Source organism: Syzygium oleosum, unplaced genomic scaffold (assembly GCF_021117445.2).
Source record: "Syzygium oleosum isolate NSW1041296 unplaced genomic scaffold, Sole_v2.1 Sole_v2.23, whole genome shotgun sequence".
In the NCBI taxonomy this organism is placed as follows: Eukaryota; Viridiplantae; Streptophyta; class Magnoliopsida; order Myrtales; family Myrtaceae; genus Syzygium; species Syzygium oleosum.
The window spans coordinates 3,144,218-3,213,352 of NW_026607507.1; the positions used below are offsets into that span (position 1 = coordinate 3,144,218).

The 69,135-nt window shown below is 39.7% G+C and overlaps 8 protein-coding genes and 1 pseudogene across 11 annotated transcripts in view; 5 read left to right on the forward strand and 4 right to left on the reverse strand.

The window, feature by feature from the left end:
- Positions 1–273: 273 nt before the first annotated feature.
- LOC115664697 (FBD-associated F-box protein At5g18780-like) lies at positions 274–16,319 on the reverse strand. 2 transcript variants are annotated; one of them, XM_056321519.1, is made up of 4 exons: positions 16,255–16,319; positions 1,288–2,172; positions 1,049–1,195; positions 274–778 (listed from the first exon to the last, which is right to left on the reverse strand). In XM_056321519.1, the coding sequence occupies exons 1-4, from the start codon at positions 16,312–16,314 to the stop codon at positions 482–484; spliced, it is 1,389 nt and encodes a 462-aa protein (XP_056177494.1). In that variant the 5' UTR covers positions 16,315–16,319; the 3' UTR covers positions 274–481. The 2 variants fall into 2 exon arrangements, with proteins under 2 accessions (XP_056177494.1, XP_056177493.1); XM_056321518.1 differs by lacking the exon at positions 16,255–16,319 and adding an exon at positions 2,566–2,697.
- Positions 13,979–15,200, reverse strand: LOC115682784 (uncharacterized). The gene is made up of 3 exons (XM_056321520.1): positions 15,048–15,200; positions 14,814–14,957; positions 13,979–14,413 (listed from the first exon to the last, which is right to left on the reverse strand). The coding sequence occupies exons 1-3, from the start codon at positions 15,198–15,200 to the stop codon at positions 14,387–14,389; spliced, it is 324 nt and encodes a 107-aa protein (XP_056177495.1). The 3' UTR covers positions 13,979–14,386.
- Positions 16,320–18,355: 2,036 nt separating the features above from the next.
- Positions 18,356–19,669, reverse strand: LOC115682785 (uncharacterized). The gene is made up of 3 exons (XM_056302436.1): positions 19,193–19,669; positions 18,954–19,100; positions 18,356–18,683 (listed from the first exon to the last, which is right to left on the reverse strand). Exons 1-3 carry the CDS (start codon positions 19,667–19,669, stop codon positions 18,387–18,389), a joined length of 921 nt encoding a protein of 306 aa, XP_056158411.1. The 3' UTR covers positions 18,356–18,386.
- A 7,104-nt stretch (positions 19,670–26,773) lies between these two features.
- LOC115682805 (uncharacterized protein At1g03900) lies at positions 26,774–30,187 on the forward strand. Its single transcript, XM_030607142.2, has 8 exons — positions 26,774–27,042; positions 27,733–27,764; positions 28,492–28,592; positions 28,682–28,754; positions 28,942–28,973; positions 29,205–29,295; positions 29,450–29,561; positions 29,659–30,187. The coding sequence occupies exons 1-8, from the start codon at positions 26,929–26,931 to the stop codon at positions 29,971–29,973; spliced, it is 870 nt and encodes a 289-aa protein (XP_030463002.1). The 5' UTR covers positions 26,774–26,928; the 3' UTR covers positions 29,974–30,187.
- Positions 30,188–32,217: 2,030 nt separating this feature from the next.
- On the forward strand, positions 32,218–36,948 carry LOC115682765 (uncharacterized). 3 transcript variants are annotated; one of them, XM_030607095.2, is made up of 6 exons: positions 32,218–32,378; positions 34,042–34,226; positions 34,606–35,344; positions 35,436–35,522; positions 36,283–36,455; positions 36,538–36,948. In XM_030607095.2, the coding sequence occupies exons 2-6, from the start codon at positions 34,140–34,142 to the stop codon at positions 36,733–36,735; spliced, it is 1,284 nt and encodes a 427-aa protein (XP_030462955.1). In that variant the 5' UTR covers positions 32,218–32,378; positions 34,042–34,139; the 3' UTR covers positions 36,736–36,948. The 3 variants fall into 3 exon arrangements, with proteins under 3 accessions (XP_030462955.1, XP_030462956.1, XP_056158249.1); XM_030607096.2 differs by having other exon boundaries at positions 34,047–34,226; XM_056302274.1 differs by lacking the exon at positions 32,218–32,378 and adding an exon at positions 32,478–32,629.
- Positions 36,949–37,511: 563 nt separating this feature from the next.
- LOC115682786 (protein trichome birefringence-like 42) lies at positions 37,512–42,086 on the reverse strand. Its single transcript, XM_030607121.2, has 6 exons — positions 41,994–42,086; positions 41,708–41,911; positions 38,951–39,396; positions 38,557–38,731; positions 38,253–38,437; positions 37,512–38,025 (listed from the first exon to the last, which is right to left on the reverse strand). The coding sequence occupies exons 1-6, from the start codon at positions 42,084–42,086 to the stop codon at positions 37,512–37,514; spliced, it is 1,617 nt and encodes a 538-aa protein (XP_030462981.2).
- A 15,068-nt stretch (positions 42,087–57,154) lies between these two features.
- LOC115682799 (protein trichome birefringence-like 39) lies at positions 57,155–61,463 on the forward strand. The gene is made up of 5 exons (XM_030607136.2): positions 57,155–57,546; positions 57,707–57,878; positions 60,057–60,232; positions 60,549–60,707; positions 60,859–61,463. Exons 1-5 carry the CDS (start codon positions 57,251–57,253, stop codon positions 61,151–61,153), a joined length of 1,098 nt encoding a protein of 365 aa, XP_030462996.1. The 5' UTR covers positions 57,155–57,250; the 3' UTR covers positions 61,154–61,463.
- A 4,043-nt stretch (positions 61,464–65,506) lies between these two features.
- Positions 65,507–67,321, forward strand: LOC115682792 (late embryogenesis abundant protein At3g53040-like; annotated as a pseudogene).
- Positions 67,322–67,731: 410 nt separating this feature from the next.
- Positions 67,732–69,135, forward strand: part of LOC115682710 (phospholipase A1-II 1-like) — a 2,121-nt gene continuing 717 nt past the window's right edge. Inside the window, exons 1-2 of the mRNA XM_030607002.2 lie at positions 67,732–68,703; positions 68,841–69,135. The exon at positions 68,841–69,135 is cut by the window's right edge and continues 717 nt beyond it. Coding sequence (XP_030462862.1) covers positions 68,068–68,703; positions 68,841–69,135 — 931 coding nt within the window. The 5' untranslated portion in view covers positions 67,732–68,067. The remainder of the gene's footprint in view (positions 68,704–68,840) is intronic.

The window sequence follows — 69,135 nt, forward strand, 5'->3', positions numbered from 1 at the left end:
GTGCATGATTCGTTATGTGTTAAACATGCTTGTTAAGGATAAAAAGAAATTGTTCTAGCTATTTCTCTCGTTTTACATATAATTGGTCTTTTCTTTTCTTTTTCTTTTTGGAAATCGAGACATTTAAAATCCTTTACTATATATATACATATATATATGCAGTTTTTTAGCGGTACAACAAGAATTGGGGAGACTATATATGGACGTAAAATGGGGTTAATCATTTCACGTTTTGCAGCCCCTGAGCTCTTTGAGCTTTTCTCCATTCCGGATTAAAATGACTTAGAGAAATGCAGGAACATCCATTATTCATGGCCTTTGAGTCATTACATAACTTATAAACCCAAAATAAAATCAGGAAATAAACAAACTATATCCGCAGTAACAAAAAAAGGAGAACCTTGAAAAGGGGAAGAGGAGTAGGTTGCAAAATAATAGCCATCCGTATCACCTCTATGAATACCACGAGGCTCGGGTTTCGTTAATTAATAACCAGATCAATCTTTAAAGGTACCTTTCCCTTGAGTTGTTGCAAAGCCCGTTCTCTAGGTTCTTTCAACTTTTTCCATTCGCCCGAGACATATTCTTTGTCACAGGTATTCACCACTAACTTCTCAAGAGCAATGGCACTCGCGATAAGGTAAGTCACTAGTTCGAGATCACAAGGTCGGCCATAATAATTGTAAAATGCAACCTCCTTTAGGTATCGATGGAGAGGTCTAACAACTCTTTCCAGTTCTCTTCCCTCCCCGTTTGGTATCCACCATGGGTCTGTCAACTGTGGCAAAAGAAGAATGCCGCATATTATTAATCACCCCAAGATATCGATGCATTGGAAAATGCCGATGGAAAAAAGAACTTGCAAAAGAAAGTATGTCTGTGTGGATTGTCACATCAAGCAGATACTAATCACATGATGACCCAACAACTCAACCATAAGCAGAGACTCCGATAGGATTCAACAGTGATTTGGTTTATCATATTCGATTTTACTGCATCTATCTAATGCCTAAATAGATGAAAACTTGAATGAGGCCCGAAAACCCACCTCAAACACAAAACTCCGCAAGTAGGGACATGCCTCGATCACGACAGTCAACGGAAGTAGACTCAAATCTCCGGTTCCTTTAACTCTCAGTTGCAATTGCTTGACACTTGTCAATTTAGGTAGTTGATGAGGAATACGCTGGTGATACTGCAGATTAGGAAGAGAGAGAATCAAAGACAACATAGATTGTAAAAAGAATTAAGTAACGAAACCTTATGAAAATCAGTCAGGGCTCTTACTCTACGTGAATATATAAATTCAAGTTTGAGAATCTGCAGAAAAGGAAGACTTGAAAGCTTAGGCAACCATTCATGCACAAGCTTCAATAGACATCCATCCATAGACACCTCAGATAGCTGGGGGAGCTTGTTCAAACGCAATAGACATTGCCGTCCCACGAAAGTGAAGGACACAAGATTCGTGTCGTAAATCCTAACATGTTCAAGATCGTCACAACATGCTATGCGCATGTATTTCAGTTTAAGTGATTGGCCAGAAACTCTAAGCCTATTCAAAGTACGAGCGTCATTCAATGTCAATCGCTCTAGAACCGGACAATTGGCAAGCAGTTGCTCAATGAATTCTCCATCCACAATTACTCTCTTCAAGTATAGCTCTTCAAGATACGTAAATCCAACATGCCAAGATATAGAAGGGCCCAAGTGTGGACACCTAACATCAGCATCCATAAGTGTCTCATGCCCTAACAAATATGGCAAGCAACCACCCAGCAAATCCTCCGTAGACACGGGCCGGAAATCTAGTTCGAGAACTTTAACTTGCTTTGCCAATGCAAACCTAATCCACCGATCGATGCGAGACTTATATGACATATTCAGGTCAAAGCGTAACGCAAATCTACGTAAAGCGTGATCTCCTCCACTTTGACGATGCACGACATTGTCCACCCATTCCACGTATCTCGCCCTCTCCTTTTCTGCCAATTCGGGTTTATCTTCCATCTTCTCCGATAAGTCCAACCGGTCCAAATCAAGGTCGGTGACCAGAGAAGTACACAAGTGCCTCCATCTCCCGGAAAGAACACAAATCGCTTGTGCTTCTCTAAATGTCAATCGAGATAATATACGGCCTATAACTTCTTCGGGCAAACAGCTGATCCGATCCTAGATTGAGTTTCGCCAGAAGAAAAAAACAAACCAAGTAAGAAAAATCTGGAAATAAGAATGAGGGAAAGCAGAGCAGGGAACATTCAACATCAAAAATCGAAAAAAAAAAAACTCAACTTTGGCACAACAACACCGAATCCATGGCAAAAGCAGCTAAAAGACCTCGGATATCTAAGCTTCGGTGACGAGATAACGTACATTCTAATTTACACAACCGCTGCCCCAATCAGCCAGTACATTCAACTGAAGATTTTCAATGATCTACGACGGGCATAGCCACAAGGAAAAGAAACGTGCATCCCTCCCCTCAGCGAGCAGAGAGAGGTGTATCCTACCGTGAAGAACAAGTTCCGAGCTCAAAAAAATCGAAACTTTAGGCGAATTCTTTACCTTGTCGTCGGATTGGGATTCAAATTCAGCGTGGGGCCTCTTTGGAGACGGAGAATCCATCGACGATCGCGAAATTCAGCTTCAGTTTCGGCCAAATTCAGCTTCCCGATAGATTTCACATGTAGGGCTCCGATATATATATATATATATATATATATATATATATATATATATATATATATATTCCAATAAATTAATAAGTAAATATATTATATTATATACGAATATATATATGTATATTCATTGTGACGTCACGTGATTAGCATCTATTGGATGGATGCGTGGCAATGCACACGGACAACCCATATCTTATCTTTGCAAGTTCTTTCTTCCACTAGCGTTCTCCATGCACGCTTCGCTCTAGATCCGAATTCAGAGACCACTAGGTAACCAATTTGCCCGTATAAAGATTCGTTTTTTGAGCTTGCAACTAGTTGTTCAGGAGAAGAAACCCTCTCTCTGTCTCTGGCTAGATAAGCAAAGGATACCACTTTCTTTCTTTCATCTTTCGAGAGTTGGTCTTGCCTTTTTCTCTTCTATTGTCCCCGAGTTCTTTCATTCTTTTTTAGAGATGTTTTTGAATTTCGCTGCGCCTTAGATTAGCATACTGGGAAAATTTGGGTTGGATATCTTGTCTGATGGAGCAAAAAGAATGGTTTTTTCTCCCTGAATTCAGTAATCTCTTTGCCATTGCGGTGTGAAAGTGGAGATTTTTCTTTGACTTCTTCTTTTTCTGGAGGAATTGAATCCCAATTCAAAGGATTGAATCAGTTGTCTGCCGGATGAAATTATGAGTCTTATACCATTTATATTGACATTTATAGAAGCAAAAGCAACTAATTGCGGACTCTGGTGACTGACCTTAATATGGATGGGCTCTAATTCATTCCATGAGATGAGAGCTAATCTGGATTCGCGAGGGTGAGATATATGGAGTGGGTGGATAATGTTTTGTAACAGTAGAATAATTACAGAGGACACCACCTTTCACATAGATCTAGGTTGTCCTTTCACCTGAATGTCGGATTTTAGTCTTGCATCAACCGGCGGATTGAGTTTGCACTGTCGAAGCAAGTTAAGGTGCTTGAACTAAATTTGATTCCCAGGTATTCTCCGGATCCCTGCTCTTCATGCCCTAGTCGATCACCTTATCTATTGGGTCACGAGGTAATTGTAGATGCTGATGCAGAGGCTCACTGTGGGATTCAGGTCTCAATAATCTTAGTTTGAGCTCTGTTGGCTTTAGATATTTTGAAGGCCTCTACATCAAAAGAAATTCCGCTAGTTGAGCTTTGCATTGGTTAGAGAATATGGAACGAGTGCATGTGATCCTGTCTCGGGTTTCAACGTGTCTTTCTCGTTTGCAGATTCTCAAACTGTGAATTTTCTTATCCACTATGTGTAAACATCAACTAATATCTAGTTTCAGACTTTATTTTTATTCATTTGTTTTCTGTCACCCTCCTCCCTAATGATGCTGCATTGCCTGCATTTGATTCGGTTGGGATGCCTAAGGTCTCATCTTCTGCCTGAATTATTCAGTGTCAAGCAATTGGAGGTCAGCCATGTAGCATATGAAGATGATAGTCCCCTTCCACTATCTCTCTTAATCAAGGCAATGTCCCTGTTTGCAGACGTTTGCGTTGCAGGTGGGTCTTTTGACTCCATTCAGTTGTCGATTTGTTGTGGTGGAATAGAATCCAAACCAGGTCACTATTAAAATTTAATAATATTTGCTTGTCTGTGCATGGCAATTCACAAGAGTTGCCTGGAAATTTTTACTTTGGTATAACTTCTTTTTTTTATTTTTTTTGGTCAGAACTTTGGTATAACTTCGATGTGTTGATAAATGGAGTACATTTACTTCCTTTTAGGAGTTCTGTCTTGCGTTGGCATTTGGCAGTAAAATTTCTGTTTCAATGATTCATAGGCAACCCAGTGACGACCATTCTCGCTTCAAGAGTTGAAAATATCGAAGAGAGCAAGAGAACGTGCCAAACGACGGCTTGAGGTAAAGCTACCTGGTCAAAGTCAATGTTCTAAGAGTCGATTTCTTGGTAGCCCGGGAGCCTCATCCACACTGCATGGGGAAAGATTTTTTGAATTCTGCAACTTTATTCCATAACCCTGATACAAGATGTTCGTTTTACTTTTGATTACACATGTTTTTTCTATAATTAGTTTCGACATGTCGCTATCAAAAGTTTAAGGCTTGTGATTATAATTGCTCCTTTTATCTCTAAGGATTTACCAGACCACTGAGTTAAAAGAAAAAACAGAGAAATTGCACTTTAGCTCTCCTATCTGTGAGTGGTAAGTCATGTGTTGAATATCCCTGGCACGTATCGATTCTCCATTTCCAATGGAGGTTCCACTCTGAATCTGAAGAAGATTCTCATGACAAGGTAACGAATTTTACTGCAAAACTTCCATGTGAGCTAGGAGCTAGTTTTTCATAGAAGAAGACATCTGTGTGTGCGCTCGCTGAGCAAAGGATGCGCGTTTCTTTCTTCCTCTGGGTATACATGTATTAGATTAGCACAAATTGGCTCTCGTGACAAAAGATAATCTTTTTCTTAGGTGTGGGGGCATCGGAATGCATATTTATTCAGCAAACATTGAATTTTTTTTTTTTTGCCGATGAACTTTGATCTTCGGGTTTTCCCTCGATATTATCTCCATATTTTTGCTTGCTTACTCGATTTTTCTCCCTTTTCCCTTTGTCAGTGAATCTCAATCCATAGGCTTGGATTAGCTCAAACGCACTGCGTCTTAACGATATTCTCCATCAAGTATAGCTCAATGTAGAGTAAAAAACAGAAGACCAATTACATACTTCATCATCCCCTTAGTGCCATCTTTCTCCCAAGCATACTTATGTAAAGAAGGGAACCAAGAGACCCAGCACCGTAGCTAAATAATAAGCAGAATGCAAGCGCAGAGATGTGCGTAGCAAGGTTTGCAAGCAAGTCAGCATTATCAAAATGTGATCCCTTTAACATGCTTAAGCGTGATACAGAAGCCTTTTCCTCGGAGCCTTTGGAGCAGTTTATGATCACTCATAATCCCCGCTACCAAGCATGATTCCATGCAGAAAGTCATTGACAACAGAAGTCGCGTAGACCGAGTTTGCCTATAATTCTACAAAGACAAAAAGTAGATGCTGGTGAGATCGTGAGCTGGAACACGCTTTGTTACGTGTTCAAGATTCTTGTTAAGGTTAAGAAAAAAGTTTGTTTAGCTATTCCTCTCGTTTTACATGTAATTAAACTTTTTTTTTTGAAAATATAGACAATCAAAATCCTATGCAGCCCGTACTAGGAAGACCATATGTTTAAGTAAAATGGGGTAAATCATTCCACATTTTGCGACCGGTGAGCTGTGTTCTTTTCCATATTTTCTAATGTTTTGTCGAATCATTTCTCAATATTCTTGCCGCGTGGCAAGATCGTCTTTCTTTTTCTTTCTTTTTTTCAATTGGCACACATGCTAAGGGTGTAATTGGTAAAGAATATTGATAAATATAGGATGGTGTAGAATAGATTCGTCGTGGACTCATGGACAAAGCCAAACATGTTTAAGGACCTGCTCGAGCACAAAACCTGACAAGTTTTCTAAGTGAGAGTATGATATTTTGGTTAAGTTGAACTCGGTTTACGAATCACGATAACTTACTTTTGTTCATATTCATGTTTCTTCAACTCTGTATTTAGGATCGTGTTATTGATTACCCCCATTATGTTTCGAGAGTTCCTGAACTATAGCCCTTGTTGGGTATAAAAATGCTAAAAGAGGAAAATTTTTTCCAAATTTGAAGTTGAATATCGCTAGCATGTACGGATTTTCCATCTCCAAACGAGGTTCCACTTTAAATCTGAAGCAGATTCTCATGACAAGGTAACCAATTTTGCTTGCTTTCTCCATTTTCTCCCCTCCCTTGTCAGAGAGTTAATCCAAAGACTTGAATCAGCTAGTTGCTAGATGAAATTCTAGGCCGTATACTATTCCCGTTGATAGCAAAACTACACTTTCACATATGAGTTAGGCTAGCAAAGTAAACTAGATTTTAATTTTTTTTTATCATACTCATCCTCATGGAAACTACTTAAGCCTAATTTCGTCAGTCATCATGATAGAAGAAATTCGCATTTTTTCTCGTTAACATCCAATATTATGAAGCTCTTAGATCGCATTTATGAAAATAGCATTTACTTTCTTACGCGTTCATCGAATGTAAACTTATCGACAAGTTATAATTAATAAGTCATGCGTATTGGCTCGCCCAAGATAACACTGTCTCTAGACAATTGTCTTGCTTGCAACCGAATGTTGGATTCAAAGCATGAGTATTGCATAGCTTAAGAGAAACAAATACTTCGAAAAGGGCAGCTTTTTACTACCGATTGCCTAACAAGTGCGTAGCATTTGGTTAAGTATCTATTTATGAAAATCCAATTAGATCGGCTAGTGATGCCATCCCTACCAACTCTTAATTCAAAACGTATTCGTAGTTGGCCAACAACAATAAAGTACAGAATAACAAAAGAAAAAAATAAATAAAAGAAGACAAGCTACGTAATAAAAAATTGGATAAAATTGCAAGTACGCATATTCGAGGACCTAAAAAATATACCAATTTTTCAAGGAATAGAAGCTTTCACCGTTATGATTTTTATTCATGCAGTTGACACCAAAATGCGGGAAACCGACCGACACATACAGTAGACACCTCGGCAAGGCGAAATGAAGTCGTTTAGCACAAATAAATAAATAAAAAAAACGGCACAATCTTTTAGTCTTTTTAATCAAGGATTCGTCTGATTCAGTGAGAAAAGAGATAAAAGGAATGGAGCAATTCAAAATAAAAGAGCCAAGCTTGTGAACCAAGTTCTTCTTGTCCCGAACCAATAATTAGTGCTCCAACTCGACGATTTCGATCTAATTCGTCAATTTGCATGGAAGGATAAGTTAATGGTGGGTATTTTGTCTTTAAGCAAAAGTTCACACTTTTTTTTTTGAAAAGCGAGGATATTTTTGTCTAATGTGTATATATTTCGGACATATATTCTATTAGTTTGTGATTGTTAGGACGTGCGTAATATAAAATAAAATAAAATAAAAGTACTCGGCAGTGGGAATTATGAGTAATAATGAACTGATCCAAAAGCTTCGAGGAAGAGGCTTGTATATCATGCTTAATCATTTTAAATCACTCGTTAATTGGTAGTTAATTTCATATTCACATTATATGATGTTATGACATGTGAAAATGATGCCGTATGTGTGTGCATATATATAATATAAGAGGATTGAGATATTTTCCTAATAATGTGTCTTGGCATAGCCTTAATTATTACGAAAAATCTAACAGCGGAGCGAAATTGAGTTGGCCTTCGGCGAATTCTAATTTCGATTGAGCCAAAATGATTAAAGGAAATCGAAAGCGTGAGCTATAATGTTCCAATTTTATATACCCAAAACATTAATTCTTAAATCATCAAGTCTTGACTGAAGTCGACGTGTGCATGGTTTCAAATGTACCAAGTTCACATCAAAATTCTGCATTTCGGGCTAACAACATTGGAATTATAATGTAATTTGATTCACTTTGATCGTTCTTCGTGTTGATTTTGCAGAGCCGATTCAGTCTCACACAACCGATTCCTGGTGAGTGATCGCTCCTCATTCGCATGTCGGTCGTGAATTCGGCATTAGGTTTCAATTTCCATGGCATTTGAGGCAATTGTAGTTGCATGTTGATGATGATTGTAGATTGTTGAGGCGATCGCAGCAATCGATCTATTTCTTACTCTCTATTTTTTACTTCTTCTTTTCCGGATAGTCGATATAGACTTGGTAGAGTCTTTCATTCCACGTACTTGACTCTGCGAAACCCTCGCTCTTCCTCGATCTTTGATCCTTCTTTGTTTTGATTTGCAGAGCGCATCTAGTTGCCCGACCTGATTGATTCTGGTGAGTGATCGGTCCTTTTTTCTCATTTCTGTCATGGATTCATCGGTTGTTGCAATAGGTTTCCATTTCGGTGGCATTTCAGGTGTTTTTTTATTGCTTGTTGACGATGATGATTGTAGATTGTAGAGGCGATTGCAAGGAATGCCTCTACCTGTACAACATGAAACACGTGGATGCTGTCCTCCTGCTTCTTGAGCAAATCGACGACCACGGCTACCTCCGTCGAGTTGAGTTCTTGCTGCAGACATGGGAGGGCTCTCCTCAATCGTGGATTCAGATAGCCTTTTAGCTATATTTCGCGTTTAAATGTCTTTATAGAGCTTTATCTTTTCTTAACTACTTGTATTGGTACTGTACGAGCTTGCTATGGTTGATCTTGTCTATAAGAATGGATAGGGTTGTCGAATAGATATAGTTTAAGGAATGGTTATTTCTATACAATATAAAACCCATTCTTAAGCTTCTGGAGCAACATGCCGCTCCAGAAATCCAGTTTAAGGAATGGTTATTTCTTCACAATATAAAGCCCATCCTTAAGCTTCTGGAGCAGCATGATGGAGTGGCTCTCCTAAACCATGGATTTCGTTAGATTTCGTTAAATTCCGTGTTTAAATGTCTTTTTAGAGTTTTATTTGTTCTTAGCCAGTTGAATAGAGAAAGGTTTTGACAAATAATGCACTTTCTATTGTTCAAATGTTGAATGATACAAATGAGAGAGAACACTCTATTTATATATGAACCCTTTCAATTACTACCGTTGATCATCCTTTAATCAAACGGTGGAAATCCACTCTCTCCAACTATATGGCTGCGTTTGGTCGACCGGATAAAAGCCAGGATAGGATATGTTTTATCCTATCCTGTGTTTGGTGGTGGTCCAGGATAGGATAAGGTCGGATATAGACCGGATAAAAAAATCCGGGGGGGGGGGTGGGATAGACCCGGATAGGATTTCTAATGCCTATTTTTCCAGAAACCCTACACTCCACTCGCCGTCATCTTCATCCCCACACCTTGTGCGCTTTCACCAAAAAAATTTCTCGGCTTTTTTTCCTTCACTGACTCCTCCGGACCCGTGAATAGCAAAAAAAAAAAATTTATCCTATCCGACTTCAAATCCGTAGTCCACCAAACAGTGGACAGGATATGAAGAAATCCCAGGATTTCTTATCTATCCTATCCAGTCCTAACATGTTTAGAAATCCGGATGACCAAACGCAACTTATATGTTTCCCATATTGTCTTTAGGAGAAACCTCTAGAGTCCAAATGCTTCAATAACTCTTGGGCCGGGTAGGTCTTGAAACCTCCCGTCCTTGACACTTGGGCTTGAATAAGCCTTTTTATCTCTTCTAATTTGAATGCATCTATTTGTCAAAGCTCTCTCACAGTCAATTTACAGCATACAATTTCCTATTTAGTTTCGCATTGAAAAGAGATCATCTATCCGCCCAATATGCCCAGATTATTAAGCATTGAACTTCGTTATTTTTCTGTTATCTCTTGCTCTCTGCAATTTTCTGTTGATTTCTAATAATTTTTATTTTTCATATTATCTAATAAAATTTCCAACATGAACAAATGAGAAAAGCAATCTTCCATCCCACCACGGCTTGCTAGCCGGATCTGAAGATTTCTTGGGCTGGCACTGGCAGGGCGGTGTCCCTAATTAGTTTAAGGTCGACCGTCTCCCCAGCCCCAGGGTGCCCTACTGATCGGAGAGCTTGCTGGGTTTGCTGCTTTCTCAATCAAAATAGGAGACGTTCAGAAGAAAATTTGAAAGTTTGAACGAAAAAAAAAACTTTGTTGTACCAAAGTTCTTTAATTACTTTAAATGTTTTTGAATTTTGCTGCGCCTCATATTACTATGCTAGGAAGAATTTCGGTTTGTGGATATCTTATTAAATGGAGCAAAAAGAATGGTTTTTTCCCCGAATTCAGTATTTTATTTTCCTTGCTGTGTGAATGTTGAGATTTTCATTTAACATCTATGTTTTTTTTTTCTTTTTTATTGGGGGAATTGAATCTTAATACAAAGGATTGAGCGAGTTTTGTGCTGGACGACGTTATAGGTTTATTTCACGAGATTAGAGCCAAATCCGATTGAACGAGGGCAAGATATGGGGAGTGAGCGGATAACATTTTGCAGCAGTACAACAGATATAGAGGACACCACCCTTCGCATAGATTTTGGTTGTCCTTTCACCATGTTGAATTTCGGTCTTGAATCGATTAGCGGATTAAGTTTTTCACCGTGGAAGCAAGTTAAGGTGCTTGAACTAAATTTGATTCCCAGGTGTCCTCTGGATCTCTCTTCATACCCTAGTCGATCACCCTATACAGGGGGTGCGAGGTGCTTGAAGATGCTGATGCAGTGGGTTCACTGTGGATATGGGTCTCAATAAATTTGGGGATAATGACACAAATAGTCCCTAAACTTTGACTTAATGTGCAATTTGGTCTCTAAACTTTTAATTTGTTCAATGTAGTCCCTGAACTTTAACATAATGTTCAATTTGGTCCCTAAACTTTTAATTTGTTCAATGTGGTCCTTGAACTTTTAATATGTGTTCAATTTAGTCCCTGAACTATATGAAAATGTTCAATATAGTCCCTGCACTTGAATTAACAGAAGGACTATATTGAACATTTTCAAATAGTTCAAGGACTAAATTGAACACATATTAAAAGTTCAGGGACCACATTGAACAAATCAAAAGTTCAGAGACCAAATTGAACATTAGGTTAAAGTTCAGGGACTACATTGAACAAATTAAAAGTTCAGGAATCAAATTGCACATTAGGTCAAAATTTAGGGACTATTTGTGTCATTTTCCCATAAATTTACTTTAAGTCCTGTTGGCTTTAGGTATTTTGAAGACCTCTACATGAAAGGCTCAAGTGTTAAGGGAGCATTCACAAAGCAATTGGTTGCCAATTGTCTAGTTTTGGAGTGACTGCATTTGAAAATCGGGGGAGAGCTTGACATTTTCTGGCCAATCGCTTAAGCCAAAACACTTGCACCGTGCGAAGTTGTCGCACCTTAGGTGCCTCGATGTTTACGATACAAATCTCATCTCCTTCGCTTTCCTTGGGATAGGAATTTCGCTGGGTATGAACAATGTCCCCCTACAAGTTGAGCTATGAATTGGTTAGAGGGCTTGGAATGCGTGCATGGGATCATGTCTCTGGTTTCAACTTGTATTTCTCGTCTGTAGATTCTCAGACTCTGAATTTTCATTTCAATTATGTGTAAGCATCAGCTGATATCGTGTTTCAGAGGTTATTTGATTCTTCTGTTGTCTGTCACCCACCTCTTGGCTAATAACGCTACATTCCGTGTGCATTTGATACAGTTGGGATGCCTAAGAACTCATCTTCTACCTGAATTAACCAGTTTGAGATCAGTCTTTGTAGCATATGAAGATAATAGTCTACTTCCACTCACTCTCTTGGTCAAGGCAATGTCCCTATTTGCATAGGTTTGTGATGCAGGTGGGTCTTCTGGCTCTATTAAGTCGTAGCATCGTGAGATGTGGTGGGATAGAATCTAAACCAGGTCATTGTTAAATCTAAACCATGCACTAAGGATCGTGTACGATCGAAGAAGACCGATATAAATCTCTTAGAGCTTCCCAAACATTCACAGGGACGGGCCATATGGTCAATGTGTCGAGTTTCTAGAGAATACTCGGCATAAATGCCGGTGGTTGTTAGATGAGAAGATGCGATCTTTACCGCTAGATCGAATATTAATCAATAGATGTAATAAGAGGACCTTTTGTATAAGTAGGGTGCTCTCCCTCTCATTTGTATCCATCCAAACAATTGAGCAATAAAAAATATTCTCTCCTAGAGCTTCTCTCCCTAAACATTCTATATCTACAATCCGGACTCGAAACGGACAATATTGCACATTAAATCATGTCATTATCCAAAAAAGAAAAGGTACTTTGTCGTATGTAAAAAATTGAGGTTTGTTTAGCTCATAAATTAGGCCAGGCTTGTTCCTAAAGTACGGAAACATCAATCACACCCCTCTTTCCTTATGTCGGGAATGATATTAAAAGATGCCAAGTTAACCAACTCAAAAGGGAAAATATGGTTCGGAGCTTCAGATGTGAAATTAATGTCCCAGCACTATAGCTGCTTCTGACAAGAAAAATCGAACAAGAATATGTTGTTATAGCTTTCTAAACAAGCCCAGCTTCTATTTGTTCGCGTAATTGGCAAATTACAGTAAATTGCTCACCAGATGAGCACAGTGCCAAATTGGTAGTGCAAAGAGCTAGCTAATACTTAAAAAGGGATGTCAGAATAGTTAGCTACCAAAGTATGCACCAAAGTGTCAAATTGAAGCTGGTTGATGGATTGGATTTTTCTTGGCTATGGAGGATTTTGGTAGTTTTTCCAATATGAAGTGTAATACTTACTTTTCTGGAGTACACAAGAGTCGAGGCCGATTTATTTTGCTCTGTCGCAGTTTCAATGATAGGGTTATATAATTTTGTTGAGCAATTGCTCCGCGACATTTAACGAGGGCGGGACCCTTGGCTCAAAGCTCGCCGCTTGGTGGTTTTGGTTTGTGAAAGCGTCTGGGAGTGAAAATAGTGTGGCGGAGTGGGGGGTGGGATTATCAGCTTGGTGGTTTTGGTTCGTGAAAAGCGTCGGGAGTGAAAATAGTGTGGCGGAATGGGTGTGGGATTATCAATCGGGAATATATGGAGGGGAGGGACGCGCGGCGAGACGAGGGAACACGCGGCGTGAATGAAACTGAAACTCTTTAACGTTTGACTGGTCGAGTAGAGTTCGAGAAATAATTTGAAGCAGAAGACAGTTTCTCTGAAGACAGTTCTCAGAAATGGAACTCCGGACGTACACACGAGTTTTTAGATTTGTGAACCTATTGTACTGGCAAATACTTACGCGTCGGACCGACTGTTTTAAAAACTTAAATTGTTAAATAAAGTTGTGGTTTAATATTTAAATACTTTAACACTCCATTGAGAAATATGCAAATATCCGCTCTGTAAAGATAGATAAGAAATACATGCGAAGAGAGAGCCTAAATAGGCTTTATTAAATAATTATCTTAGATAAGATATTAATAAAGGATATGCACAATCAAAAAGTGATATATGTACAATACAGAGAATCAAGAGAAATATTCTAATTATCTCTAACAAAGGAAATTATTCCAGAGAAATATCTCTAACTCGCCCATAAATTGAGACACTAAACACAGAGTAGATCGATTGGGAGGCATCCAAAAGGCATGTGAGAAAGTTACATCTGTTCTCTCCTACTATCACTTTAATGACTAACAAATACCCAGCAAAAACAAAGTGGTGGTTGTTTTGGAGTCGTTGCCGGATTAAAATAACTCTGAGAAATGCAGGAACATCCATTATTCATGGCTTTCAGTCATTACATCACTTATAAATCCAGAATAAAATCCGGAACAACAAATTATTAATAAATAAACTTATATCCGGAGTAAAAAAAATAATAACCTTGAGGAGGGGAAGAGGGGTAGCTTGCAGAATAATAGCCATCCTTGTTGACTCTGTGGATGCAGCGTGAACAAGGCTCGAGTTCCATTAATTAATCACCAGATCAATCTTTGAAGGTAACTTTCCCTTGAACTGCGGCAAAGCCCGTTCTCTAGGTTCCTTCATCATTGCCAACAATTTCTGCTTGCACGAGAGACAAATTCTTCGTCACAAGGGTTCACCACTAACTTCTCAAGAGCAAGGGCATTTTCGACAAGGTAAATCACTAGCTCGAGATTACAAGGTCGACCATAATAATTATAAAATTCAACCTCCTTTAGGTACCGTTCAGGAGGTCTAGCATCTCTTTTCAATTCTCTCCGCCTGCATAGCATGTCCGTTGGGTTCGTCAACTGTGGCAAAATAAGAATGCCGTATATTGTTAATCAACACAAAATATCGTCGCATTGGAGAATGCGAGTGAAAGAAAGAACTAGCAAAACAAAACATGTCCGTGTGTATTGTCACATTAAGTAGATACTAATCACATGATATCCCAACAACTCATCCTTAAGTAGAGACTCAAATAGGTTTTAATAGTGGCTTGGTATATCTATATGGATTGTCACATCGAGTACATACTAACACATGATGTCTTAACAATTAAACTCATAAGTAGAGACTCGAATAGGATTCAATAATGGCTTGGTTTATCATATTCCATCCTAATGCATATGTCTAATGCCTAAATAGATGAAGGCTTGAATGAGACCCGAAAACCCACCTCAAACACAAAACTCCGCAAGTAGGGACATGCCCCGATCAAGAGAGTTAACGGAAGTAGACTCGCATCTCTAGATCCGTCAACTCTCAGTTCCAAATACTTGACACTTGTTAATTTAGACAGTTGATGAATAAGCAGGTTTTCCTACATATTAGAGAGAAAGTATTAGAGACAACAAAGACTGTAAAAAGGAAATAACTTGTGAACCTTATGAAAGTCAGTCAATGCTCTTACATCAGGTGAATTAAAATATGAAAGTTTGAGAATCTGCAGACAAGGAAGACTTGAAAGCTGAGACAAGGTCATATGCATAACCTCCAACACAAATCCTGTAATAGAGATCTTAGACAGTTGGGAGAGCTTGTCTAAACACAATGGAATTTGCATTCCAACGAAAGTGAAGGACACAAGATTTGCGTCATAAATCTCATCGCATTCAATATCGTCATAGCTTTAGTGATCAGCTAGAAACTCTAAACCTATTCGAAGTACAAGCATATTCTAAAATTAATCCCTCTAAAACCGGACAATTGGCAAGCAATTGCTCAACGAGTTCTCCCTCCACGGCGACTTGATTCAATGTGAGCTCTTCGAGATACCTAAGCCAACATGCCAAGACCAAGACCTAGAAGGGCTCAAGCCAAAATTACGCAAACGTGAAGCCCGTCGTGAACACTCTACATCAGAGTCCATAAGTATCTCCTGCCCTAACAGATATGGCAATGCATCAAATCTTCAAAGAAGGAGGCTAGAAAACTAGTTGGAGAACTTTAACTCATTTTGCCAATGCAAACCTAATCCACCGATCTATGTGAGATTGATATGAGATATTCAAGTCAAAGCATAACGCAAATCTACGTAAATGATATCCTCCACTTTGACGATGCGAGACATTGTCCACCCATTCCACATATCTTGTCCTCTCCTTTGTCTTTCCTCTCAGCGAACAAGTCAGACCAGTTGAAATCAAAATTGGTGACCTGACAAGTAGACAAATGCCTCCATCTTCTGGAATGAAGACAACTCGCTTGTGCTTTTGCATATGTCAAAAGAGATAATATAAAACCTCTAACATCTTTGGGCAAACAGCTGATCCGATCCTTTGGTTGAGTTTCACCAAAAGAAAAACAAACCAAGTTAGAAAAATCTGGAAACAAGATTGATGGAAAATAGGAAGCAGGAAAATTCAACAAACAAACGTAAGAAAAAAACTCAACTTTCGGCCATAAACAACCAGAAAAGGAATATTGAAGACCCATTAACCCAACCAAAAAAAGAGCCCAACTTTTGCACGATCAGCCAACATATTCAACTGAAAGTTCTTCACGAATATCTGAGACGTGTACATGCATCGTTCGCTTAGCGAAGAAAGAGAGGGTGGGATATTCTTGCGACTAGTTCCAAGCTCAATAATGAAATTTTATGCAGCAAAATTCGTTACCTTGTCAGCAGATTCGGCTTCAGAATCAGAGCGGAGCCTCTTTGGAGATGGTGAATCCATAGATGCCGGCATTAGTTCCTCCCTTCAGGTCGCTCTTCTCTTTTAGCCTCCTCGATCACATCCTGCGTCTTTAGATTTTAGCCATAATTTTGAAACACCCCCGATTCGATATCTTTTCCAAAATTTCTAACAGCGGTATCTTTTTTAACCATCTATAATGATTAACACTGTGTAAATTATATTACACAAAAGGAAACATGGTGAGAAATATGTTATTGCTAATGGCATGTCTAGATTAATTTCTATTTTTTCACTTTGACTTTTTTCAATATGAACCCATTGAGACATAGATTATCATACTTTATTTTCATAAATTCTCAAACTTAGCATAACATTTTAAATTTAGCAACAAAAAAAACACTTTTAATTTTGATAGATCCCGAACAAACAGGGATTATAACTTTAGATTTCTTTAGGACAGATTTTAAAAGAATTATTTTCCTAAAAACCACTAACTTTAAGTTCAATCTCAATTCTATCCCGAATTTTTTTGTCAAAATAAAAATCACTAACTTTTTTTCTAATTCGAGATCCTTCTCCCTTAACCTTCTCTTCAAAAATCACAAAACTTTCGTACGAAACAACAACAGGCTCTTAATGTTTTTTTTTTTTGGTAAGTAACAGGCTCTTAATATTGATAATTTCTTTTTTTAAAAAAAGTGGCAATTTTTGAATGATGGGTAAACGAGGGTAGATTTGGGACGAGCAAATCAAATCAAAGCACGAGCAAATATTGAACGAAGAGAGAAGTAAATGAATGAACTGAGTGACTGTTGGGAATGTGTGTGTGAGAGAGATGAGTTCGGAAATAATGGCTTCGCGCTTGAAGAAATTCCTTTACCGAAACAAAAAAAAAAGGGTTCCATTTAGTGTGAATTGGAGCCGGTGATTTGATCCGATAGCTGCACGGGATGGGTCAGGGTCGGACCCCACATTTGATTTCGGGCACCCAAATTTATTTGCTCTTGCGCTTTCTTATGAGTCAATGACATTAGAATTTCAATTTTGTTTGCAAAAAATCAGAATTTGGATGTGAACTGGGAGCATTGAAACTTTGCACGTGTCTGAGCTTTGGATAAAACACAGGCTTTAAATGGGACTTGACGATTTAAGAATTGGTGTTCTTGGTATAGAAGAGCGGACGGGCTTTTTGATTTATTAAACTACGAAGCATGGCTCCCGCTTTCGAATTGTCTTCTTTTGTTTGTCTCGATCATAATTAGAGTAGACTAAATGTCAACTCAATTTGGATCCAGTGTTAGATTTTTGCAATAATTAAAGCTATGTCCAGGACTCCGTACTAGGATAATATCTCAATCATCCTATACATATATAATATATTGGAGATCATCTTCACATGTCATGACATCACTTAATGTGAACAGGAGATTAACTATGTGATTATTCGGTGGTTGATTACGTCTAAGCGTGATACACAAGCCTCCCGCTACTAAGAATTCTTTTTTTTATTCTGTTTTATTTTTGATAGGCACCACTTCTAAGTACGATTCCATGCGGAAAGTCATTCACCTATAATTCCACAAAGACGAAAAGTAAATATTAATGAGATTTTCGAACTTGCGCATGATTCGTTATGTGTTAAATATGCTTGTTAAGGATAAAAGAAATTGTTCTAGCTATTTCTCTCGTTTTACACGTAATTGATCTTTTCTTTTCTTTTCTTTTCTTTGGAAATCAAGACATTTAAAATCCTTTACTATTTATATTATACATATTTATATATAATATTCAGTCTTTTAGCAGTACAACAAGAATTGGGGAGACTATATATGGACGTAAAATGGGGTTAATCATTTCACGTTTTGCAACCCGTGAGCTCTTTGAGCTTTTCTCCATTCCGGATTAAAATGACTTATAGAAATGCAGGAACATCCATTATTCATGGCCTTTGAGTCATTACATAACTTATAAACCCAAAATAAAATCAGGAAATAAACAAACTATATCCGCAGTAACAAAAAAAAGAGAACCTTGGAAAGGGGAAGAGGAGTAGGTTGCAAAATAATAGCCATCCGTATCACCTCTATGAATACCACGAGGCTCGGGTTTCGTTAATTAATAACGAGATCAATCTTTAAAGATACCTTTCCCTTGAGTTGTTGCAAAGCCCGTTCTCTAGATTCTTTCAACTTTTTCCATTCGCCCGAGACATATTCTTTGTCACAGGTATTCACCACTAACTTCTCAAGAGCAATGGCACTCACGATAAGGTAAGTCACTAGTTCGAGATCACAAGTTCGACCATAATAATTGTAAAATGCAACCTCCTTTAGGTATCGATGGAGAGGTCTAACAACTCTTTCCAGCTCTCTTCCCTCCCCGTTTGGTATCCACCATGGGTCCGTCAACTGTGGCAAAAGAAGAATGCCGCATATTATTAATCACCCCAAGATATCGATGCATTGGAAAATGCCGATAGAAAAAAGAACTTGCAAAAGAAAGTATGTCTGTGTGGATTGTCACATCAAGCAGATACTAATCACGTGATGACCCAACAACTCACACATAAGCAAAGACTCGGTTAGGATTCAACAGTGATTTGGTTTTTCATATTCGATTTTACTGCATTTGTCTAATACCTAAATAGATGAAAACTTGAATGAGGCCCGAAAATCCACCTCAAACACAAAACTCCGCAAGTAGGGACATGCCTCGATCACGCCAGTCAACGGAAGTAAGCTCAAATCTCCAGATCCTTTAACTCTCAGTTTCAATTGCTTGACACTTGTCAATTTAGGTAGTTGACGAGGAATATGCAGGTGATTCTGCAGATTAGGAAGAGAGAGAATCAAAGACAACATAGATTGTAAAACGAATTAAGTAACGAAACCTTATGAAAATCAGTCAGGGCTCTTACTCTAAGTGAATAATAAAATTCAAGTTCAAGAATCTGCACACAAGGAAGACTTGAAAGCTCAGGCAACCATTCATGCACAAGCTCCAATATACTTCCACTCATAGACACCTGAGATAGCTGGGGGAGCTTTTTCAAACGCAATAGACATCGCCCTCCCACGAAAGTGAAGGACACAAGATCCGTGTTGTAAATCCTAACACGTTCAAGATCGTCACAACAGGCTATGCGCAAGTACTTTAGTTTAAGTGATTGGCCAGAAACTCTAAGCCTATTCAAAGTACGAGCGTCATCCAATGTCAATCGCTCTAGAACCGGACAATTGGCAAGCAGTTGCTCAACAAGTTCTCCATCCACAATTACTCTCTTCAAGTACAGCTCTTCAAGATACGTAAATCCAACATGCCAAGATATAGAAGGGCCCAAGCCAACATTACTTAGACCTGAAGCCCGTTGTGGACACCTGACATCAGCATCCATAAGTGTCTCATGCCCTAATAGATATGGCAAGCAACCATCCAGCAAATCCTCTGTAGATGCGGGCCAGAAATCTAATTGGAGAACTTTAACTCGTTTTGCCAATGCAAGCCTAATCCACTGATCAATGTGAGACTTATATGAGATATTCAGGTCGAAGCGTAATGCGAATTTTCGTAAATGGTATCCTCCACTTTGACGATGCAATATATCGTCCACCCATTCCACATATCTAGCCCTCCTCTTTTCAGCTATCTCAGGGTTAGCTGCCATCTCGACCCATAAGGGTGCCCATGGAATGCATTCTGGAGCAAAATTTCTGCTCCGGAATGCATTCCGGAACAGAAGGACGTTTGTTAAAAAATTTCCGGAATGCATTCTGGAATAATTTTTGCATTCTGGACAAAAAATTCGTTTGGTAAAAACACATTCTTTTTTAAGTTCCGGAATGCATTCTCGCATTCAGAATGCGTTTTTCACCGAAAAAAAGAAGCTACAAAAAGTAGCTTCTCTGCTTCCGGGATGTATTCTGGCTTCTCCTTCAACTCTTCAGTTTCGTTCCATTCTTCATGCCCTCATTCCCTCCTTGCGACTGCACCGGAACCGTCGCCGCATCTTTCCCCGAAACCGCCGCTGCGGCCTTCCCTCCTTGCGACTGCATCGAAACCGCCGCCGCGCCCTTCCCTCCTCGCGACAGCACTGAAATCGCCACCACACGGGGCGGCGATCGATTTGGCCCTCCTTCTCTGCCGTCTCCGTTTTTTCAAAGGGGCTCATGAGTCTTCGATTCCTTCTCTCGTTAGCCTTTTCCTTCGGTGTAATCGGCGGTGCGCAACGGGGCTGTCCATTTAGGGCACGCAGCCCGCGCGGATCTCGCTCGATCGAGTCGGAATCGAAGGAACTTGGCGCCGCGGAGCGGTCTAGCGAGAACTCTCCATTCCTAACGTAGCGCTCTCCTTTGACTCGCAGCGGATCTTCCCACCCAAGTATCACTCCGCCTTAACACGAACACAGAGCAGAAAGAATGACAGAAGCTTAGAATCATGTCCATCTCTGACTCTGGCTACTCTTCGGTCTTATGCAAAAGGTAATTCGTATGAAGCTCTCTCTCTCTGGGAATGAGAATTTCTGGTGTTGGGTCTGGTTGACCTTATGCTCTTAAGGCTAGAATTAAGATCCCCATGTTGAAAACTCTCGGTCTTAGGCCTGGGTCTCACAATCATCTCCATTGCTTTTGCATTTCTTCACATTTCGGTCATTCTTAGGGAAGTTCTTCTTCTATGGATTGGTTAAATTAGTTCGTTTTGATTATGTATCGTCTGTCTATTATAGATTGCTTGTTATGGCAATGGGGAAAGCATTATTCTGTTCTTTTTCTTTGTGGCCAGTAGACTAAGTTTAGTCTTTTTAGGTTAACTCATTTAGATGTTCTGGTCCGAGTCATCTCACTTTTGGGATGGGGATTCATTATAGTGTCACTATCTCTTTTATGGGTGACTATCTAAGAGCAATGTGGCTCTATTATGAAGAGATCACTCAGAGTTGCTTTTTATGTTTGATTCTTCTTTTTAATTGAAATTTTATGTATATGTTTGCATTATTTACTACGACAATACAAAAGAATTTCCTTTTTATTGTTTTTTGACTGAGTAAGGGTGATTCATCTGTCTTGTTCCAGCTCTTCTGATTTAATAATGGAAGAATAGAAATCTAGTCAATGATGCTACAGCTTATTGGTTTATCTAATGGAACTGACTTCTTAGGAGCGATACATTCTTGCCAGGGACTACACTCTTCTAAGAAGCTGCCTTCCTCTGCTTCCTTGGTTGTCTGATTCTGTGGTATTTGTTTACCAGCTTAGTCCCTTACAAAATTGATCCCCGGTCTATTTACATGTGTACTTTTCATGTAATTTATGTCTTGAAAGAGGCATAGTTCTTCCCTTCTATATCTTTACCTGAGCATCAGCTATTCATATGTTAAATTCTTTGAATTTACATGATATTATTCCATGTCCTATGTTACAACAAATCTTAACAAGTGTCTTTCGTGGTATTCTACTTTTCCCTAGTCTATATATGAGCCACACTTGTTCCAAGCATAATTTGAATTTGAAAGTCCAAATGCCTCGCCGCTCCATGCATTGCCTTTTGGATTTAATACATTGGAATTCTGATCTCTTTGCTGCACTGAGAATAGTTAAAATAGCTATCACACCACAAGAAGATTTTGGTTCTTATCACAGTTTAACTGCTCCATTCATTCAGTCATTGCTTATTTATGGTTTTGTAGAGTCAAAAATTGTTCCTTGAGGCACTTTCTTATCTTTGCTTATAATATGTTTCTGACATTCTTATGCACACGAGCTTAGATACTAGAGATTCTACGGCAGCTCATAATAGGCTGTTTAAGTATCAAGTTTCTTCTCCTGTTAGCCCTCAAGATTTGTTGTGGTCTTGCTTTGATATGTGCCTTAGTTCATCTATACTGACTATTCCCGCATCTCTCAAGGTAATGACTATCTCTGGAGCTCTGGACCATTTGCAATAGCAGTTTTACTTACATTCACATACTAAGGCTCCGTTCGTTTCCGGAAAAATATTTTTCCGAAAAATATTTTCCGCGTTTTCCGGTGTTCGGGGACGAAAAATGTTTTCCGTGGGAAAACATTTTCCTTCCCCACCCCCAAATCCTTTATTGTTTTGAGGAAAATGATTTCCTCTTTTCACAAAGAGGAAATCATTTTCCCCCAAAGTGAAGGCAAAATTGCCCATGGGAGGGAAAATGTTTTCCGTGGGAGAGGAAGTTGATCGCCGGTCACCGCCATCCGCCGCAGGTCGTCTGCCGCCCGCCGCCGCCGCCGCCGGTCGCCGCCGATCGCCGGCCGCCGCTAGCCGCCGCGCCGGCCGCCGACCGCCGCCGCTGCCGATCTGCCGCTGTCGCCCGCCGCCGCCGCCGCCGCCGCTGCCGGACGCCGCCGGATCTGCGGTCGCCGAACACCAGAAAATATTTTCCGAAACTTTTTCAAATTTTAGCCGAACACCAGAAAATTGTGTTCCAGGAAAACATTTTCCAGGAAAATGACTTCCGGGAGAATATTTTCCAAAAGGAGAATATTTTCCGGCAAACGAATGGAGCCTAAGTCCCATCAACGCAATTGAGGAAGAACCCGTGGATTAAGACTCTTCCTGCTCTAACAAGGCTACTTTAGGGTGTGAAATTCTTTGCTCAGGTACAATTTATGTTGTCTTTTGTAGATGTGCTCCTCTGTTTAATTATTGTTTGTTTGTTGAATCGCCATTACCAGCATTTGCCCCTGAAATTTCATCGATTTTACATAAATGGAATCCTCCAAAGACATGTACATGGCAAAGTGGACTGAGTCGTTGACCGAATTGTTTGTAAGTCTGATGGTGAATGAGGTAAAAAAGGGAAATCGCACATCATGTACCTACAACAGAGTAGGGTGGATTAACATTGACGGAGAATTTAATAAACAAAACAGGACTTTGCTTTAGTCTACCACAGTTCAAGAACAAGGTACAGAAACTGAAGAGACAATATGGTAGTTTCAAGAAGCTGCTTTCAACAACGAGATTTGGATGGGACGATGAGAGCAAGAGGGTTGTCGTGGACGATGAAACTGTCTGGGCAAATCACATCAAGGTGATGTTACTTACTTAGGTCCTCTTATTGCTGAAACCTCAAATGTAAGATTTATAAAAGGTTGAGTACTACCTGATATTATTTTGAAAATGGCGCGGGCTAATACTGAATGGGCCAAGTTCAGGAAGGACGGATTTCCTTTGTAGTCACAGCTTTGTGTTGTGTTTGGGGATGTATACGCTACTGGGGAGTTTGCAATAGGAAATGCGCAAGGCGTGGCGTCGTCGGAGGGTACAAGTGATGGTGGTGGTGGTGGTAGTGACAATGATATTCATGTCGACCTAAGCGAATCAGAACAGTTTTTCGAAACTCAAGCTAATGTGGAACAAAATGGCTAGGGATAATCATATGTCGGAGATTCCATGAAATTCGGTTTTCCACTATTGTATTGTACTTCCATTATTATTATTCGAGGATTATTTGCTTTTTTTGCCTTTTGTAATATAATGTTGTATTGTAGGATTCGTATTATGTGTAATTGAGGATTTGGTACCAGGTCTTCTTGTAATGACATGTTATTTTGGAATTTCTGTTCTTTCTATTTGAGGATTTAAAAAAATGTACTAGATTTTGCCTCAAATATCATGCATTGTAGGTTAAGATAAATAACATTTTGCAATTGAGCCCGGACTATCTTTGTTGCGGAAATAGAATTGGTGCGCTGTTATCAAATGCATTTTTGGCTCAGAATACCTGTGGCCACCCAGTTTGAGTGAAATTTCAATTTTTTTAGGTGTAAAAAAAATTCAAAAAATCAAAAATTTCAAAATTTCACAGAATGGCTTAGAATACATGTGGCCACCCAGTTTGAGTGAAATTTAAATTTTTTTAGGTGCCCACAAAAAATCAAAAATTTCAAAACTTCAAAGAATGGCTTAGAATACCTGTGGGTACCTCCAAAAATTTAAATTTTTACTCAAAGTGGGTAGCCATAGGTATTCTAAGCCATTTTGTGAAGTTTAAAATTTTTGAATTTTTTATTTTTTTGGGCACCTAAAAAATTAAATTTCACTCAAAGTGGGCGGCCACAGGTATTTTAAGCCATTTTGTAAAGTTTTAAAATTTTTGATTTTTTAATTTTTTTGGGCACCTATTACAAATTAAATTTCACTCAGATTGGGTGGCCACAGGTATTCTAAGCCATTTTGTGAAGTTTTGAAATTTTTCAAATTTTTATTTTTTTGGGCACCTAAAAAAATTTAAATTTCACTCAAAGTGGGTGGCCACAGCTCTTCTAAGCCATTATGATCAGTTTTGAAATTTTTAATTTTTTTAGGCACCTAAAAAAATTTAATTTTCACTCAAAGTGTGTGGCCACAGGTATTCTAAGCCATTCTCTGAAGTTTTGAAATTTTTTATTTTTTGATTTTTTTGAATTTTTTGGGCACCTAAAAAAAATTAAATTTCGCTAAAAGTGGGTGGCCACAGCTATTCTAAGCCATTCTGATAAGTTTTGAAATTTTTTATTTTTTTATTTTTTTTGGGTACATAAAAAAATTAAAATTTCACTCAAAGTGTGTGATCACAAGTATTCTAGTCATTCCGTGAAGTTTAGTCATTCCGTGAAGTTTTGAAGTTTTTTATCTTTTGATTTTTTGAATTTTTTTTTCAAAAATTGAGTTCGGACTATCTTTGTTACGGAAATAGAATTGACACGCCGTTATCAAATGTATTTCTCATCCATAAGCAAAAATTTCCTTATGTTTTACCAAACAGATTTCTCTTTCAGAAATCAATTTCTGGAGCAGAATTAGTCATGTTTTACCAAACAGATTTCTCCTCCAGAAATCAATTTCTGGCAAGAATTTGATTTCTGGAGTAGAATGGTTACCATTCGCACCCTAAGTCAGACCAGTCGAAATCGAGATCAGTAGACATATGCCTCCATCTTCTGGAAAGAAGACGAGTCGCTTGTTCTTCTCTAGATGTCAAAAGAGACAATATATAGCCTATAACATCTCCGGGCAAACTGCTGATCCGCTCCTTTTGGATCAGAGTTTCACCGAAAGAAAAACAAAAAAATCTGGAAATAAGACGGATGGAAACTAGGAAGCGGGAAAATTCAACAAACAAACGTAAGAAGAAAACTCAACTTCCTGTCAGAAACAACGAGATAAGGGCCAACTTTTGCTCTAGTGGCCAATATAATTCAACTGAAAATCCTACATGGGGGTAATCTGTGAGGGAGAGAGTGAGGGTGCGGGGTGTTCATGCGACCAGTTCCGACCTCAAAAAACGAAACTTTACCTCGTCGGCAGATTCGGCTTCAGAATCAGAGCGGAGCCTCTTTGGAGAAGGTGAATCCATAGACGACGCCGGCATTAGTTCCTCCCTTCAGGTCGCTCTTTTCTTTTAGCCTTCCCGATCACATCCAACGTCTTTAGATAGATGGCAAATTTTCGAAAACACCCTCCGATTTGGATATCTTTCTCACAGAAAGGAAAATCATGTTGAGGATTATATTATACTTGAAAAATTTCGCGTTGACATGTAGGTCAACGTTTTGTACTTTCGTAAATCCTCGAACTTAGTATAGTATAACGTCTTAAATTCTAACAGATAAGCACGCTTTCTTAGTTTTGATTAGGGTGCGTATGGTAACTATTTTTGTTCCAAGAAATAATTTCTACTCATAAATAATTTTTTTTCATTCCATTCTTGGAAACAATTTCTAAGCATTTAAAGGTATTTAATAACTACCCAACATTTATATTTCTGAAATAAAAAAAGAACATAAATGTATTTGGTAACTGCACAAAATTTCTTTTTATTAATAATATTTTAAAATTTTTAATATTTCTTTTTCTTTTTTTTCCTTTGTTTTCTTTTTTTTTTTTTCTTCCCTTTCCTTGGCCCTTGGCCAGGCGACTAGCCACAAGCCAGGGTCGGCGAGGGCGTCACGGGCGACCCTCGCCCAGGCGGCAAGGCCGCAACGCCCTCACCGGCCACAAGCCCGGAAAAATGAAGAAGACCAACCAAGAAGAAGAAGAAGAAAAAAATTTATTTTCTATTTCTGATTCTTGATTCTTTTTCAAAACTGATTCTAGTAACAACTTGGGAACAAAAAATTTACTAAACGGATTTCTATTTTTTTTTTTTTGTTCCGAAGAACAAAAGAATAGAATCGGGTATTGCTTGACAGGTTACCAAACAAACACGATGATTGAATTGCTGGTCCGAAAGATAGAGACTTACCCATATTTCGAACTTTCAAGTGAGTTGCAAGTCACTAATCTCGAGCTAAACCACAGATTAGAAGCTTAATCCATCGTCCGTACAATATTAATGCACCTTTTCAAATATCTAGGATCGAAGGCTTAATTCATCAGTCATGTAATATTATTGTAGCTTTTAAAATAATTTAGGACTTTCCCCTTTGCAATTTCAATTCCCCACAAAAAAAAAAATTTTGTTTATCCCACGATCTTCAATCAAAACAAAAACCCCTGAAACGACAATCCGGGCCGTTCACCAATTGCCAACCAAATTCTGGAGCGTTTGGGTTTTCTTCCGGCAATCAGCTTCAACTGAAAGTTAACCTCCCCTGCAGAAGAGCACTTCGTCTTCCCGATCTGAGCATCAATCCCACGCTCTCTATGGAGAAGGAGGAGGAGTCGAGATCAAAGGATCAGCAGAGCTCGGAGGACACCGACGAAGCAGAGGCTGTCGAGCTGGTCCTGTTCCAAGTCTCCGAGTGCTACGTCTATTTGGTACGCGTTGATCATCGGGAAAAGGGTCATTCCTTTTCCCCGTTTAATCCATCGTATTGTGTAATTGGTTGCTGGGTTGCATGCCAATTTTCGAACCCTCTTGTGTTTTGCTTGGCTTTGTAGATTCTTGCTCCTGCTCGATTTGAATTGCATCAAGATACGGCGTAATTGATACTGGCATAGAACTTAAAGGATCAGTATTGAGATATTATTCGATGATTTCGCCATTCGTGATGTGTATTATTGTTTTGTTCATGTCACTCTTGATGATTGGCTTGCAAACATTAGAATTGGCAGATAAATTTCCCTTAACAAGCAAAGGTTAATTCCATGCTAATCAGCCTCGCGTCGACTTAAAACACGAGGGGGGCTTTTTTTTAACTGACACTTTATTTTTGTGTCCGATCTTGTGTATGGAAGATTATGTTGGATGTTGGGCAGAATTATGGGGCTTTATTGAATGGAGAGTTGATTTTATTGGGGAAGATAGAAACTGTGGTTAACACATTGGCGAAATATAGGATCGCTTTCTAGAGAATGAAATTCACCTGGATTGCAGTTTCAGATGATAGCAGAGCATTTTTTTTTTTTGATCAGTTTTGTGCTCTTTAAGTTATTTTGGAGCTGTCAATATTGTAAAAGGGCTTTTCTTCATGTATGCTGTGCTAAATTTCTGTGTAATTTTTGCAGATACCGCCAAGGAAAAGTGCAGCTTCTTACAGGTGCTAAAACTTGACCGATCAAGGAAAAAAATACTGCTGCAGTTTTTGTTTTGCAGCACAGGGAAAAGTAGATAGTAAGCCTGCAGTCGTGACCAGAATTTTATGTGATGTGAACTGACAAAAGTGTTAATTGTTGGAATCTTAATCAGGACTACTTCAGTCAACTTGTCAGTTGAACTGGTGAAGCAATGAAAAATCTATTAAAAACTATCTCTGCAAGTTGCAACTATCTCGAAGATGGCAGATGCAGAATCCCTACCAACTTAGTGTTAAAGTTTACGGCACCCATGTAACTTTTTGTTAGATATGAGTTCTGGAAGGACACAAGAGTGAATGTTTTGTGGACTTCTAACTTATAATATCATGAGTTTTCTTAACTATAGTAAACCAAGCATATTTGGTTGCAAAAGGACAATGGTTGCTGCAAATTGTCGGAAGCAGAAAAGTTAAATCACGACTTGTCCAATGCAGAAACCATGTGGTGTGGTTTTTGAGATTTTTCCAGAAATGAGGACATGTTGCTGCCACTCATCTCATATGCATGAATACGAGGACGACAACTATTGATAGTTCGTGACATTAGGTTTTGTGTTGTTTTTTTGCAATATAAGTTTGATACTCATTCCCATAGGAGAATGGTTGGTGTTTTTAGACTCGTTGGCATTGTTGTTTTCTTATGTCTTCCCACCCATCCAGATTGATTAAGCATGCCACTTAAAATATCTAGGGCTGATGAATGGAATGTGAACAAGTGGGCTTGGGAGGGAGCATTGAAAGTAATCAGCAAGGGAGAAGAATGCATTATCATACTTGAAGACAAGACTACTGGTTAGCATAAATGTCGAGCTGCTATTAGATGTGTCCCTTCATGTCTTATATTGGTTTTCTTCCAACTTTGGTTCGCCTATTTAAAATAGGTGACTTGTACGCTCGGGCATTCTTGAGAAATGGAGAGCCGCATCCAGTGGAACCTGTAATTGACAGCAGCAGGTTGAATACCCTTTTTGCTAAACAAATTTGACTATACTTGGGCATGAATATTAATGGATTGTTACAAGACATACTGGAGAACGGATAATGTCAAATCTGATTTCTTTTACTGATTTTTCCATTAAGGTTCTTTTTCTTTTCAATGTCAAGGTTTCATGGGATTTATTTGAACGTTCTTGCTTTGCAGATATTTTGTTCTTCGTATAGAAGAAAATATTGGTGAGTTTGCCATTTGTTGATAAACATGCTGCATTATTTATTGTTCTGAAAAGAGGGCAAAGGTTGTTAATGGTAGTGACAATTTACAAGTTCCAAGTTCCTTGAGGAGCAACTCTGAGGCAAGACAAGGCTGGTTTTTGATAGACATTGCAAGCAGATTGAAGGAGCGTCTATTCACTACCTTTCCCCCCTTAGACAAACTATTATGCTGATCAGCTTAAAGCTATGCAGGTGGTCGTACACGGCATGCTTTCATTGGCATTGGATTTCGAGAAAGAACAGAGGCTTACGATTTCCAAGCGGCCTTGCATGACCACTTGAAGTACTTCCCAGTTCTCAACTATCTTTACAGAATCTGAATATTAACTCCTTACCGTCATATGTTGTCTTTTCTGTGAGATTTTGGAATAATGTTTTGTCTAAAATGATGAAATCTATTGGCCGAATCTTACAAATGTTTATGCTGATTTGTGAAGATATTTGGACAAAAAGAAAACTGCAGAAGAGATGGAACAGCATTACCAGCACAATTCTTCAGTTGATTACAGTTTGAAAGAAGGGGAGACTCTTAAACTCCAATTAAAGAACGTGAGATATCTGGCATCTATCTATTGATCCAAAATTTAAACTGAATTGATCTGTGCTCATTCATCAGCTGATTGCATTTGCCCTCTAATCTTGACAGAAAAGCAGCGGTAGTTTCAAATCGAAACATTTGGAGCAAAGTCTGAACAATTTGTCTTTGGAGGAGAAGACCAACAAGGAAGAGCCCGTGGTATGCCTCAGACCACCCCCACCTCCCCCGGCGCCGCTTTCACCTGCTACTTCTGTTCCTGAGTCTACAGCAGATGTGCCTCCGCATTCATCTCCTCGGCAACTCCCTGAACATAAGGCTCTCAGCTCAAATAAAGAAGAGTTAGGGCAATCAAATTCTAACGATGACCAGAGTGCGCAAGAACTGCCGGATGATGATTTTGGAGATTTTCAAACAGCTGGGTGAAAAGGACTTGAGATGGCAATGTATAGGGGTGTCCCAGTGCACGGGATTACCGCATTGCAGGGTGATGTACACCGAATCAACTGAACATTTTATGCCATTTTCTTCATATAAGTTGACCAAGAAGGTTTGCAATCTTCAAGTTTATGTCGACTGTGCTGCAATTTCATTCATTTGGTAAAAATAGTAAAGGTCCTTGGAAGTGCTTTTATCGCCACAGCTCTCTCTCTCTGCCTCTTTTTGTGTGTGTTCTTACGGGTCGTTCAATCTTAAAGCAGAAGCATTTTGGTAAGTTGATCTGCACAATCTATACATAGTGTCGCCTTCCCCTTTTCCTGATTGGAAGCACAAAGAAAGCCACTCACAAATGAAGCCACCTTCGTGTCTCTACCATCTCCATACGCACAAAGGGGACTTGAGAAGCTTGCACAAGTTATTTGTTCGCCATGTTAGCTTGATCCAAGCAAAGGACGTCTTACTTGACGTACGGTGCATCCACTCTATCTATTCCTGCCACTTACATATTCTTTTAGGAAGGAATATCTGTTCTCTGACTTTGGAAGACAATCTTTCCTCCTTTATTATTATTTGACCAATTCATTTGATCACCACCTTCAAGTAACTCGAAACGCTACACTGGGCTTTTTTTTTTTCAATGCCACTTCTTTTGCTGTGGGCCTATCGCGATCAGGGGTTCTGCCTTTCTTGCCAATTCCTACGAGCGCTCGATTTGACGTTGACCTTGAGGGATTTGGTATACTGACTCTGGTGCGCTTCTACAGCAAATGCCTTGTCTTCAATCTCAATTCATTGATCTCGTCAACGTGTCCAAGACACTGAGACCACGAAGGAAATGTTGCGATTGATAGGACCGCGACCCTTCAATTTTTCTAAAGTTGATGTTTTTGTTTTTACACTAGTAAATCAATTACAAATTAATCATGTCATGTCTTTGAAATATCGAATATAGGATGTAATGCCAACTTTATGTTTACACCCTATGGAAAGCCTTCAGCTCGTGCAATTAGGGGTGATAAAAAAGCAAATGAAACTAGATTTGTGGATAATTGGTTTTCAGTATTTACGATTCGATGGGTACGAATGTGTTGAATTAGAATGAAAGTTCGTGTACTTTTTTAATTGAACGGAAGCGATTTGCTTTCGAGGATTGAGTAAAATATTGCTATTTTATTGGACAATTCTAACATAAGTAGTTAATGTTAGACTTTTACAAGTATCACAAAAAGTATGTTTTTAACAAACTTAAGAGCAAAGGTGTATTTTGGTTGCTTGATTAATGGACTTGCATGGGCTCCAGAGATCAATTTTATTGTATGATTGAATTTATAAGCTTACCATACCTAAATTTATGATGGGTGCAAAATAATTTATCCGAGTCCATAGCGAGTCACATCAACTTTATGTGTGCATTATGCAATCACGCTTAATTGATTTCGATTACCAAGAAAATTGTGGATCTTAATTTATAACATATCGTTGTACTATATATGAGAGCTTATAAAGTAGGAGCAAAGCTGAGTTGAGCTATTTTGGGTTCGCAACTCGATCTTAGCTTGATGCAATTCGAGATCGACTCATATGATTTGGAGTTGAGTTCATGCTCGAGCTACTCGAATTTCTTATTTTGTCTATATGGTTTATTGCACTAACTGGATTAGTATTCGATGCATTCGATTCGCTTCGTAGTACATTACAACGATCGATGCCTATTGTAAAAATTTAATCATCGACATATTTTTAAAAAAGATTTTTATTCTTAATGTTAGATTATAATGCTTCTATTGCTATATTTGACATATTTAGAATGATTGTTATTGTTGCCATTTATTTTGCAGGTATCCTCGTCGTACTGGCTCTAGATTGTCCTCGGCTTTGGCAATGGCAATATTAGAAGAACAATCTTGTGAAGCTTCCGGCGGTTTCCGAACCAACCAGTCCGGTTTTTGATTCGAAAAGTCATAAGATTAGTTCTTAGTTCTAGATCGAGAACCGATCCTCTGAGAACCAATTATCTTTAACTTTTGCTTTATAATTTTAAGAAGGATTTTGTTAACGGGTACACTTACATAAAACTAAAAGCATATGATAATCATATGAAAAAGTTCAATTAAGAAAAAATAAGAAAAGGAGAACAAGCCTAACTGAAGATCCCGACCAATGTTTTATATCACGACGATGCCACGTGTCAGTCAATAGCCCCCAAATAAACCTAAAGAACTGTGTCCGCACGCCTCCCTTTCTCTCTTCCTCCCTGCGTTTTCCCTTCGTTCGGACTTTGGTTCAATGCTTGTGTGCTGTAAAAGCGAAAACTCAAGCTGGGTTTTTGCAGCGAAATACCAAATTTCTGGAGCTTCTCGCTTCTGGGTTTTCTTTGTCTCGCGCAGCACGTAAGTCTTCAACCTTCGGTGATTCGATTTCAATCGCGACTTGCTGGGCATATGCATGTTTCTTCCTCTTTTTCATCGTCGTCTGGATGATCATGCCGAGCACTTGTTCTGATGATTGAATTGAAGTCTGTGGTGGCTGAATACGGGGAGTTACTGCTCCGAAAAAACTTTGCTTTTTCTGATTTGGAGCTGGTTGACGGATTGAATTTTACTGATACGTCTTGGTGTCGCTTAGCTTGATGATGTTATGGGTAACTTGGTTTTGATGCCCTGCGAAAATAATTGCTTTTTCTTGTTGTATGGAGGTTCTGGTAGTTTTTTTTTTTCAAATATTTGATGTAATACTTAGTCGAGACCGATTTTCCTCTGTTGCAGCTTCGGGTAATATACTTCATGGACCAATTGTTTTGATACCTCTCCTTTTTTGAATTTTCGTTTATTCTCTACAACGATTATTGTGAATTGTTAATTGTTAATTGTTAATGATTAGTGAGGAGCTGGCTTTGGACTGCTGAAGTTTCGAGTCTATAGCAAGAAAGGGTAGATAAATATGGTGCATACTTTGGTGGCTAACTATCAATTTCATACCGTGTCCATCTGGCGAGCAATTTACTGTAATTTGACAATTACGCGAACAAACAGAGCTGGGATTGTTCAGAAACTTTTATGTATGCTATAACAACATATTCTTGTTAATTTTTTCTTGTCGGAAGCAGCTATAATGCTTGGACATCAAATTCTTATCCGAAGCTTGGAACCATATTTTTCCTTTACAGAATGCGAGTTTCATATGTACATCTAGATACTGTCATTCAAACAATAACTTAGTTGAAATTGAAGAATTACACCTGTCAAACTTAGGTTGCTCCACTTAGGATACATCTTTGACATGGAACTCCTGAAACATGGTTTCTGTCTGGCATTATTAAGCCATCTAGAGATATGTCTTCATGATATGCTTGTTAATCACAAATTCATATGGTTGATGAGAATGGGGTCCTCATTATCTTTGTTCACTGAGCTGAATCCTTATACAGAATTTGCAATAAGAACAAGGCCTTCTATCCTGCATAATTTCTTTTATCTTATAGGTAGTCCATGACTTGATGGATAATCTAATTTGCTTAAATGTCTGTTTGGTAGGATGGCGTTTTTGCAGTTTCCGGAACAATGGTTTCTGATAAAAACGATGCTTCATATACGTTTGAGATGTTTTAATTAAAATGCTTTTGTCCCGGTTCTTGTCAGTAGAAGTAGAGGGTCTAAGAGATGGTGGGAAAAAATCATATTGCAGCTATGGTTAACTTGAATCTGCAAAGAGTACTGGGTTTTCATGGACAATCTAGCATCTTAGGGGTGACATCTAATTGTTAAACTTTGGATGAGATTATGATATTTTCCATTTAAGCTGTTCTCTTCAGATGATTGGTTTGTTAAACATGCGGCAATCGGTTGCTAGTTTCTAGTTCGATACGTTGCTCATGTTCATGTTTACTTCGTCCCAATATGCGTATATCTTCATGGCATCTCCGCTTTGTTGCACTCTTTGATGCCTTCAGGCCCTTAATTTGGATGATATGGTTATCGAATTGGGTCTATGTTGCATTTTAATTTTCATTTGAGCATTTCTGAATTTTCTCTTGTGTTGACAAATTTCATTCAGAGCAGATGCTGAAGGAATTATAACTGCCTCAACTTAGAGGAGAGTGGGTGAAGTACTTATCAGAACCTTAGTTAGGCCAAATCTCTTGCAATTAAACTATGGATGTAAAAGGCATAACATGGGTTGGAAACATATACCAGAAGTTTGAAGCTATGTGCTTGGAGGTGGAAGAAATCATGTACCAGGTACATATTAATTCTTGAGCGAAGGTGTACTTGTTTATGTATTGACCTAGCTATGACCATCGTGAACTGTTGAGGGACTGTAAAGAGGAGGGCGGTTGCTGGATCCACTTCTGCAATCTCGCATTATTAATTCAGATATCTATATCACTGTGATTGACATTCTGTCTTTCTGTAGTGCATGTGACCGCAGCTTTCTTCTTTCTGCTGTTGATGATACCATTTTTAGCTGTTCTCCTTGTCAGGTTTATTGGTGTACCTGATATCTGTCCGTATCTTCAATGGTTGAATGAACTGTTTTAGTTTTACTCTCTGATCCTAAATCTGTAAATGAACTCCATTTGCATGTGTTATATATCCATTTGATTTTTTCTGTGGACAGGACACAGTTAAATTTGTTGAGAATCAAGTCCAGACTGTTGGTGCCAGTGTTAAGAAGTTCTACTCGGAAGTCGTGGATGATATGCTTCCTCCGTCATGTGTTGACCCTGACAAAGTGACAGCCCCTGAATTTTCTGTAGTAAAGTGCAATGATGTCCAGGTATGCAAGAAGGCAAAAGTATGTCGGAAAAGGGAACCAGCAAAGGCTATCTATCAACTGAATGAGGATTCAAAATTACTTGGTGATGTGAAGAAAGATGTGCGACATGCACCGTGTTTTCGGGGAACTTCTTGTGCAGATAATACTTGTCAAACACCTTTACAGGTTTCTGCCCTGCGAAAAGCTTCTCCTGACCTACATTCAGGAAGTATTGATGATAAATCTGTGCCTGATTCAGCTATCACTGTCAATGAGAACTCTGGTATAAATGGTATGCCATCTGCTGAGACTTCAAAGGTTATTGCTCCAGATGAGCTAGAGTTTATAGGTTTCTTGACCAAAAATGATGAATCAGCCCATGATCAAACCACAATCGCTAGCTCCGCTCCTGTTGAAATTAACAAGGGTGACACCATGGAAAATCATATCAATGATACTGAAGGAAGAAGTAGGTGTGCACCAGAATCTTTGGGTAATGCCCCACCATTAAGCAAACTTGTATCGGATCAATCTGTGGCAACCTGTGAAAGGGAGACTAAAACTCCCTCGTCTTCTGGTGTTCCATTGGTCAAGTCATATGGTAATTTTTCGTTCTTTTCCACTCTAAATAAACGAATTATGATTGTCACACATTAGACTTACCTCTCTCCACTGTTATGTTTATGCTTCAGTCAATTTCTCAGATACCGAGGCAGATTCTGTGAATTCCTCTACCATGAGTGAAAATATCTGTAGCAGATACGTGTTCCCTCTTCCAGGTATTAGTTAATGAGTTTAGTTGCATTCAGGACTTCTACATCACCTATATTGATGATTGGCAAGGATTTCTTGGAGAAAGATGCTATGTTTAGTGTCAACCCATAGTGTGTTGTGCTGACTGGGTTGTAAAGACACCAATCTAAGCATCTCCACTAAACTAGATGAACCCTTTTTGCGTTTCGGTGTCTTAAACCTCATTTAATGGTTACATTGTTCTTTGAGGTCCACCAGTCCCTTGTTCTTTCTCCTATGACTAATATTGGAAGCTCTAGCCATTTTGTTGCTGTAATGAAGTCACACTCATGTTTTGGCCAGATGATTTTCCTCGTAAATTGATCTCGAATGGGCAAGAAAGATGATGAGAAGAAAAGTTATTTGAGCATAGTAGCAAGAAACAAGACTGGTAGCATAAGTGCGTGCACGTGCACTCAAACACACGTACACACATGTTTAGGGTCATCAAGTCCTGGTAGTAAGTCCAAGGATGCTGTAAGAATGTGAGTATGCGCGCGCGTGTGCACTTGTTTGTGTACGTGCGTGCGTATATGTGGTATATATGTCACTGCCACCTGTGTTCCATGCAGCGGTTTTCTTTTGCTTAGAGTAGATGATTTGGACTTAAAGTATGCAATTCCCTTTAATCTACATTTACCTGCTCAAAAATAGGACAGTCCTGATGATCATTTGCTGTGTGTGACTACTTTAAATGGTGCTTAACTTTGTTTTGAAGCATAAGAATTACACAACTAAATATTGTAGGATGTTCAAATGGCTCGAATATGAATACAGCCAAAGGTGATTTTGACACTGAACAAGATGCCGCAACCATCGATCAAATCGATGAGGCTAAACTTGAGGAATCTTGCATCGTCGTGAATAATGATGAAATTCATTTTGTTGCTCAGAGGGAAGGCAAACACCGATCTTATAAGGTATTCTCTCCCTTCCGTGTGTAATCTTGTTCGACTTATTTCCCTTAGTGCTTGAATCTTCCTTAATGGACACTTCCATCAGAAAAAAGTTCGAGATGCCTTTTCTTCAAAAAAGAAGTCATCAAGGATACTCGAGTATGAGCAACTTGCTATGTGGCATGGAGGTGACGCAGAACCCAGTAAAGATTGCAGAAGAAGGTCCAGGCCAACTCTCAACTTAGAGGAAGAGGAGAAAACACAAGCTCATGATTATTCCGAACCTGAGTGGGAGCTGCTCTGAGCATGTTAATAATCCTGTACATATTAGATATCTATAGCTAGTGCAGCCTCCATTCTTGTTGAAGGCGATCTAAAAATCTCTGATGTCTATATTGGCAGGCTAAATCTTCTCCTGCTACAAAATTTAAAGTTACTCTACGTGTTATCATAAAGAGGATAATTGACTTATTAGTGTATAAATCTCTATCATGCCGGGCAAGGCTTAGTTTATGCATATGAGCTATATGGAGGTGACCCAAGTGATCCCATTCATCCTCTCATCAGATTTGCTTCATTTATGTACATTTTATTTTCCTTTTGTCTCTCCTAGATTGGTAGCCCTGAGGAGTAAAGTCGAAGACGCTCCTCTGGTAAAATATGTCGTTGGTGGGGTCGCGTCTGAGCTGGGCATATGAAGATAGAATGGTCTATGGAGAAGGAAATTCGATGTACTTCTCATGGGGGCAAACAGAGTGTTCCTGTTAGTTTGGTATTAACTTGTCATGCAGATGGTGCTCGCAAGAGTGTTCGTTTTACTTCCTTCGCAAAATACATTGGAAGCATGCGCAACACATAAGCGTGTTTGCAAGGCAACAAAGTCAGGTGTCTAAATTACAGCTTGTGTCGGCACAGAGATGTAACATACCTCGATCCCTTAGATGGTTAGATTACATTCCCTTTGTTGGGACTATCGTTATTTCTAGTAATGTCAACTGATACCCGTCTTCTAGTTCCTCTTCCTAAGGCCTAAGAAAATAGAATTGGAAAAAAAGGAATAGAGTGATTCATCCACATTAGTTAGACGGCCAAATGTGAAGAACTAGAGCTGCCTCTGGTGCTGTCTAAAACCAAGGATGCATACAGAAGCCGATTCCATGTATCAGGCAGTCCAGGGAGACACCAATGGCTGCAGTCAGCGTGAACTTCTGGATGTCTTTTCTCTGCCGCTGTCAATAACTTTCCTCCCCTGCTCGTGTACACTGTCGGATGAGCATCTCTCCTATACTCTGACAGCATTGTGATGTTCAGGTAAGTTACCGGAATTCTCGTTCTCTCGATGGTTCTCTCTGTGATTTCTCTTATGATGTGTGGAAATGTTTGTTGGTACGAATTATCCATGATAGGCTGGGTTTGGTTGTGACACCATTGCTTCCCTTGGTGTTCTGGCGATATACTCCGAAAATAGACTTTTGTGTTTGTTCCATTGACGTTCTTATCGATCCAAGCCGCCCAAGTCTTCATGGCTATCTCGAATGCTAGCTCTGTCTCCATGTTCTGAAATAGCTCTTCCTTGTACTGGACAAAGTTCCAACTGCGAAATAGTAATTGAGGCTGATGTCCAAACTCTTAAGTAAAGATAGGCAGTCAACTGTAATTAGTCGAGTAATCAAGATGACTATTAGTCTTAACATATGGTTCGAGGCCTTGTTTAAAGGCCTTATAATATGAAAGTGATTATACTTGTGCATTGAACTAGTTTCCATTATAATTTTAAACAGTTAAGATAAAACTGAAAACAGAATGAAGTTCGATTCGTACGTGTTGAATTTCCCCTGATGCTTCCACCAATGACCGGTGTTGAAGATCATGATATTGGCACCTTTCCATTTCTTGGCTGAGGCACAGATCTTGTCAAGATTGAGAACGCTGGTACCATTTGCATGGTCCACCTCTAGTTGAACTAGAAACGGGCTCCAATAGAATTCGACGGAGCAATTGTAGTTCTGCAACATTACCCGTTGCTTTGCATCACCAAACCGTACAATAATTCTCAAAAGACTCGTAACATTGAGAACTATCTAAGAGATATTCGCGGTGAGTGTAGGTCAACTATTTTACTAACCTTTGTGCGAAAGACCTTGTACATGCCATCTCTGACCTCAACATGGGCATCAGATGAGGCAATGGATGAGTAAAGAAGACAAGCAAGTGATTCCCACTGATTCCTGTTAAGTGAGTCCCCAACTATGATCACTCTCTTCCCTCTTAGGCTCTCTAACATATCTGTTCCATTGAACCTGAAAATGAACATCTCTACTCTTTCATTAAGAGGTCATTGCACAAAATATGATAATATACTCTCCTAGTCAAAATTCAAAAGTTACTTGGTAATCGACATGAAAAGTGCACGGTCATTGGTTAAGTTCGTCACTTGTACAAGCTGAATTCAAACTACTTTGCTACCTGTGCTAAAATTTTATGTCATGCAAAGGAATTTAAAAGATGTCACGGCTTACCTGGGAATAGCACATCGGTTCCCTTCCCAACTCCATCTCTCATACTGAGAGTCGGGTCTACCGTTTTTTTGACAACTCACCTGGTTGCTTAGAAAGGGACACTGAGCTCCGTTGTAAAGAGGGCTCGCTTTCGGATCGTAAATCCATTTTCCATCAAATATGTCACACCCTTTTTGTTCCTCGTGCTCCAGCTCCCTGCTTTCCTTGAAGCTGAGTGAATTAGACGATTGATTGGTAGGTGATGGAAATAGGTCTATTGAGGTTGCGACCAACACTGCAGAGCTCCGTGGGCTCGACAGATCTACGGAGTCGTGGCCCTGCTTGAGGAGAAGAACTAACAAGACTACTCCAAGAAAGCTAGCTAGAGTGCAAATTCTCCATCTGCTATCGATATTGGTTGAGCCAATATCCATCTCTAAGCACAATATTAACCGGAAAGCAACTATCTGCAGAGGGAGCACAGAAGCCAATTGAGTCAATTCAAGTATCAAGCTTGGTTTACAAGATAATGATTCGGGTGCCAGTTGCACCAGTATAAAACAGTTCGCAGGTGGTGTTTATGTATAGAAGAAGTAGCAGGTACAATTTGGTTTGGGTTAATCAATAGTTTCACTTCAGTAAATATAATATTTGCGTTAGTTGGGTGGTAGATACAACGAAACCACTTTGAAGGCCTCGTTTTCAACTACTCATGGATTATGAAACCCATTTCTTGCCAACTCTTGACCATCCTGAACTGGTTCTTTAACAAAAAAGTGAATAACATGAGGCCCATGTCATCCCATTCTGCACTTTTGCAGCACAACTACTAACTGAAAATATAATATCTGATTTGATCTCATCCATTTTCATTTCTCAAGAAAACACTAACCTACAGATCAGCTACCTTTTCGGGGTCAATAGCATGCAAGTTTTCTCTAAGTCTGAGTTGACAGCTCCATGCATAGTTGACTATCCGAGCTTTAAATGCCACCACGCAATTCCGTACGGTCTCTCCAAATACCTATCGACTATGAGGTGATGAGATGATAAGATTATTCACACGCTACTACATTATGAACATAGTAAAGAACTTCATGTCGGTCAATCAATTAGTGGTACCACAGATCCAATCCCAACACTCATATATACACAGAGTGAGCTAGGCAAAATTGAACTATGTGATGACGCCGTTTTCTGAACCGTGTAATCCTTGTTAAGAAAGCCCTGGATTTAGATTTTGCCCCGGCAAGAACTACATATCTTCGGTTAGCCAAGGAACATGTCATTGTCCCTTTTGTGTACAAAGGCAGAGGACGACTGTGACAAGTAGATGAGCAAGGAGCATTAGTCGCCCAAACCTGTTATTTAATAGAGGACGACTGGCCGGTTGTCGATATCGATGCATGCAAATCAATGGTGTTGCATGTTCGTTGATCGTGACGAAAGTCTCCGTTGTGGCACGTTGGGTTTTCGCTTGCTTGTCCCTCTCGATGCTCGAAAATGGTTGCTCTCAAAACTACAAAAGACTAGTTGCGACTTCCGATCCCACGACAAGATGGCCAAAAGTCCCTTTTGTGTTACTAAAATTCTGTGGATGACCTTATCAATAGACGTGAACTTTGAATAATAGATAACTTATATGAATCATATCAAGTAGCTTTTTCAAAATGATTGAGATCTAGAACTTGCTGAAGTAGAATATATGATCACACTCAATATATATCTCACTTTTTGATTTGAATTGATTAGTATGGAATCTCTTCATCTTATCACTTATCTCAATGGGTAATTCAAAGCATAAATGATCAACTTATTTATCTTATCTATAGTGCGGACATGGAAACAACGTTGGCGATGCGCAGGCGAGATATGAAAATTTGTGTGAAATTTCTTAACTACATATAACGAAAAATTACACCAAGCATCAACGGCCAAGTGTCCTGAACACAAGGCCTACTCACTCATCCTTCATTTTTCTTACTGTGCTAACCCCTTTTCATTAAGAAAACCCTTTTTATTGGTTTTTTCAAATTTATGCATCTTTCTGTTTTCGATTTCGCAAATGCTCTCGGTGAGTGCAACACCATGAATTAAATTTCAAGGAAACTTGCGTCTTGCTTGAGGTGATACAACCAGAGTGATTTAGTAACAGTAGTTCGAAATTCTATCTTTATCCAATTTTTCATCCATTTATCTTTATTCAGCTTCAACAATTAATCTATAAGAAGATATGGCTAGACCGTAAATTATTCACCAATTTGAAATTATTGTTGTTCTTAACAGATCTCACGAGCTAGAGAAAGTGTGGGGAAAGAATTAATTTTCATTTATGCTCCAATATTATTTTCAATACAAGACCGAAATTTTTTTTAACTCTTACTGCTTACATTAGGATGTCTTATCTGACCTTTACCTTTAGCAGAATAAAGCTTTTCAACTGCAGAGACTCGCACTACAATACCGTGGCACAGGGGGGGTTATTGGGGTAGGGGCGAGAGACAGTAAAAGCCAGAAAAAATATTTACATGGACAAAAAAAACTGCATAGCTTGCTGGAAATATGTCTCAGTTCATTAAATTTAAGCGGCTGCATCGCCAAGTCCTGAGTTTCGACTAGGGAGAAGAAAACGACCTACATTTGTGAATAAATAAGTGCAATGTCAAGAAATTGCATGGTGTTTGCAGAAAATTGGGATCTTTTTTTGCAAATAACTAGGCCGGGAAGTGGAAGAAGCTCTGGTTGTCCTGCGTGAACCCGGCCCCTACCAGCAATTACCGCATCCTCCGGCACGTTTTTGCGGCTGATGAGGTGGTTGATTTCCACTTGGTCGAGGATACCACGATCGTTAAAGTATTCCCGCAGTAAACTGAATGCCTTTGTTTCCTCCAGCGTATTCAGAACTAAGACTTCATGCATCCTGATCAAATCGATCACCTCGTTCTGATTATTCCGAGCCGCAGCTAGTGATGCTTCGGCATACTGGCGTTCGAATTGGCTGAAGACATAAAAGAAAATACATAAGAGCCCCAAAAAATCACACTAAAGAAATTGTAATACTCACATGGCAGACTGTTTGGATTCTAGAATGCTCCTTAGTGGCGATGTGAAAAACATCGAAGGTTTGTCGGAGGCGTGCAGCTAGTCCCAGTTCCATGGGATGGTCGAAGAGATGGGCGTCAAGTTGGAGAGCACAGATTTATATATAAATGTCTATTGAAATAACAAATCAAAAAGCACATATCTATAGAAGGGTGTTTATTGCAGAATCTTTTACAAATTAGCATGAGGATAATATATCAAGCAGAGTATCTACTAGTTGATTTTTTTATTTATTTGTTACTTCAATAGTGTCAACAAGCAGCAAAACCTTCAAACCCTCCTCTCCTCTCCTCTCATTGTACAACTTTCTTTTAGGGAAAATTGTCCAAAAAGTCCTAAAACCTATTTTGCCAATTGAGTCATGCAGTCAGTAAACGCCAGCCGTCCTACGTGACTCGCGCAGCACAAACATTGATAATTTTTAATATTTTTTCAAATTTTTATTAGTTTTTTTATTTCTTTTATTTTCTTTTTTCTTTTTTGGTTCAAAGTGGGGCCGGCTTCTAGCCGGGTGCCGGTGACCACCGCCGACCACTGGTTGAGGGTTGGCAACCCCTATCGGTCGGGGATGAGGGCTCGCAAGCCTTATCAACTATGAGGTGATGAGGTGATAGGCTTATTCGCATTCTACCACACTATGAACTTAATAAAAGAACCCGATGTTGGTCAATCAATTAGCGGTACCACAGATCCAATCTCAAAACTCATATATACACAGAGTGAGCTAGGTAAAATAGAACTACATATGTTCGGTTAAGAAAGCCCTGGATTTAGATTTTGCCCCGGCAAGAACTACACATGTTCGGTTAGCCAAGGAGCATGTCATTGTCCCTTTTGTGTCCAAAGGCAGAGGACGACCGTGACAAGTAGATGAGCAAGGAGCATTAGTCGCCCAAACCTGTTATTTGATAGAGGTTGATGGGCCGGTTGTCGATATTGATGCATGCAATGGTGTTGCATGTTCCATTGTGTCACGGGTTTTCGCTTGCTTGTCCCTCTTGATGCTCGAAAATGGTTGCTCTTAAAACAGCATAAGACAAGTTGCGACTCCCGATCCCACGACAAGATGGCCAAAAGGCCCTTTTATGTTACTAAAACTCTGTGAATGGCCTTATCAATAGATACGAACTTTGAATAATAGATAACTCATATAAATCGTATCAAGTAGCTTTTTTAAGATGATTGAGATCAGGAAAAATCTTAACCTAATCTATTATCCGAGTAACTTGCTGAAGTAGAATATATGATCACACTCAATATATATCTCACTTTTAGATTTGAATTGATTAGTATGGAATCTCTTCATCTCATCACTTATCTCAATGGGTAATTGAAATCATAAATGATCAACTTATTTACCTTATATATAGTGCGGACGTGGAAACAATGTTGGCAATACGAAGTATCGCGAACACAAGGCCTACTCACTCGATCCTTCATTTTTCTTACTGCGCTAACCTTTTTTCATTTTAAAAAACCCTTTTTATTGATTTTTTCAAACTTATGCGTCTTCTGTTTTCGATTTCGCGGATGCTCTCAAGTGAGTGCAACACCATTAATTAAAATTTCATGAAACTCGTGTCTTGCTTGAGGTGATATAACTATAGTGGTTTGATAACAGTAGTTTGAAATTCTATCCTTATCCAGCTTCAACGGTTAATCCATAAGAAGATATGGCTAGACTGTAGATCATTCGCTCATTTGAAATTATTGTTGTTCTAAACATATTTCATGAAGTCGTTGGATTCGCACTTCTAGTGAAGTAAAGCCATTGATCATTGAGGAGTGGGTGGAATTATGGTGTGTTTGAATTGGTGATGAGAAGGTAAAAGGCTGTACAACCACCGTTTTCTTTGATCCCACCCAGCGAGAAGGGGAAACAAAGGGCTTGTTGTTGTTGTTGTTGTTTCACATGAAATATTTGGATTCTGCTTAACCAGAGGATTCATCTAGGAAGTCTTTATGGAGAGAGTGATGTAGCTAGCAAGGATCACCTAGAGGGGGTGAATAGGTGATCTTAAACAATTTTTATCAATCTATAGCGGAAATGATTGATCACAATTGAGTCTGAATAAAATTCAGATTCAAAACAGTTTATATAGACAGTGCTCTTGATATGCAGTGCGTAAAGTAAGAGATGAGGGATAGAAAAACTGCACACAAGTTTATAGTGGTTCGGCTTATAGCAAGCCTACGTCCACTCTCCCACGCTGACAGCCTACCGGCTGGATTTCACTATGTAATCAAGAGGAATTACAACTTCTGAGTGTTAGCACTCTTGTGTATGATAGGACTTTCTATCTCACACAATTACTCTTACAAAGTATCCTTCAATATCTTAATTTTTGGCTCAAAAAGACAAGAGAAATGATCGGAGTATGCTCAGACTTTGGACTTGTTGATTCTTGAATCTGTTGTTCCTTCTACTGCTCGTTGATCTCCTTAAATACTCCTCTTCACCTTGGACAGATTTGTATAAAAAAGGATTGAGTAGCCGTTGGATGACAGATTCTGAATCCCGCTGATTTTGGTCGCCCATACAATCAGAATCTTGGTTTCCATAAGTAGAGCTTTATCCGTTGTAATGCAAGCTTGTCGTAATCTTTGATTGTCAATCAATTTGATTGAGATCAAAGCTTTCCTTCTGTGAAATCCATACCAGATCACTAGCTGTTGTTTTTCGTTCTGAGTTCTGCATCTGAAGAATTTCTGCGTCTGCGTCTGCTTCTGAAAAATTTCAGCTTCTGCATCTGCTTCTGAAAATTTCTCCGTCTGCGTCTGAATAATTTCAGCGTCTGAGTCTCAGAACTTAGATTATGTGGGTCTTCAATAATGTATTTACCAGCTTGTAAAGTCTGAAAAACTTCCTTCTGAGCTTCCAGAATATACATACCTGGAATAAATTAGTTCAGAATAAGTATCAGATTTACAATAACATGGAAGGTTTTGTCAACTTCAAAATCAATAGGAGTTTTCCTCAACAGAGAGTACTGACTGACTTCCACAGCTTTCCAAGTAGCAGAAAAAAAAAGAGTTTTTAACTCTTTCTGCTTACATTAGGATGTCTTATTTAACCTCGTGTAAACGCATTTAGACCCTTCAGCAGAATAAAGCTTTTCAACTACAGAGACCCGCGCTACAATACTGTGGCGCACTAGGATAATGTGGCAGTGGCACCAAGGGGGGATTGGGGTAGGGGCGAGAGACACATCGAACTTGGTAATAGCCAGAGAAAATATGTAAATGGAGAAAAAAACTGCATAACTTGCTGGAAATATGTCTCAGTTCATTATATTCAAACAGCTGCATCGCCAAGTTCTGAGTTTCGACTAGGGAAAAGAAAAAGTTGAGGGAGTAGATTGAATAGATTGAAAGTTTAGATAGTACATTGAACATATATGAACAATTCAAAGACACCACTGAAGGAATTAAAAGTCTAATGATGACATTACATATTGCCAAAATTTAGAAACTATTCATTTGAATTTCCCTACTGTTTTATGTGGAAACACGACTTCTCAATGATTAATAATGGACAAATAAAAAACAATAGAACTTTCAAATGACATCATCAATCAATCAAACCATGGTATCAACAATTCTCTCTACGAGATTTTCAGCACGCAACAACGAAAATTCACGAACTATCCCAATTTAGAATCAATAAAACTCTCCTTCGCACGTAAAACCCAAGAATCAATCTTTGCATGTAGTCGTGTAGCATTACACAAACCATCCAAAAATCGCCTACCAGCAGCAATTGTCCTCTCTCTCTCTCTCTCTCTCTCTCTCTCTCTCTCTCTCTCTCTCTCTCTCTCTCTCTCTCTCTCTCTCTCGTAAACACTCTTTTCTTCTATTCACACAAACTCGTTTGAGAAATTTGGAATATGCCATCTCCACTTCGCTACCTCGCCATCCTGCTCGATAGATGTTGCGGATCGTGTCAAGCTATCTATGAGGTCACTGCCGACTTCCACAAAGCTCAGGCCCGTCGCCTTACTACTGGGCTACTTGACTCATATCTATAGCATAAATATTGTTTGCGAAGAGTAATCATTAATCGACACGTAGCAGCTTCTGGTGAATGTGAAGGACTATGTCTCTTTGCAAAACCCAAGTTCCCCATGAAGTGGAATACATGGTGTGAATGAATTCATGCTTTGAATAAAGACCTTATATAGGAAAATATACATGGGTATTCATTTAACAGTCTAACTCTCATGTGATTTTCGAGCCTGAGTCAATCAAATTATGAATCTAATTACATTCTTCGTAAAACTACAAGTTTAGGAGTGGAAAGTGCTAAGCTGTGACCATGCTTCTTGAATCAAATGCCTTGAAAGCACATTGCTAAACTAAATAATATTCATACTTGTAGAGCTTGACTTAAATTAAGTATTCTTTACAAGACGATTGGAGCGACTTACATGATTGTTGATCGAGTCATTACTATATATAACACGATGCATTGTCTAACCCAACCCATCATTTAATTAGCAAGTCAAATTTTGCAAAGATTTATTAGGTCTATCACACTCTAGTTAGTACTTCTCTCTCCTTCCCTAAAATTTGCTCCCCGATAAAGCTTTTAAAAGCTCGTAACTTTTTTTTTTTCTTTTTTGGTTTTCGTGGGGGAGAAACCATTCATGATTGGTACAAATTAAAAGTAGAGGCTCCACAACTTCAGTACCACATCAGGTTAGGATAAGCCTCAGAAGTCAACGCTCCATAGAGCATAGGTTGAAGGATTCCTTCTTAAATTCAGAGCGATGAGATAAAGCTACGAAATTGGCGTCATTAATCACATATGCTGTGATTACCACGATCTATATAGCGCAAGCTACATAGAATCTGGCTATGCTATCTAGCTACGAGATGACCAATTGACCGCTAAAAGTAAGTACTTGTAGACATTGCCTCCACGACTATATGATTTACTTGATGAATTTCAGGCACGCCATGTGCGCGCCATGTCGTTACACGAATTGGATATTGTATCGTCCTCCAAATTTCAAAAGCAAATGGGCAGCACTCTCTATTTTAAAAGTGTTATCGGGCACGGAAATCGTGCAATCACCGGACTTTTAAGATTAAGAACCGCTCAATTTCAATAGTTCTAGCCACATTGCCTCGAGTTGCGGGGTAGCTCGCATGTACAAAATTCCCCAGCTAATCCGTAATCAATTTAGACTACCTAATCCATGAATGGCTTTTTCCTTTCATAGCGACGGAGTAAGGTAAACACATCCAATCATGCACATCACGAGTGGCTGCCACCCTATGCATATGATTGAGACTTTAGGAATGGGGACAAAGCTACATGTACTGATTAATTTGAAGGAGATTACGTTAAGACAATAGAATATAGAGAGCGAGTTCCTTACTTAACAAGCAACTCTTGAGTTTCTAGGGCAAAACTTTCAATGTTTTCCGGGGTCCATGTACATCATGCACGGATGGTCCACATAGTCTCAAGTTGAGACGGCCGACGGTGACTCGTTATAGAGTTGGTTTTGTTTTGTTGCTAAGCAAAGCCACATGGTGGCAAAATCGTCGCGATAGATAGAGAAAAAGTGCACTCATGAGCTCATTACCAACTAATTATGTATTACCCAACAATTATCATCACTTTAATAACTGCATTTCAAAAGTGGGCTTTGCACTAGATGTCGAGCAATCACGGAGAAGATTCGTGTTGATATATTAGTGGCTAGGGAGGCTTCCCTAATGGGGATTTGTTGCTGGCCTTTGCCTTTCTGTGTTCTTTTTTTTTCCCCAAATAGTAGTTGCGAGATGCCACGTTAGCCTCGACGTGTCGTGTTGACTATCAAATCAAATTAGCTTTGCACGTTGTTGGTTCTTTCGTGGAATTTCGCCACCTAGTATAAAGTTAGTCACTAGATCAAGGTTGCCCTATATAGATAGGCATCTAAATCTTTTGCTCTCCCCTATGCAAATTATTGAACTGTCACGTTGAAGCTACGTAGGTGCCAATGGGTCGCGTCGCATGTGCGAATGGGGCAAATTCGAGACCGGGACCGACTGCTTCTTTTTCCTCGTGGACGTGTGGAAAACCCTACTCCACATACATTTTGACCTTCACTAGATAAATCAAACAAATAATCTCTCCAAAAGTGAGAAATTTCCGAGATCAATCAAAGGACCTCTAGAAAAAGATCATTTGTTTGGATGCTAAAGAAACATGTGGTTGATTCCAATGACAAAAGACATTAGCTGGAGTGCGCACAAACCAAAATGAAATAACGAAAAGTATATATACATTTCTCATCATAGATAAGCACCATATATCTTGGTTATGAAGATCGTGAGCCTCGTGTCATATGGGTGCGCTAAACATGAAGGGTCGAAATCTGGGGTCGCCTTACCTATCTTGATGCAAGGAATCATGTGATGTAAGGCGACATTGATAGTAACTCTTCTAAAGGGAAAGAAAGTAAAGGGTCTCACCAAAAGAGGAGAAGAAAAAGAAGATTAGGGTTTCAACAACAGCCATGCAATGGAAGCCCCTCCTTTCACGTCAGCTCGCGTGGAGATGGAGACAGTATTTTGCATTCTGATCCTGTTAGCAACGATACAAATCCGTGAAGTGAACAAAGAAATCGACCCTTATTGTCATTTAACTAATAGTCTTGTTGAGATACACGTGTGAGTTGTATTAAAGAAGTCCCACATCATATAATTATAATTGATGTGATGTTGAGCAGTTAATATATCCTGGTGGGTCCAACTGGATACGTTAACGGGCTCGGACTTGTACTCTCTCTTGGCGATCTTCTCAGGTGAAGTTATCAGGCTTCTGCTGCGCATTCCTAACAAATGGTATCAGAGCCGATGGTTGATTGGTGGGCTCCCAATCTGTTTCGGTGTTTGAAAAATATCTCACAAAGAAATAGATCAATGCTTGTTTTAGGTGGAAATTGCCATCACGGTTGGTTTAGCGAGAAGTGACCATGGACAATTGGTCTGGTGACGAGAGATAGAGACTATGGGTGATGCAATCCCAAGTTAGCAGTTGATGACGGTTGTTGTGCATAGTTGCGGGTGCATTGCAATGACAAGTGTGAGTTATGTTAGAGAAGTCCCACATTAGAATAATTGATGTGGTGTTAAGCAGTTAATATATCCTAATTGGCCCATAACTCATTGGCTTAAGCTTTTGAGTGAATGTGGATCCAACTAGATATGTTGACGGATTTGGACTTGTGCTCTCTCTTGGTGATCTCCCCAGGTGAAGGTATCGTGCTTTTGCTGCGCATTCCTAACAAGTCTTCTTAAGTATGAATATTATACGGAATTGTCAAATTCCAATGTTGGGGACACCGAAAATGGAATATATTTCCATCGCTATAACGAGTCGATATATCGATCTGTACATTATTTTTCATGGGGCATTGTTCAAGGACGGCTGCTTACTAAAATAGACATGGATGCACGAAAATGTGGTACGCAAATCTTAATGGCGAGTCATAATCCACAAAAGTATTTATTGTATCTGTCCTCGTTGAACTTGACCTTTTGTAACTCATCCTGCAGCATTATTGGTGAGGAAAACAGCGACTTCTTGTGGCCATTCGGCTTCGGACATATTCTTGAACGTAGCCTTCACGATACCGTTTGCAAAATGTCTTCTAGTTAATAGTCTGAATCGTCAGTAAATTTTCTTATGCGGCGACTTGCTTTGTCGAGTTTTGATCAATTTCGTGACAACTAATCGTCGTGTAACTAGAGCTATACATATTATGTCTTGAAGTTCATCTCCTATAAAAAAAAAAATTCGAGAAATCATATGATTTTGGGTGTCTTTCGAAATCGTAGATTCAATCAATGGCAACATTAACAGAACTTAATATAGTATGTTTAAAACCCATGTTTTACTCATTTATGAAGTTTACTTGATTGACTTAATCATAAAGATCAACAGTTACTTCTACTAAAAGTATGAAACCGTGGGGTGATCCACAGAGGGGTGTCTCCATCTACGAGGACCTTTGCAGCCTGTTCGTTTGACATGCAGGGACGGCGGGCTTCACGAATGCTTTCTTTATTTGAAAGTGCCGGTACTTGCAAGTCTCGTGCCCCTAATTTCTCCCCAAAGCTTTATCTTCCCCGGAAGGTGGAATTACCCTCTAGATGCTTTATATTTTGGGGATTTCGAGGTTCAAGCGATACCTAGGATGAAGCGTTTTTAATGTCTTGCTCAAGATCACAACAATTACTTCTGCTAAAAGTACGAAACTATGGGGTGATCCTGAAGGAGAGGGAGGATGTGGTGGAGCTGACCGCACATGGAGGACCTCTCCCGGCTGAGCAACATCAACCACATCCTGTCGGCCACCTGTCTCAATACAAGCCGCTTGATCTGACTTCTTGGTTCCGTCCTGATTACAAGCTAATAATCCTGCTTACCAGCTAATTAGTGAGGAGTGCGCGATGCTTTCAATTGGTGCCCACTATACTTGTCCCCTTGTTTGGAACAGGAGATGGGATCTGGGATTAATGAAATTATGGCTCTGTATATCTTGAGCGCCGGTAAAAATTTAGAAATGGTTGCGATAAAACTTAAGTTGCATTGATGATTTGGGAATAGAGTAACTAGAATCGCATAATTTGCCTCGACGGCAATGCCATTCTAAATGTCCTCAATCAAGTTATTGATGATTTGTCTCGTTGGAAATAACTTTCTACTTGTTTGGGAATGGTTGTCGAGGGTGGAAACAATCTTTAATGACTTCAATCCGAGGTTAGTGAGTGTCGTCGACGTCGGTGAGTCCATTGTGTGTGTGAGAGAAAGAGAGTGATGATGGTGAGTTAGAGGTCCACAAGGGCGACAACGTGATGGAAAAGGGCAGTAGAATAGTACTTGCTTAGAGAAGAAGAAGAAGAAGAAGAAGAAGAATGGAGAAAGGGGAAAATAAAGCAGCAAAAGAAAAGGAAAACTGAAAAAAAAAAAAAGTAAGGACATCTCAGCTATTCATTTTGAAGAGATTTATTTATCATCTATTTAAAGCAGTCAAATTTTACCTCGCCAAATAGTGAATATCGTGATTCATAAAAGTTAATTTTGTAAGTCTCGAGAAGCAAAACATGTGAATACAAAAGAGTCTTCTATGGCATTATTAACAATAGTTTTGGCATTCTAAGAGTTAACCCTTTTGAAATAGTGCGTTAGGGTTTATAAATATTCAGTGCAAACTATCCTAGTCTTTTGGGTTACTATACCATATTCAACAAGTAGTTCCAAAAGGATAACATGAAACACTATCATATAATTGTATTGCTTTAACACTATCAACCGAAAAAAGAATAAAAAGGAGGAAGAGGAAGTTGCCTTCACACTGCGCACTTCATATGTAGAGATAACCTCTAATATCATATGTAATTTGTGTCCGTATGACCATTCATTGTTTGTTGCAGATGAGACGCTATGGGTGTGTGAATATTGATGTGCGATTCACATTTCTCAGGTGAAACTTTTCCCGGCGGGAAATGAAGGACGAAATTGCATTGATGCATAATATATAGGAGAATATGGAATGGGCATGTGGAAAAAAGAAGAGGCACCGAACTCTCTCTTGTCTCTACTTTGGGCCTACAATAAACCAGAATTGGTGTATATAACATATATCGTTGTACTGTGGGCAGATTGTTTTAAAATATAATTTCTTTTTTTTATTCCCTCTTTAAGGTCCAATCTATAGTACATATAATTTGGATTTAAAAACCGAAGAGAAGCTGACAAATTGCATTGACTTCTCAATTTTAGGGAAAATTTCAAATAAGGCCTCAAAGTGGATGAGTTTTCTCAAAAGAGGACCCGAAGTTAACGTTGTCTCGAATAAGGGTCCGAGGTGACCATTTAGTCTCAAATAAGGACCTCAAATCTTCCGGCGACAAAACTAGGGGCATAATCGTCCAAAGATATTTCGTTTTTTATCTGTTCACTGTTCATCTTCTTCATGCTTGCGTTTGGAGGAAAGTTGCAGCTCTTGAGTTCACCTCCATCTTCTTCTTCAACAACAATGGTGTCCTCAAGCTCACCAACGAGGCGAGTCGCCTGATGGGCCACGCTTTCTACTACTCCCGTTCCAGTTCAAAAACCCAAAGGGTGGCGACGTCTCCTCCTTCGTCTTCATTGCAGTCACCGAGCGCTCGAATCTCAACGGCCATGGCCTCACCTTCGCCGTCTCTGCTACCATGGACCTCTGAGCCCTGCCCAGCCAATATCTGGGCCTCCTCAACGCCAGCAACGTCAGTTCTTCAACTACCTCCTCACTATCGAGCTCGACGCCGTCATAACTTCAAGTTCTAGATCTGAATCTGAAGAGTGGGAAGGCGATCAGGCGTGGATTGATTACGAATCGGGATGACATCGGATCTCCCCGTACCTGATTCGACCCATTTTCTGCGTTCCCCTTGTTTTCCTTGCCTCCGTTAAGTGTTTGCCTTCCTCGGAGAACCAATCTGGTTCATGAACTTGAGTGGAGTCTTCGCGTCGATGCTCGCGAGACCTCGGAGCAGTCCCCGCGGCCTCGGGCTTGAAGTCTTCCGATTTTGGTTCGCCAGCGTCAAGGCCTTCCATGAGCTCCCACACATTGATGACTTCAAGGCTTCCTCGCCGCGAGCCGGCGACCCTCCCTTCAATCTTCTGCTCTGTACGGTGATTTCTTGTTGCTGCGGGGGCGTCGGTGGCGAAGGCAACCCTCGCTCGTCGCTGTCCAGCCTGAGCATGCCGTAAGTGCTGGAGGTGAGGGAGACCACATGGACAGGATGGGTCGTGTGGCCGCCATTGATGACCTGACCATGACCATGACGAGGATGATGCTCACGATCTTGCTCCCCGAAGAAGATGAACAGTAAAAAAAGGAAAAGAAAAAGAAAAAAAAATAAATGGCTTTGGACAAAAATACCCTTGCTCGTGCCACCGGAATAAGCACATGCTCGCCGACCGACGAAGATTTGACCGGTCGGTAAGCTCAGACCCCTGTTTGAGCAAAAATTTATCACTTCAGACCCCTATTTGAAACTCAATAATCACTTTAGACCCTTATTTGAAACAACGTTCACTTTGAATCCTCTTTTGAGAAAACTCATCCACTTTGAAGCCTTATTTGAAATTTTCCCTCAATTTTATGGTGGGCTTCCTTCAACCATCACCCTAGTTTCTTCATTCAGGACTAGACTGACAGTTCTGTACTCTTTTTTTTTAATCTTTGACGCAATAATTTCTTCACTCATTAGTCTGGACTTTATGTGATTTTTGTTTTTGATGCAAAACCTGTGGGTGCTGAAATTTTATTTGCAATCAACGACCTTCCGTAAAATTCTTGTAGTTGAATTTTGTATATTTAGATTAGAATATAGTAATTTTGCCAGGAAAGAACCACTATGAAAACTTAAGTAAGAAATTCAACAAAGAGGAAAAAGCAAAACAAGAAAAGAAATCTGATTGGTGCTTTTCATTTAACCTAACGCGTCTCGCAAATGGTGGAGGTAGTGATCTACATCGATTCAAATTTATGTATACGACATTAGATAACATCTCGTTACCTAGTTGGAAACCATTTAATCATTTGTTATGAATGGGCTAGATAATTCAACGGCTTCACATTGTATTAATCATTCAAACAAGAGGCTCTGCTATAATCGCCAAGATTATTCAAAGGGAAGTGATTTTCACTCTTTAAAGGAGGAAACAACAAAAGAAAGCAATTTGGCTACTGGCTCAGTCGTTGACAGCTATTCCAGTGACCCTACAAGAAAGCTTTTAGCCCATATATTGGGTCTTCCTTTTCCATGTCCTCGTGGGTGAAGACTTTTGGGACTGGTTGCATTAGTTCTCGAACCAAAGTCTTGCTTCTCCAAGTCGTTCACGCAAACGTATCAAACAAGGGAAAGGCGTTATGGAGGGGTCACTGCTCGAGCATTGATGCATTGATGCCGCCTACCATCTTCACGACGTGTACTTGATTGACTCCTCGTCGTTCACAACCCCATCCCGTATCATAATCGAACAGCACTGATGAGACGAAACCCTCTGTTTGTCTGCGCACCTCGTGTTGAATTTAGCATCATGAAGAGCTGGAAGTTGGTGACAGAAACAGGCTGCTGTCACGCTCACACAATACAGAGCATACGTAGCAAGAGGGGTGTGTTGATTGTTCCGGAATTTGCGATTGTAATGAGTGGACCTGTTGACCGGAAATCAAATAAACAAAAGTTGCTGCTTTTCTTGACTTCAGGTGGTATCGAGTTTGATGCTGTATATCCTCTCCGTATCCCAAGACAAAACAAAAGAACCACTCGACAAAAACAGCAGCAAACAGAAATAATGAACAGAATGAAAGACCCAATGGAACAGATTGGGCAAGAAGATGGCATAATTAAGTGGAGCAGTAGTATTTGACTTCATTTGCACACAAGGACAAGGAGCATTTATTGGTTTGAGTATTCATCAATGAGAGGATAATGAAGGATGATTACATGTGGGGGTGCATTTTGACATGGAAGGCCAATGGAATTTGGCAGCATCATGATTGGTGGCAGTGACACCCCTGGGCATTCAAGGCCCCAAGTGGCTTTAGCCGCCTCTCCTTCCTCCTCCTAGTCGTGCGCACATAACTAATCTGATATTGATATGCTATGGAGTTCTCATGAAGATTGAAAGAGATGGAGGATAATTAATTATATCTTTTTAAACGCTAATACAAATCGCCAACATTACCTTATCTTCTGGCAGTCTCGTCTTGTGGCTCTTTCGTTTTTAGTGGTTTGTCAGCTTTTCTGAAAGTTACAGGAATGTTTAATCATCCTAATCGCCTGCCAACAATTCTCCTTTCCAGATGGTGCCACACTTGCTTGAAAAATAAGAGTTTCGCCACGTACGCCTTGAGCTTATCCAACCATTCAAGCTCAGATGCATTTTAACTAAATTAATCGATTTTAGGCACATTGACAGTTGCCATTAATTAATTCCAGAGTTGCTAGAACTCAAGCCCAATCATTGTTTCTATTCTCTGAAGCAAAGATTCCCAACCAAGTGCTGTGCAAAAGGGTTAGCTTTCAGCTTGCAGAAAATGATCTGCTTTAAGAGAATATATATATTGGCTTTGTAAATTTCACAAAGCTGCAACAAGAAAAGGGGAGGCAATCATGAATCTCAACTTTTTTATTTTTGTTGTTTCTGAATTGTGCAATGATAAAAAAATTCTCTTGTTCCACCAGAGGCAGCTCAAACTTCAGAGAGAGCTGGAAGCAAGAGGACATCGGATGGTGCCTCAATTGGGACAAGGGAAGGTGTCTTTGACAATATGGTAAATTTGCCAAACTCAGAGCACAAGGGCAAAAGAACTTTAGGGTGCGAATGGTAACCATTCTGCTCCAGAAAATCAAATTCTTGCCAGAAATTGATTTCTGGAATTCTTGCCAGAAATTGATTTCTGGAGGAGAAATCTGTTTGGTAAAACATGACTAATTCTGCTCCAGAAATTGATTTCTGGAACAGAAATCTATTTTGATTTGTTGATTTTTTTTGCACCTAAAAAAATTTAAATTTTACTCAAAGTGGGTGGCCACATGTATTATAAGCCATTCTGTAAAGTTTTGAAGTTTTTGATTTTTTTTTAATTTTTTTTGGCACCTAAAAAATTTTAAATTTCACTCAAAGTGGGTGACCACAGGTATTTTAAGCCATTTTGTGAAGTTTTGAAAATTTTTATTTTTTTATTTTTTTATTTTTTGTGGGCACCTCAAAAAATTTAAATTTCACTCAAAGTAGGTGGCCACAAGTATTTTAAGCCATTTTGTGAAGTTTTAAAATTTTTGATTTTTTTTGGGCAACTCAAAAAATTTAAATTTCACTCAAAGTGGATGGTCACAGGTATTCTAAGCTATTATGTGAAGTTTTGAAGTTTTTTATTTTTTTATTTTTTTGGGCACCTCAAAAAATTTAAATTTAACTCAAAGTGGGTGGCCACAGGTATTCTAAGTCATTCTATGAAGTTTTGAAATTTTTTTATTTTTTTGGGCATCTCAAAAAATTTAAATTTCACTCAAAGTGGGTGGCCACAGGTATTCTAAACCATTATGTAAAATTTTTTATTTTATATTTTTTGATTTTTTTTGGCACCTCAAAACATTTAAATTTTACTCAAAGTGAATGGCCACAGGTATTCAAAGCCATTTTGTAAAATTTTGAAGTTTTTGATTTTTTTGGGCACCTAAAAAAATTTAAATTTCACTGAAAGTGGGTGATCACAGGTATTCTAAGCCATTCTGTGAAATTTTGAAATTTTTGATTTTTTGATTTTTTTTGGCACCTCAAAAAAATTAAATTTCATTCAAAGTGGATGGCCATAGGTATTCTAAGCCATTTTGTGAAATTTTGAAATTTTTTATTATTTCATTTTTTGAAATTTTTTATTTCTTGTAAAAAAGGAAATTTGAGCTAGAATGCATTCTGGAAGAGAGAAGCTACAAAAAGTAGCTTCTCTTTTTTGGGCCAAAACTCATTCTGGAAGCAAAAATTCATTCTAGAGCAAAAAAAAGAATGAAGTTTTACCAAACGCGTTTTTATTCCAGAATGCAAAAATTGCTCCAGAATGCATTCCAAAATTATTTTAACAAACGCATTTCTGTTTCGGAATGCATTCTGGAGCAGAATTTCTGCTCTAGAATGGATTCCATGCACGCCGTTAAAGGCTGCATCTGATGTCATTTCACAAAGCTCTTCGGCACACAAGAAAAGAGAAAAAAACAAAACAGAAATGAAAGATAACATTTGAACCATCAACCGGGTAACAGAACTTTAAATGCAGCATTTCTTGATTACGATAGCTCTGTCCAGTGGATAGATGTCTGCATTATTTTAGAATCAGGACCATCATGATTCCCGATTTCTTTTTTCTCAAAAACATAGGATTGGATCCAACCCCGCAAGCCTAATGTTGAAAGGATTCATTTTAAGATTTCAAGAAGAAAAGGGAAACCTCCTTCACTTTATAGGATATTACTGCTAGATCGAGTCGTCCTGTGACACATACCATGCGAAAGCATCCCCCCGGCCGCCCCCCCGCCCCACCCCACCCACCCCCCCTCCACGCACACATGCCTTATATAAGCACTTTGTTTCAGACCAACTTTTCTCCTCACTCCTAGTCATTTTCCTTTGCACAGATCAAGGGGTTTTTTCAAAAACCCAAGATGGCTTTTCTGTTCAGAGCCATCTTCCTCTGTTTCTTCCTCTATCATACAAAAGCAGAAAGTTTCCCAAGTCTCACTAACCAGAGTCTCATCTCCACCAACTTCGGTGCAAGGAAATTACTTGCCGGAGGCTGCAATTTCTTCCGAGGAAAGTGGGTATACGATGCTTCATACCCTCTCTATGACTCCTCAAGCTGTCCCTTCATAGATCCACAATTTGACTGCATCAAGTACGGGAGGCCTGATAAGCAGTACCTCAAGTACAGATGGCAACCCTTCTCGTGTAACTTGCCAAGGTCCAAGCTTTTAATTTTAACCTCTCTCTCCCTCCTGCACAAAAATGTGTCCTTCGTTCCTTATAGTGCACAAAAATGTGTCCTCTGTGCCTTTTCTTTATTATTAATGAAGAGAAATGTGGGTGTTAATGCAAATATAAATGCGATTATTGTCGTGCAGGTTCAGTGCAGGGAATTTCTTGAATAGATGGAGGGGGAAGAGGATAATGTTTGTGGGCGACTCGCTGAGCTTGAACATTTGGCAGTCCCTGTCTTGTATGATTCATGCCCAAATGCCCAACGCCAGGACTTCACTCATCAGGGCAGAAGGCCTTGCTTCGCTCACATTTCTGGTAAGTCCCCAAATACACACCCACCGTCTTCACTCTTCATCAATTCAAATCGTCACTGGCTTGGCTCAGAAAGAAAGACAGGCCGCTCGGGCTTTTCCTTCTTTCTTTTCTTTAACCCCTTTGTGGAATCCAGCAAGAATCATTGCTTCTCACGGTGCATGCATGTGTTGTCGTTGTTCCACATGCCTTTTGATGAGGCAAAGTTGTGTTATTTCAAAATTCGAGTGAAACCAGTTCCTGTTTCTTCAAGTTCCCCCCCCACCCACTCTCTCTCTCTCTCTCTCTCTCTCTCCTTCTCTGCTGCTTTCTTGGTTTGAAAACATTATTCATCAGTTTTGTACTGTTTCAACCATTGGACTCGGTAGAGACATGAAGATCTCGATCAAGTGTGTGTGATTTTTGGAGCATGAGCATTGAAAAAGGAGCGTGATTAGTGGTGCTCTCTCGCTTTTGTTTCGTACTCTGCCGGTTCTTTTGTCAGGTCTTTTTATCTCCAGTTGTCTGTTAAATCGTCATTAGTGTTTCTGATTCAAATGGGAATGATTTTTTTATACATTCTTTAAGCATCAATTTGCCAATTTGAAAACACAAAGACAGGAATGTCATTACCTCCATTGACCCTTGTCGGGTGTTTTTCCCCCTTGGCAAAAGGTTTCTGCTCTCGATTTCCTGAACTTTGGGAATTTCCATTCCTCCCACTTTGGAAGCAGCCTATTATTGTCGTTTCCATAAATATATTTTCCCATGAAAAAAATACATATATATATATATGCAGTTCCAATAAAATACATAATATAAAGTAAAAATTGTTTAAAGTCTATCAGATAAACCCACCCCAGTAAGCTGTCTTCACTTGGTTTAGTAGTGGAAACCAACACGGAAATACATAATGTAAAGTAGAAATTGTTTAAAGTTCCTCAGATAAACCCACCCCAGTGAGCTGTCTTCACTTTGGTTTAGTAGTGAAAACCAACATCATCATGTTAGGACCGTGTGGGACGAGGATGTCAGATCCGCACATGCAAGAATTTAATTTTAGATATACTTCTAAAATATTCTTTTACTATATTACCTTTTTCTTTTTATGAATTAATGTCCTGTAGCCAAATAATCAATTCACGCACTGGACGTATTCACGGGCATTCATCAGATATTTTGTTTGTACGGCGGGGATTTCATCAGGAGAGCGAGAGGGCGTGAGTGACTGGTAAATGGCTATTGACCACACGTTCTTTGGTCCAGAAGCATTAGGATGAATAACCACAGCAAAATTAAACATGATTAATTAATGCTTAAGTAGTAGATGAAAATGCCTGTGAAATTCAAGCACTCTTCAGCACTTCCCAAATTCTTTTTTCTCTTTTTTTTTTTTTATGTCAAGATGGCTGGTATTTGTTTCAAAGTAATATCTTCGGCGACTTTATTATTCTCACTTTTCGGTCATAAAGCGGCTTTATTATTCACTTATTCGAAACATTCATGGAGTAGCTTTGTCTACTTTTCCCTTATTGTCTTTTTCGGCATAGATTATAGATGATTGATCTTTCTTTACGCTTTTCGTTCTCTTTTTATTTGGAAAATTTAGGGAGTAGCTTTGTCTAATTGCCTAATTATGTTTAATTGAAATGCCCTCGACATGTATAACATAGATTATTGATCTATCTTTATACACCCACTTTTGGTTCTCTTTTCAATCGCCCTTTTGCTCCTGGTGTGCCAGTGATTCCATGTGCAACAATTTACGGCCAAAGAGCAATTAAAGGCGGGTATAAAGGGATGATAGTAAGGATAATACCACTTTACATAATCCTAATTAGATGGACCCACACTTAATTAGTAAAAAAAATCAACCCCAATTAATCAAAGTTAAATGGGCCCATAGTTAGATCTCCTTTTGAATTAGTGAAAGTTTTTTGTTTTGGAAAATCCCGCCGTTCAAACTTAGAGTCAAACTTTCGCTTTCTTTTTCCATTTCTTTTGGCCTCTTTTTGCTGAATTAATCATCTCACTGCCTACGTCATTTTCACTACAGTGAAGTGCAATTTACATACTCTCAGGGGTAATGTATCTCTGATTGAAGAGACAGGAAAAAAAGATATAATGTACCTTACCTTATTGAATCAGCAGATCATATCGTATACGATAATGTATTTAATGGAAATTATATGTTGTGAGCAGGACTACAATGTGAAAATATTGCTGTACCGGACGCAATACCTGGTGGATCTGGTGCAAGAGCCAGCGGGACGAGTGCTGAAGCTCGACTCGATCAACGGTGGCAATGCGTGGCGAGGCATGGACGTGTTGGTCTTCAACTCCTGGCACTGGTGGACTCACACTGGGAGAACTCAGCCGTAAGATTCATCTTGGTTTTGATTCAAATTCTTTGACAAAAGAAACCCCTAAATCACACTATTTCTGAGCTTCTGTTATATTCAGATTCACTATTTCTGCAATGCCCGTTACGGTCCTGATAGATTGTGATTTATCGAGCTGAGTTTTCCATTTTCCGATGATGCGAGTGACCGGCACGGTCGTGATTCCTAGTTCTGTTCGTTACTAGACAGCTTTCATGTCCATTTGGTGTTGGTATTCGCCGAATTACACAGTAGGATATCATTTATGTGCGTTGTGTGTGTGTGACTATGTTTTGGGTACATGAAAATGCAGGTGGGATTATATGCAAGAAGGCAACAAGCTGTACAAGGACATGAACCGACTGGTGGCCTTTTATAAAGGAATGACCACATGGGCTCGATGGGTGAACCGTAACGTCGATCCTTCAAGAACCAAGGTCTTCTTCCAAGGAATTTCCCCAACCCACTATGAGTAAGCACAGTACCATCCTCTTTGTTATGTCCGAATTGGTGTTATGTCTCTCAGCTGGTCATTGCCTAGAACAACTTTTTGCACATTGAGACAATATCTATGCTAATTTCCTCATTTCTGTGGCCTGTTTTGTTTTTTTCTGGGCTATCAGAGGGAAGGATTGGAATGCACCGTCAAAGTCTTGCTCCGGCCAAACACAGCCGTACTTTGGCTACAAGTACCCGGCGGGGCTTCCAATGTCTTGGGTCGTCGTGAACAAAGTCCTGAGCAGGATCAAGAAGCCTGTCTATCTGCTCGACATCACGACCCTCTCAGAGTACCGGAAGGATGGGCACCCGACGTATTACAGTGGCGACCACAGCGGCACCATGGATTGCAGCCACTGGTGCCTCCCGGGGTTGCCCGACACATGGAACGAGCTCCTGTACACGGCTATATTCAGCTGAAGCTCAGTATCGCGGTCAAGGGAACTGTTAGTAATTTTTTCTTAATGAGGTTTTTAGATTGAAACTCAATTGTTTCAAGGCCTAGGGCATTCCCTTTAGTCTTTACATGATTGATGAATTTGTAACTGCAACAATAAAAGGGTTCTAACGTCACGTGTATATGTGTATTGGTTCGGGGGGCTGAAGATTGCCCCAAGATGCAAAACAGAATATGCCCTTGAATTGAGAAACTTACAATATTACATTGTACTTCATAGGAGTCCATGTGCCTGTAAGCGAAAATTCCGAAGAAAGCCAACCTTTTCTGATATGGTTTTTCTCCCTTTTATGGTTGCTTTGCATTAGGACATTGATTTTTTTCATTTCTCAGAATTCCTTGATATGAATTTGGAGGTAAGTCCAATCATATATCTTCGGGTCCAATCTATAATAATGATATTTTGGATGGAAAAAATCACAGAGAAGCGGACAAAGGCGTTGACATGTATCAATTTTATGGAGCAGTTGCACTTGGGCTACCTCGAACCATCACCCCAAGTCTCTTCACTCAGAACTGGACTGAAACTTCAGTACTTTTTGTTTTTGATGCAAAATTCTTCACTCGGTAGTCAGGACATGTATGGAGTTTCTGTAGTTCTTGTTGTTGATGCAAAATCTTGGGGTGCGAAGATTTTATTAGCAATCAATTCCAAAAAGAGATGTGTGCAAGAGGAGATCAGGTGGTGTCTCAATTGGTACAAGCGAAGTTGTCTCTGACATTATTGAGAATTTGTCTGAATTACTTTACTAGGATCATCTGATGTCATTTCAAAAAGGTTACTTAAAATGTAGGAAAATGGAAAAAAGATAAAAGGGAAAAAGAAGAAAGAAAGATACTCTTACAATTATCAACCTGGTAAAAGAACTTCAAATGCAGCATTTCTCGATTACTAGATCTCTTTCCTTAGTGGTGAAGTGTCTTCGTTATTTTAGATTCAAGACTATCATGATTACCGATGTTGTTTTCCAAAAACAAGGGATTGGATCCAAACCCACATGCCTAATATTGAAAGGAGTCCATCCAAAGATTTCAAGAAGAAAAGGAAAAAAAAAATCATTCCTTTCATCAGACATTACTACTAATACTAATCCTCATGTCGCACATACCATGTAAAAACACTCCAGCAAACAGACACACACACATGCCTTATATAAGCACTTGTTTGAGGCCAAACTTTTCTCGACATTCCTAGACCCTTTTCTTTGAACAGATCAAGGGTTGTTTTTCAAAAAAAACCCAGAATGGCTTTCCTGTTCAGAGCCATTTTCCTCCGTTTTTTTCTTTACCATGCAAAAGCAGAACATTTCCCGAGTCACACTAACCAGAGTCTCACCGCCACCAACTTCAGTGCAAGAAAATTACTTGCTGGAGGCTGCGATTTCTTCCGAGGAAAATGGGTGTATGATGCTCATACCCTCTCTATGACTCCTCAAGCTGTCCCTACATAATTCCACAGAATAACTGCATCAAGTACGGGAGGCCTGATAAAGAGTAGTAAGAGTATCTCAAGTACAGATGGCAGCCCTTCCCCTGTAAGTTGCCAAGGTCCAAGCTTTTAATTTTTTAACCCCTCTCTCTCTCTCTCTCAAAGTGTCATTCGTTCCTTTATAGTGCATAAAATGTGTCCTTGGAGCCTTTTTCTATATTAGGGAAAATGATACAATGATCCTTAAACTTTGATCTAATGTGCAAATGCTTATGTGGTCCCTAAAAGTGTATATTTTATTTCTTATAGTTTGTTCAATGTAATTCTTGAACTGCCATTAAATTGAGAAATTTACAATGACTTTGTACTTTGATACCATGGGAGAATGAATCACCATGGAGTTGGCATTGTGCTTAATCAAAAGCCCATGTTAAGCCCATTTTAGGAATTAGTGACGGTATTAAATGTTAAGCAAAAATTTAATACTTAAGGTGTCATTGACCATTTTAACGAGTAAACTAAAATAGAGAATGAACTAAAGAGTTGCCTCTCTCTCCCTCCATAAAGTAGCAACTAGATAATTGGAGGTCAAATTGCAAAATTTAGAACTTCCAAGATGCATGAAATGCGGATACTTTGGAAAAATTACTATACTGGATAAGCTCAACATGTATATATACTAACGAACCTTTGATCTTGGGTCCTTGCCTCCACCAAAGATAGGAATCGAAGACAAGGATGTCCATGACGGACAAATGCCTTGCATGCTTTCCAGTGGCCTTTACTCGAACGATTTGGTCGGCTACCCGATGGTTTGCCAGATTGTCATAATTCGATTCCACCAGCAATGGTGCCCAATAGAATTCAATTGTCGGATTATAATCCTATTCACTATCATCCAAAAGTCAAGCGGACACATCACTTCAATGCACCCAAAAAGATCACCCAATTGGGCAACTTCACCATTTCCCGTGCTCATGTTTAACATCTTTACCTTTGATACCTATTTGGTTCGATTTCGTAAATAAATGCTATGAATTCGCTTGATAAAGGGTTATTAGGCAGATTTTCAAATTGTGTCTGTAGTAACATACTAAAAAAAGATTCGATTTGAAACAATGGAAAGTGTTTGATGTTCATCAAAGAATATTCCTACTTTTTAGAGTCCTTATTTAAATGTTCGAAAAATATCTGTTAACTCAATTATGATATACAATCATGGGAGTGCAATATCGTGCAATCTTGAAATATACAGACAAAATTATCAAAATATCTCTAACAAAAGATATTATCCTAAAAAAATCCCTTACTATTTTTTAGAGTTGGTACTTCAAATCCTTCCACTTGAGCTTCCCGAAAGCCAGTTGGCCCAAAATGTACTCGCGCTGTCCCTCCTTGTATAGGGGCGTGTGAGACGTGTTCAAGAGGAGCGACTCTCTATCTCTCCCGACAAGATCGATGGTTGTATAGGGGGCGTGCGAGACGGGTTCAAGAGGAGCGACTCTCTATCTCTCCCGACAAGATCGATGGCTGCTTCTCGCCATAGCGCATGGGGTATACAGCGGCGAGGATGACGATGCCAACGAGCAAAGCCACCAGAGAAGGGAAGATGCTTCCAAATCCTCACTATTGCAAGCTTGCCATTTGTCACCACACAAAATCCTAGAAAAAAATACCTAGGTTATATCTTTTCGAAGGAGATGGTGATGGCACTAAAGGACAAAAGAATAACCCTTTATCAAACGTATGCGTGCAATTTATATGCAATCGTGAGAGATATGAATAAATAACATAATCATCAAAATATCTCTAATCCCTAATTATCTTTAATAGTTGGTACTTCAAGTCCTTCCACTCGAGTTTCCCTAATTATCTCTAATCCCATGTTCAATATATCTAAAAATGTGGTTTGACACCATATCTTTTGCAAAGTACAAGTACCGAATCTTCGAAACTATAAGAGAAAAAAAAAATCGGGAAAATGCTGTCAATTCCGTGACCCAAAATGTAGCGGCTATCTTTTTCCAATCTTCCTAGAATGGGCAAATATCGTGTAGTGGGGTGAAGCCGCACTTCAATTATGAGAAGACAAAGAAATTAAAGATGATCAAAGGAACGTCAAACCTACCCAATGAGGGTTATTTCCACATGCATCGGGATAAAGTTTTATATAATAATGGAACGTGAATAAATATTTTTTGCATTATTTATTACCTACACAAATAGGGTGGTGCTCTTTCCACGGCTCTTTTACTAAATATATTATTTAAGTCAATTGACTAAATTCTACATAGTAAAAAGAAAAAAATTACCAAAGAAGTGATAAACCTATTACACTTTTGCTAATCGATTCTTAAACATTTTAATTTGTTAATTGACTCCTAAATTATACCTTTTTCATGATTTGCCAATTGAGTCATTCTGGCTAATACTAGTTGAAAATCACTAACATAAACGCCGGCCGTTCTATGTGGCACGATCGGCGCTGACGTGGATAATTTCTAAATATTTAAATATTTTTTGAATTATTTATTTATTATTTTCTTTTTTCCCTTTTATTCTATTTTCCTTCTTTACTTTCTTTTTATTGTGGCCAACAAGGGTCGCCAGGCCCTTGCCCAAGGCCCTGCCTGGCCCAGATCTTGGTGGAGTCCCAATAATACAACAAAGCAACAAATCGTACAACTTTAATTTTTTTAAAGTAGGCACACCAACTTTGAAAGATTACTTTACTTTTTGATGGGCTCATGATTCGAGTCGAGATTAGGACTTTCCCTAGAGTTAAAATCGGTCGACACATGTCTTCAGGACAAGATTCTCTAAATTCCCTTGGGTCTGGGAAAAATTTAGTGGTTCTAGCTAATTATACTTGTACTCATCCATGGTGGATGGCATCCCTAGTGGCATGATTTTAGCCCAATGAGGTAAAGGATGGAACCGCTTAAGAACTTCTGCCCAATGCTTAATACCATGTTGCTGAATACCTTCAGTAAGAAAGGCAGTGATGATTCTATAAACGGAGCGATGGCCGTGCTGACGTGTCCGAGCTCATCACACGTGTCGAAAGCCCAATAGCTCCAAGGCAAAAACTCCCCCCTCCATCTTCGCACACGCGTGCGTCTGCCAAATCTCTCATGCCGCCGTCTGCTTCTCGCAGACAAAGCGCTACCCAGTACCGAAGCAAGATCAAACCCAAAACAGGGGTCACTACTAAAAAGTAAAAACCAAATGGCCTCTGAACAGATCCACCCGACAGACCACATCGGCAACAACGACGTGGAGAGAGACTTAGTCCCCAAGATGACCAGCCACTACGGGTCCCTCGCCGGGAAGGTCAAGGACCCCGCCATCACCGTCGGCGGCGGCAAAGACGCTCCAAGCGAAACCACCACCACCAACGCCAAAACGGAGCACGACAGCCCTTCCAAGATGGCGGAGAAGCCGGTCGAAACCGGCCAAGAGAGGCGGTGGTGGTGAAAAGAAAGGGAAAGTGAAGGAGAAGGTGGTTCAGGGCGAGTGGGACGACCGAGTACTTGGCAGAGAAGAGCAAGGAGGGCTATGAGGCCGTGAAGGAAACGGTCGCGAAGGCCAAGGACTATACGGTGGAGGCAGGGCATAAGGCGGCGGAGATTGCCACGAAGCCCTTGGTGGCCGCCAAGGATGCCGCGGGGCGGTCGGCGATAGAGTGAAGGAGGCAACGCCTGCGAAGACGGAGCAGATGGAGCGAGAACGGCAGGTATATGGAATGATAGGTATATAGGTGTCGCCGCCTCTCTCTTCCAGCAGACACTACTTTTTCTTTCCGTCCCTTAAATCGCATTAGACTTTAGGTTCTACTGGACTGTTGTTTTCGCTTCATTAAGCCGCAGTTAATGGAGATGAATTTTATAGGTCCGTGACTGACCCAAGTAACTGACACTTTGTCCATTTTCAATAGGTTATAGTGAACTTTGATTATTATTCATGTTTTCAAATGAGTTCACACGTGTTTAGATTTGTAGAAGCATGGTCAAAATCACTGAAACCTGACTTTCAAAATGAAAATCAAGATCTTGCTGCGATAATGCACGTTTATTCTGCAAGACACGAGGACCATTCACGGCAAGATGTGCCTCTTTTATTCTACTTAGATATATTTGTTGTACTAGGTCAATGTCTTGACTGTGGTCTGAGTACGAATGAACTGCGATTTGTGGAGGGCACGTGGGCGAGCAACCACAGAGGAACCAAGACGATGGACGAGATCTCGCAGGAGCCGGAGGAGTACCAGGACAAGGAAAACCGAGGCACCGTGGAGTTGGAGTTCAATGGAACGCAAGAGCAGGGAAAGCAGGGGAAATTGGGAGGGATACTGGGAGCCATTGGAGAGACGCTGGTTGAGATCACGCAGTCGACCAAGGACATGGTTTTGGGCAAGGACCCCACAGGCAAGCCGAAGAACGCACTAGTGTATGACTTGGGCTACAGTGGCAAGCGACCCGAGCATGATGCTCAGGGACCTGAGCAGTGAGAGAACTCATCATCAACATGTGAAGCCCGTCTCAATTATAGTAAAATGTGTGTATGTACGTGTGTGTGCAGAGAGACGAACATTTTCCATTTTCCTTCTCTTTTCAATCCTTGCTTTCTTGGACTCTTGAAGCGTTCAAACGAAGTTGCAAGATGCTTGTGATTTTGGAATGGCTAAGTGGGGTTCGTAGCATTCACCTCAGCTAAAATGCCTCTCTGTCAATTTCTAAGGCGGAGAGATTTCAAATGGCAGGGGATGGATGTTTAAAGGCACATCTCAATCAGTATGACTAGTATGTTCCCTCTGTCTAGTTGGGTACTTACTGTATTTTTGGATTAGAATACAGGCATTGCTTCAGGATAGTGCTTTCACTTCTAGAGATTGATTAGTTACTATGGTACGAACATGATACGTGGTAGATAGGAAACTTAAATATGACGTAATAAGCGCCACACCTAAACTTACATGTTGATCGGAGTTAGCACTTTATTACTATGATTCCCTTCTGAATTTGTACCGTAAAGATTTATGATGTCGAATGGGTTGAGAACGAACTGATACGAGTTATATATACGGTAAACAGCACATCAGCACAAACTGCAAGCTCTACGCATCTGGACTTAATAGTTGCATAGAGACAAAACTGTAATGGGAAGCCATGAGAATTGGGTATCGTCTCGGTGATGTGATCATGCAAAACAAATGATGGCGATAACACCAAGCTCCAACGAAACCCACCAAAAAACTGTGAACGACAACAATCCGCATATTCCTAGGTTGACCAAAGTTTCATGTTTCAGCCAACCCACCATGATTTGCACACCCTATCAGATTGTCATATAAACTGAACTTGACTATGAACCATCAATTTTTGGAACGAGTTGAAGAGCTTTTGGGACTGATTAAGTGTTGGAGGAGGATTGATTTGATTCAATCCAATGTTTAAGAAAATACCAGAGAGATGGAAGGAGTTAAGTGGGCAGAACAACTGGAAGAACCTCCTGGACCCTCTCGACCTCGACCTGAGGCGGTACATCATCCACTATGGCGAGCGGGCCTCAGCGACTTATGACACCTTCAATGACCAGGTCAAGTCCAAGTACGCCGGCGACAGCCGGTACGGCATGAAAGATCTGTTCTCAAAGGTTGGCCTGTCGATCGCCAACCCTTTCAAGTACACTGCCACCAAGTACTTGTACGCGACGTCTTCGATCAAGGTCGGCGAATGTTTTCTGCTGAGGTCCCTGTCCAGGGAGGCCTGGAACAAGGAGTCAAACTGGATGGGGTATGTTGCGGTGGCGACTGACGAAGGCAAGGTCGCGCTCGGACGTAGGGATATATTGATTGCGTGGAGAGGTACTATTCAGATCCTGGAATGGGCTAGCGATTTCAATTTTCCGTTGACGCCTGCTACAAAGATACTGGGGGACACAGACTCCAATGCAGACGCAGCTGCAGATGCAGCCGGAGATGATGCTGATAATATCATTCCTAAAGTGCACAGCGGGTTCCTTTCCGTCTATACCTCGGATGATCCTCGCTCAGAGTTCAATAAATCTAGTGCCAGGGACCAGGTAAATGTCGTCCTTGTCAGAGCATTGAAGAGAGAATTTGGTGCAAAACTCATTATACCTCATGTTTTCTCTACTGTGTTTCTAGGCGTTGCTCTCACAGTCGCGATTTCTGATGTTTTCTTCATCCGAAATTCCAGGTCCTGACGGAAGTGCAGCGGCTGGTTGACCAATACAAGGACGAGGAAATCAGCATAACTATCACAGGCCACAGCCTAGGAGCGTCGCTTGCATCGCTCAGCGCAGTCGACATTGCCTGGAACGGCTACAACAAGCCGTGTGTCATCCAATCACAGCAACCCTGCCCCGTGACTGCCTTTGCCTTTGCGAGCCCCCGCGTGGGAAATCTCAAATTCTGCAATATCGCCAACTCCATCCCAAGCCTGCGTCTCCTGCGCATCACCAACTTGCCCGACATAGTCCCGAAGGTCCCAG

Bases quoted from the DNA above. Each gene is read 5' to 3' on its own strand.
- LOC115682784 (XM_056321520.1), bottom strand. From the start codon at position 15,200: ATGCAAATTCCATTGTGTTTAGACAAGCTCTCCCAACTGTCTAAGATC. The intron at 14,958-15,047 runs GTAAGAGCATTG...TCTAATATGTAG, and splicing joins CATATTTTAATTCACCTGAT to GAAAACCTGCTTATTCATCA. The intron at 14,414-14,813 runs GTGGGTTTTCGG...CATGCTATGCAG, and splicing joins TGCGGAGTTTTGTGTTTGAG to GCGGAGAGAATTGAAAAGAG.
- LOC115664697 (XM_056321519.1), bottom strand. From the start codon at position 16,314: ATGGATTCACCATCTCCAAAGAGGCTCCGCTCTGATTCTGAAGCCGAA. The intron at 1,196-1,287 runs GTAAGAGCCCTG...CCTAATCTGCAG, and splicing joins AATTTATATATTCACGTAGA to TATCACCAGCGTATTCCTCA. The intron at 779-1,048 runs GTGGGTTTTCGG...CTTTTGCCACAG, and splicing joins TGCGGAGTTTTGTGTTTGAG to TTGACAGACCCATGGTGGAT.
- LOC115682785 (XM_056302436.1), bottom strand. From the start codon at position 19,669: ATGGATGCTGATGTCAGGTGTCCACAACGGGCTTCAGGTCTAAGTAAT. The intron at 19,101-19,192 runs GTAAGAGCCCTG...CCTAATCTGCAG, and splicing joins AATTTTATTATTCACTTAGA to AATCACCTGCATATTCCTCG. The intron at 18,684-18,953 runs GTGGATTTTCGG...CTTTTGCCACAG, and splicing joins TGCGGAGTTTTGTGTTTGAG to TTGACGGACCCATGGTGGAT.
- LOC115682805 (XM_030607142.2), top strand. From the start codon at position 26,929: ATGGAGAAGGAGGAGGAGTCGAGATCAAAGGATCAGCAGAGCTCGGAG. The intron at 28,593-28,681 runs GTTAGCATAAAT...TATTTAAAATAG, and splicing joins ACTTGAAGACAAGACTACTG to GTGACTTGTACGCTCGGGCA. The intron at 28,974-29,204 runs GTGAGTTTGCCA...AAAGCTATGCAG, and splicing joins TCGTATAGAAGAAAATATTG to GTGGTCGTACACGGCATGCT.
- LOC115682765 (XM_030607095.2), top strand. From the start codon at position 34,140: ATGGATGTAAAAGGCATAACATGGGTTGGAAACATATACCAGAAGTTT. The intron at 35,345-35,435 runs GTAATTTTTCGT...TTTATGCTTCAG, and splicing joins TCCATTGGTCAAGTCATATG to TCAATTTCTCAGATACCGAG. The intron at 35,523-36,282 runs GTATTAGTTAAT...TAAATATTGTAG, and splicing joins ATACGTGTTCCCTCTTCCAG to GATGTTCAAATGGCTCGAAT.
- LOC115682786 (XM_030607121.2), bottom strand. From the start codon at position 42,086: ATGGAACTGGGACTAGCTGCACGCCTCCGACAAACCTTCGATGTTTTT. The intron at 39,397-41,707 runs GTAATTGCTGGT...CTCCCTCTGCAG, and splicing joins AAAACGTGCCGGAGGATGCG to ATAGTTGCTTTCCGGTTAAT. The intron at 38,438-38,556 runs GTTAGTAAAATA...GTAATGTTGCAG, and splicing joins ACAAGGTCTTTCGCACAAAG to AACTACAATTGCTCCGTCGA.
- LOC115682799 (XM_030607136.2), top strand. From the start codon at position 57,251: ATGGCTTTTCTGTTCAGAGCCATCTTCCTCTGTTTCTTCCTCTATCAT. The intron at 60,233-60,548 runs GTAAGATTCATC...ATGAAAATGCAG, and splicing joins CACACTGGGAGAACTCAGCC to GTGGGATTATATGCAAGAAG. The intron at 60,708-60,858 runs GTAAGCACAGTA...CTGGGCTATCAG, and splicing joins ATTTCCCCAACCCACTATGA to AGGGAAGGATTGGAATGCAC.